Source organism: Quercus lobata, chromosome 11 (genome assembly GCF_001633185.2).
Source record: "Quercus lobata isolate SW786 chromosome 11, ValleyOak3.0 Primary Assembly, whole genome shotgun sequence".
In the NCBI taxonomy this organism is placed as follows: Eukaryota; Viridiplantae; Streptophyta; class Magnoliopsida; order Fagales; family Fagaceae; genus Quercus; species Quercus lobata.
The window spans coordinates 29750247-29817646 of NC_044914.1; the positions used below are offsets into that span (position 1 = coordinate 29750247).

Sequence of the window (67400 nt, forward strand, 5' to 3'; positions counted from 1 at the left end):
GGCTACCGAAGCAGGCCGAGGAACAAGCCAAGCTTCTGCGCGAGGCGAATGCTGAGCTGAAGAAGACTCAGGAGCAAGTTCTTGTTCTTAAGAAGCATCTAGAAGAAACTCAGAGGCTAAGGGAGAAAGCCGAAAAGTTTAAAGAACAAGCCGAGAAAGCAAAAATCGAGTCTGAGCAGGCAATGAATGAAGCCGAGTAGAGGGGCTACGAAATTGGGATAGTTGAAACTGAGAAAGCGTTAAGAGCCGAAGTTCCGGAGGTGTGGCGCATCTTCTGTGCGAGAACCTGGAGCGAGGCTCTTAACCGTGCGGGGGTTGAAGCCTCATTTGAACTATGTAAGCCAGAGAACGTATATTACCCCGAAGCGATACGCTCCTCAGCTCCTCAACCACACCAGGCTGATACTCCAGCCCTAGCTATTAACCCCAGCGAGGAGGTTTTACCTCGCAATTCCCCTCCAGGAGCTTCCCTAAACAAATCCACCACTGCTTTGAAGACAGATACGGTCTTACAGGGTTTTCAACAAGAATTGGATTCCACAGTTCAATCAACTGGGGGCATTATCAATTAAAAGTAAAAAAAGATAGAAACTATTTTGTAATTTAATTTAGACATTTAATAAAGGACTTTCTCGCTTACTTTCTTATCATTCTGATGGTTCTAAGTTATCTTCACACTTACTTACTTTGTCGTCGTAATTTTGGATGGGTTCATTTCAGACGCCTCTTTCATTGTATGCCAATCTTGCATTCGAAACTCTCTCTTTCTGACTCCTTAACGAATGTTCATAGGGCATTACTTTCACTAAGTTTATGATTTAGAAAACTCATCACCACTCTATTTGCCATTTAATAATTCAATACACAACTTAGCAGGTAAGTTTCAACCGAATTAGTGGTCTAAGGATTTGACATAATATAGTTTCTGTTTAACAACTCAGTATGAATGATAGGATGTTAATTTCCACTAAGTTTGCGATCCGAGGACCTGGCATAACTTAGTTTCTGTTTAACAATTCAGTATGATAGGATGTTAATTTCCACTAAGTTTGCGATCCGAGGACCCAGCATAACTCAGTTTCTGTTTAACAATTCAGTATGATAGGATGTTAATTTCCACTAAGTTTGCGATCCGAGGACCCGGCATAACTCAGTTTCTGTTTAACAATTCCCTTATGGGTCACCATGTACCCCAAGAATTTCCCGGAACTTACACCAAAGGAGCACTTCGAAGCATTCAGGCGCAACTTGTGTTCTCTCAGTATCCCGAAGATGCTAGTGAGGTCCTCCACATGTTCAGTCACTACCTTTCTTTTCACTACCATGTCATCAATATAAACTTCAATACTTCTGCCCAGCTGTGGCTCAAACATTTTTGTCATCATGCGTTGGTAGGTAGATCCAGCATTTTTCAAACCGAAAGGCATCACCTTGTAATGGTAGTTCCCAACCGGGGTCACGAAAGCGGTCTTTTCTTGATCATCGACGCTAACGGTATTTGGTGATACCCTTGAAAGGCATCCAAGAAGCTCATCCTAGGGTGGCCCACGGTCGCATCCACTAGCTGGTCAATCTTTGGCATAGGAAATGGGTCCTTGGGACATGCCTTATTAAGATCCGTGAAATCCACGCACACTCGCCACTTTCCCGTCTTCTTCTTCACTACCACCGTATTGGCTAGCCATTGGGGGTAAAAGACTTCTTTGATAGTCCCAGCCTGTTTTAGCTTGGCAACTTCACTTCGGACTGCCTCGACATGCTCTTTCGATGGTCGCCGAGGAATTTGCCTCCCGGGGGGAACGACAGGGTTTACATTGAGTCGGTGACAAATGAAACTTGGGTCTACTCCTGGAGCTTCATACGGGTCCCATGCAAAGACGTCCACATTAGCTCGGAGGAACTCCAGCAAACTCGCTTTCTCTTGCAGAGGCAACTTGGCCCCAACTCGAAAGAATTTCTCTGGATCATCAGCAACAGTCACCTTCTCCAGATCTTCACACTCTACCCCATTGGTTGGTACGTCTAAACCTGATGCTGGGATCTTTAATTGCTATGACTCATTATCGGCTGTAGCCAAGGTTTCTGCCTCAGGTCGATGCCGTATAGCCGCTACTTGGCATTGCCGAGCAGCTGCTTGGTTCCCTACTATCTCCAGCACTTGGTCTCCAGACGGGTACTTCACCTTTTGATGCAGGGTGGATGAAATCGCTTTAAGTGTGTGGAGCCAGGGTCTGCCCAAGATAGCCGTATACGGAGAATAAACATCTACGACAATAAAATCCACCTCCACCACCTCCGTGCCTGACTGCACGGGCAACCTGATTAGCCCCATGGGAATGACTAACCTTCCCTCAAAACTGACCAGAGGGGAATTATAGGTTGTCAAGTCCTGCTGCTTCAAACCTAGCCCCTTGTACAAATCCGGATACATCACATCCGCTGCGCTTCCCTGATCAACCATCACTCTTCGGACATCGTACCCACTAATTCTCAGCGTTACCACCAAGGCATCCTCATGTGGTTGTATGGTTCCCTCCAAATCTTCGTCTGAAAATCCCAAAACCAAGGGGACACGCTTCTTGGCTCTCTTCCATGCTTGAGAATGATCCTCGGCCGGGGATCGGGACACCGACAACACTCTGGTGGGGCAAGATCCAGTCCTCCCCAGGGCCGCAAAGATGACGTTGATTGTACCCCGAGGGAGCCTTGATGAAGCATCCCCACGCACCTCGGAACCTGCTTGGCTCGCCCTTCCACTGGAGTGATGCAAGAGCTGCCTTAATTTTCCTTCCCGGACCAACTGCTCCAAATGGTCCCATAAATTCCTGCAGTTGTCTGTCGTGTGTCCATGGTCCTGATGGTAATGGCAATACAAACTCGGGTTGCATTTTGTAGGCTCTCCTGCCATCCTGTTAGGCCATTTGAAAAATGGCTCGTCCTTTATCTTCTCAAAAACCTGCTGAACAGGCTCCCGAAATACCGCATTAACGACCTGGGAGTCTGCCGAGGCCAACTGGCCAACAAAGTCCCTCCTCGGTCGGTTGTTATTATAACGATCCGACCTGAAATCCCTCCTCTCCTGAGGGATCATCTTGGCCTTTCCTTTCCCCTGAAGTTGATCATCCTCTATCCTTTTGTACTTCTCTATTTTGTCCATCAGTTGGCACACACTGGTAACAGGTTTACCCGTCAAGGATTTCCTCAAGTCGTGATCAACTGGGAGACCGGCTTTGAAAGTGGTTATGGCCACAGCGTCATTCTTCCCTCCTATTTCGTTAAACATCTCCCAATACCTATCCGAATAGCTCTTGAGAGTCTCGCCCTCTCGCATAGACAAGGTCAACAAGGACCCCAGCGGCAAAGGAGTCCTGTTGCATGTAATAAAACAAGCACCAAAAGCCTGGGTCAGTGCTTTGAAAGATCCAACAGAGTTGGCCCTTAAGCCATTGAACCACCTCATCGCCGTTGGATCCAAACTCGACGGAAAAATCTTGCACATCAGGGCATCATCCCTGGAATGAATAGCCATCTTCTGGCTGTAATAGTTTACATGTTCCACCGAATCCGAATGGCCATCATACAGAGAGAACGTAGGTTGATTGAACCGCCGAGGATGGGTAGCATCATCTATGCTTCTTGTAAAGGGTAACCTGGAAATTTGACTCAAGGCTTTGTTCATGGCATCGTTTCCCAAGCCCCTACTAGTTGGACTTTTACGCTTACGCCTATGGCGACGCTCCTCTTCGTAGGAGAAAGTCTCGCTCTGCGGAGTTCTCGACCTCCGCCTGTAGCTAGTTCCATCCGACTCCCCGGATGATAGTTCGGAGCGAGGTGGGGAACGTTCCCGTCGTGCATGGCGCAGCTCTTTCTTCAAGTCCGCAATCTCACGTTGCAGATCCCCACCATGCTTCGCGTGGGAAACGTGACTCTTCCCGCGTGTATGGCTCCTCGTGGTATGAGTGGTATGTATACTTCCCTCCCGGACTAACCTCCGTTCGGGACTCCTTCGAGGACCACCATGCTGAGAGCCCCTTGATTCCGCTTGGTGCAAGTTGACATCATCCTGTTGCAGTCCCGCTGCGGGATGAAGTAGCTCCACTTCTTCCATCGGAAACGTTGTATCAGAGGTTGTACAAGCTAACACAAGCTCTTCCCACAGACGGTGCCAATTGTAAGGACACGATTCGTAACGAACCGTAGCGGTGTGGGGTTCGTACGTAAAAGGCCCAGACAATATGATTTGTAGAGCGTGGGTGTAAAGAACTAGGTTAACTGTGGTATCTACCTCCAAGATTTTCTCTCAAGCCCGTACAAGGTTTTTTTTTCAGTTGGTATAATGAACGTTTTTCTTTAGTCCCTAGTGCAACTCTCTCTCCCTCCTCTTACTTCCTTCTCTCCAGTTTATGTCTGTTCTTTTCTTTCCTTCTTTTTCCGATCCCCTTTTTTATGTTCTTCTTTTAGTTTATATACTCCCCCTTGCGCTCCATCCTCACCGAACACGTGTAGGCTGTGTCCGGGGGATTTCTTTCTGTCCCATCTGGCACCTCCTGGAACTTCCTATGAGCAGCTGTAAGGCTGCTTCCCTACTGTTCAGGTATCACCTCTACATTAATGTGGCCAGAGAGTTAGTTGAGAGGTCATTAATGCGGAGGCAGCTGTAGTTTCAGATATTTGTTTGCCTTATCTCTTTCATCTTTAGTCGGCTACTCTACCCTTTGAGATGACCTAATTCTGAGATCTGATCGCGGCGAGACCACGTCCTGATCGTCCTCGGACGCGTACTGCCGAGGAGCATGATGTCCTCGGACGGGTATACGGCCTCGGATGGGCCACTGGCCCAACAATCCTCAACCAATTCTGAATCCTATGGGCCTATCAATCAAACGATCCTCACAGGTATAATTACATTAAATATAACTTTTTTTTTTTGAGAAAAGTTAAATATAACTTTAAATATCACTTCGTATTTAAATAAATAGCTTTTAATTTTTCAAATTGGTCTCAAATATTATATATTCACATAATATGTGTAAATGCATGTATTATATATAAATTCCCCCCCTCCCCCCCCCCAACTCAAATCCTGGCTCTACCATTGCCCACTAACTAAATAAAAAATGGGAATTAAAATTCACTACCTCTTACTATTATATATTTAAAATAAAATGACATGTTCAATTAAAAATGTAATGGAAGTAAGCCAAACTCTTTATTAACTATGATTTTTGTTATTTTGATAATTACAACCGAGGAGTGGGTATTTGAAACTTTTTTTTTTTTTTTTTTTTGAGAGATTTTCAACCGCTCCTGATGATAGTCTTTTATCATCAGACCAAGACACCAATCAGTTTTTGGTGTAGACGGGGATTGAACTCCAGATCTTTTATACAACCATCAGAGATTTTACCAGTTGAGTTAATTGAAACCCACTCCAAGAAATGCTTGCTGAGTAATAAGACTCTTAGCAACAGAATTAATATATATATATATATATATATATATATATTAATTGTAGGTTTTTCTTTTGTTTAGGTCCATTATCATTTGACTATGAAAGGTCCAAAAGCAACTCACCAAAATTGAAGTTGAACCCATACTCCTGGACAAAGGTACGAAACTTTAGCAGCCTCCAATAATAAGGTTTTCATGAAAATTACGTTGTCAATTTGATGGTTAATTAGGTGTTTATGTAAACCGAAAGAAATGGCCTTCATTTTTTTTCAGGTTGCTAATATAATATTTGTGGATGAACCGGTTGGCACTGGATTCTCTTATGCAAAAAGTTCGGAAGGATACAATATCAGTGATACATTGGCCGCAGCAGAACTCTATGAATTTCTACTGAAGGTGATCAAAAACTATATAATAACATGATTTAATTTAGTACATGGGAATTATAGTGATGATACAAATATATAAGGGTTACAGCCAGAAATTTTTTGCTCAAGTGGCCTATTCATTTTAATTTTTGAGTTGTGATGCAGTGGCTTAAGCTTCACCCCAAGTTCCTCACAAATTCATTGTACATCATGGGAGATTCTTACTCGGGCATAATCATCCCAATCCTTGTTCAAAAAATATCAGATGGTAACTTACATAAATGAAAACCAACTATGTTTTTTTCTTCTTAATTCATACTTAATTTTGCTACAAAACAATACAAAGAACCAAAAAAAAAAAATCATTTTGATCACATGAAAAGATTTTAGGATGGTAATTGGCTATTTCATTTTGTTGCAGGTAATGAAGTTGGCCAGGAGCCGCGAATGAATCTTAAGGTACAAGTTCAAGCACATTAAAATTTGAATAACTTCAATTACTTTAATTTCGCTCTTATTCATCAAGGCCATCTAGTTTTGGAGTTTTTACTTCATATGGAAATCTAATTTCGCTTTAAATTGGGGCCAGGGATATGCGATTGGAAACCCAGTGACAAATACACATGATGACTTGAATGCAAGAATTCCATTTGCTCACCTAAAGACGCTTATATCAGAAGAACTATATGAGGTGATTTTCTGGTTTTTTTTTTTAATTTTAATTTATTTTATTATTTCTGAATCTTTAGAGTCACAGATTGCAATCATAAGATGTCCTTAAAACTCATTCTCAAACGATTGACCCAATTGTGCCCAAATAACCTGCTACATGATTGTCCTTCGAATAGACTTGTAAGCAATTTTGCAGGAAAGACTTTCTTTTGACATTTTTGAACTGGTTTAGACTAGGAAAAGTTGATCATAATTAAAAAAAAAAAAAATGCTCATGTTAATTGCTTTGAGACCCAAGTTAGAGATTTTGGCTTAGATTGCAGGCCATGGGAATTCTTTTGCAGTGTCACTAATGTGGCAAGTGATTTAAATATAGAAATCAGTGTCCACGATTTCCCTATTGAGGATGCTACACCTGCTGGAATATATGTTACTTTCTTATATGTTCAACTCTCTCTTTCAAAAATATCCTACTAAAATTTGTGATACTTTGTTCTTTTCTAGTCAGCTAAAAACAACTGCAAGGGCGAGTATAGGAATGTAGATCCTAGCAATGCAGCATGTGTGGACGATCTTAATATCTTCACTGAGGTGAGTGCAAAAACCAATTGTGGTTCTAATAAGAAATATCATTTTTTTTTTTCTAAATATAATTTTGCTTCAATCTTTACAAGAGGAGAGTATGTGAAGCGCTAAGAAATGTGTATTTGGACTTTCATGTATCATATCGCATGTACATTGATATATCTCTTGCATTTGCAGTGTACTGTGAAAATATATACTGCACAAATATTGGAGCCTGACTGTCAGAAATTATCCCCAAAACCTAGACCAAGTGTGTCAAATTGGGATCCAGATACTCTTATGGAAGATCCTGTAGACCTTCTCCAATCTATTACTCATCTTCCGGAACCAAGAAGATGGTGTCGGGTAAAATTTTTCTCTCTCTTTCACATACAATGTCATGAGTCAAGCTGGTCTTGGGCCTTTCTGCTCATGTAGTTGTTTGACAAGGTTATGCTGCACTCTTTGAAAATATAGCTAACTATATACTAACAAGGTTACTCCTTTTTGTAGAATTATAACTATCTGTACTCCTACATTTGGGCAAATGATAAAATTGTTCAACAGGCTCTTCACATTCGGGAGGTATGTTGATCGATAGAGTGTTAACATTGATATCTCAAATTCAGTAGTTTTTTTAAGTTCTTTCAAATTGACAAGCAGGGAAGCATCAGTGAGTGGGTGAGATGCAATGAGAGCTTAGTATACACATACGACGTCTCAAGTAGCCTAAACTATCACCGGAACCTTATCAAGAAAGGCTACCAGGTCCTCATATACAGGTAATATAACAATTTCTTTTACCATGCTTCAGTCCCTAGAATTAACTATTAGTCACATATCCAATGCAAAGATAGAAAAGTTTAAGTCGCTTTAACCCTCTTTCTAGTGGCTGTTGTCAAAAAACTCACTTAAATCAACTTAAAAAGAGTGAAAAATAGAAGTTCATTTTCTGCAGAAACATGCACACACAGAAGCAAAAAAGAGCAAATGAGAGGAGGAATAGATAATTTTCAGATTCCATTGCTGCTATCCACTTTTTCAGTATTACATCTGCTTTATAGACTTCAATGTACAACCATTTTCAACCTTATAAAGGGCCATAAAATCCAAGATTTACAAGATATTACTCGAATAGAAACTAACTGAACTTTTAGCACTGTAGAACAATAACAGATTGAAGTAGTTATATTTTACAGCAAATTCTTCTTAACATTCTCCCATCTAATATGCTGTCCTAAAACTCCTAAGGCTTTTCAAAGTAGATGAAATTTCTTCCTTGGAAGTGCTTCCGTAATATATTATCCAATTGCTCCTCTTATACAAAACTTCAGCTCAACTTTTGGCCGGCTTCAATTGCATCTCTAATAAAGTGATGCTTGATGCTTAATGTCTTGGATTAACTAAGGCAGATTAGGTTAGCTATTGCTAGTTTATTGTCATAATACATATCACAAGCTGCTTCTTGGCCATACAATTCAATTAACACTAACCAAAGTTTACAAGATATTACTTTAATTAAAAAAACTACCCATAGAAACACAAATCTGTGAACAATAACAAGTTGGTTCAAAATGTTTGCATAGGACATTACTATTAACACCTTCACTAGATTCCATTTTTCATTGCTGGGAATTAAAAATTTGATATAATCAGTTCAAATTTCATCTTATGTTTTATTGAAATTCTTATTGAACAATGGTTTTCTTGTTTTGTTCCAAATAACACAGCGGTGATCATGACATGGTCATTCCATACATAGCTACGCATGCATGGATAGTATCGCTAAACCTTACTATTGCCCATGATTGGAGGCCATGGTTTGTTGATGGGCAAGTCGCAGGGTAAGCTTCTACCTCAACTTTCATCTTTCAGCAACCCTATAGCCTCTTCCACCATCCCCCTAACTTTTTAAATTTTAAATACAAGTTATATTCTAATATAAAGCTTATAATTGTTTTATGGATTATTTTTAATTGTATTGTGCAGATTCACAATGCAGTATACATCTAAAAAGTACTGCTTGACATTTGCAACAGTAAAGGCAAGAATAAGTAACTAGTTAATTGTTCCATATAAAAATATTTTCCAAGTAATAGCCACAAGTTAACTCTAGCATTTGCTTCTTTGTAGGGAGGGGGGCATACAGCTCCAGAGTACAAGCCCAATGAATGTCTTGCCATGATTGATAGGTGGCTATCTTACTATCCCCTCTAGTGAATAGTGGATTTTACCAATCCATTCAATTAAGTAGGCTTGTAGTGCATCTAACATTTCAAGTAATTTTAGTTGTCTACTCAATATAAAATGATAAAAAAACTTCTTCACTTTTTTATTTCCATTCTTTGATTCCCGTTCATGAATAAATTTAAATATAAGTTCCTTCCGTTGAGCCTTTAAATATAATGTATGCAAATCTTCTTGCTATAATATACGTTGTGTTCTTGATAGATTTATCCCCTAAACTCAAACAATATGCATGAGATGAGTATTGGAACCAACAAAGATAGAATGATATGCAAGCCAAGTTCAACATAGCTTGGTTGTTGGGCCTTAATTTTAATTCTAACATCAATCATACATACAACTTTCAATTTCAAGGATGATGTGATTTGACCTAACTTGCTATGCTTTCTCTTATAATATTGTTTTTATTTATTTATTTAGCCCACTATTGGAAATTATAATACATATTTTAAGCGATTGCTTGGAACTTGTAAAATCCATAACTAAATTAGCATTAAAAAAAAAAAAAAAATTCAAAATGGACAAGATTTCTTGTGGATATTCTTCAAATTATTAGATGTCAATTACAACTATTCAACCTCATGAGCACATATATATACACATGATGACTTATATTGTATTTGATTATAAAATGGATTCACGGGTCTTTCCATGTTGGATCCACATGAAGGAATGGGGGTTTGTAATTTAAGATTTCTTGTCATCAATGAGTTCAAAATGTTTAATGCAACTCTCAAGTGGATTTTGGTCGATCTTTAATGAGACAATGTGTGTCGATGGGTTTTTTTATTTTTTTTTATTTTTTTATTTTTTTTATTGAACCAACAGACTATTCATGGTTTGTAATTGTAAAGGATTATTGAATTCAGAATAAACTTGGTTCTTGCATACTTATGGTTGAAATTGGTGTTTATGTTGGATGTGTGATAAGGTTGACATATATAGCACATTTTCCAAATCTATGATAATAAATGATGATGCATAAAATTTTCAGTGAGCTGATCGCCCACACACGTGTCGAATGAGGTACCTGAAGAACAAAGAAGATGAATAACCTATAGAGAGTATCAGTGAGGTGCTGGCCAAAGACCCTCCGAAGGTTAAGTTAGTAATAGAAGAATCTCCAATAACTCAAAAGTGTAAGAGTTAGGAAATTGTACGTACCTTGAGATAGTTAAGGTTTGATGTTTATATAATTGCGGATAGCCAACCAGAATCCCTTGATTTTTGGTGTTGGGGGGGGGGGGGGTGTTGGGGGGGTTCCTTGTAAAGAAGGCATGGAATCATTACTCCAAGATCCTAGGACTTTCCTTCCCATATTAGAGAAGATACGTGTGTGGAGAGGAGTCTTTGAACATGGTGTACAAGCTATTTCCATATGAGGATGTATAAGTAGAGAACACGTAAGTGCCCGTAGGACCCATCATATCCATCTGTTGCCTCGTTCTCTCACCCATCAGTATGCTTTTGATCCGTTAGTCCATCCTTCAACCCATCGGGCTCGGTCATGGACCAGCAGTATTTCGATCTTTGCAAGTTGCCCGACAGGTCCAGATCCGTCGTTGGTCAAGAGGGAAGGGTGGTGACCACAGATGGATTAAAGAGAGCTCATTAATCTTCTCGTCCCCCTCAAGGGGATACTTGATGGATCCAAGAACTTAAATATCAAAAATGCCCTTATCAATAAGATTGGCATAAACTTACGTAGCAACCCAAAAAATAAAAATAAAAGTAAAGAAGGTTGGCATGAGTTTTGTTTTCATAATTAAAAGTTTAAAACCCATTTGACAAATCTGTTGGTTTGTTGCATGTCAAATGGTGGACCCGCCCGACCCAACCTACTCATGGGAAATGGTGACTCGGAGCAGTAGCAAAGCTTGGAGTTAATTACTTAATTGCCCCTCCTAGCCCACAAAATTTTTTGAAGGCCCTTTATGGTGGAATGGTGACACTCTTGTCTTTGCGCATACCTGATTTCTCAGAAGTCAGAAAGGACCACAAAAAGAGCGGGGGTAAGCCCCACAAAAAATTGTCTTTATCGATCAAAATTGTTTTTTTTTTTTTTTTTTTTTTTCATTTAATTTTGTTAAGAATTTTTTTATGAAATTTTTACTTATATAAGTAATAGATTTTTTTATTTTTATTTTATTTTAATGTCAAACATCATTTGAAAAAGGAAATAAAATATTTTCTATTTTATCTTTTTTTATTAGGTTTAAAATCTATAAAATTGTAATTAGAGATTTGAAACAAAAAAGTAAGAGGTTTAATCATTAAAAGGAAAAAAAAAAATTATTAAAGGTGATATAAAATTATCAAAGAACCCAAGTTCTTAACAAAATAATTTATTATATTAAATGTGAGTGTCAAAAATAAAAGATAATTATAATTACATAATAAACTCTAAAGTTCAAGATTACATTTAAGTTAAATTTTGAAGTTTTTAGGTGCATATACGTTTATAGTGAAACTCTTAAAATGTTAAAATTTGGTCATTAAACTAGTATTAACCGAAATATCATATTTCACATGAGTTATACTTTTTCTAGCTACTGAAAATCCTTTCATGCATAAGCTGGAATTTGACTGAAAAAAAAAGAAAAAGAAAAAAAAAAGAAAGGCACAAAATTACTCATTCATGTGTAAGAGAACCCCTTACAAATAAATGCAATATAATGACTTTTTTTGGACCTTCTTAAAGTAAAATTGCTCAATATTCATAATGGTTATTTATTATTAAAATTGGTCTTAGGTACTTGTGTGTGTGTTGCTTATAATTTTTCTCCTAAAATAATCCGATCATGGCTCCACCATTAACTTGGATGGTCTCTATCTCTATTTCTTTTGAGGATTTGGTCCCTTTGTTTGTAAAAGTGTAAACCCTGATTTGCTTCCACCACACGTTAAGTGCGGGTGTGTGTGTGGCGTATAAATTGTATAGAGTCATCACTGATCAATCAAATTTCTTTAGGTGTAATTGGTCACTTAAACTTAAATTGGACTTTCATAAGTCCAGTTGTATTGACTGATTCTATAATAAGTGAAGTTGTAATACTAAATTTGATAAACTAGTTTCTCTACGTTGATATATGAAATTATTAATTAAAATTTAAAAATACCTCACTTTTTTTTTTTTTTTTGAGAAAGTAAAAATACCTCACTTAAGAGTTAAACTTAGCTCTGAACTATATATATCCCGTTCGGACCTAAACGCAATCACAATGGTCTCAAAGAATAGTTTCAAACACGATCGTTGTCATGGAAAGATTAGACCAAACTTTTCGCATCTCAGACCATTCAAATTTTTTAATTTTATTTTTATTTTTTGGGATTTGGGTGTAGCATTAACCTTAACAAACCTTTCAGGTATGATTGTTGGTGGCAAATTGTAATTCCAAGGTCAAACAAACAAATGAATGGTAGCTAGAGAGAGAAGTATTGTTAACCTTTGATCTTTCCTGCTATTACGTCTACTTAACCTATCAAAATAAAACAATAAAAAATGAAAGTTGAAAGGCTGTTATCGGTTTATTACTTTATTTTGTCCCCTTCTCCGTATGATTACAACAAAACAAATTACTACAAGACTGTATTACTAACAATAGCAACAGCAGTCTTTATTCTCAAATTTTGAGGACTTTATCAATTCTCATTCTCAATAAACAAGCAAAATTAATTCATTCATAAAAAAAAAGCACAAAATTTTACGTTAATCGTCGACCTGTTGAAATATTCTCTTCATTTAAATAGCTGTAGGAGTAGGACTAACCATATGCAAACAATATGACACTAATCGCTCACACAAACAAAGTTATACGACTTACTATGCCCTGCCTAAATTAACATTTTAAAACTATATATGTGTTCAAAAAAGAAAAAAAGAAAAAAAGAAAAAAAACCTTTAAAAGAACCACGGACAAAATGGGTTGATAGACCATATCATTTAGTTATGAAAAATTATATATAAATTAGGGTTGAAACTTGAAAGAACATGCAGCATCGGTTAACCGTTCTTTTTTTTTCTTGGCTAAACAAGGCATTAGCTTTGTTATCTCCCTAACAAAGCAAACTAGTAGCTGGGGATGTTTACTAGACAAATCATGTACTATAGATTAATCTATCCAAACCCATTTACCTACTTAAATTGACTAACTAAAAATCTAAAATAAAACCAAAACCCACCCAATTATTAATTGGATCAAATAAATATTGACCAAATTAAACCCAATTAATATAAGTATTAATTGGGTTTGAATTAGATACCCAATTAAATCCAAGTATCGTTTATACAAAATACCTTTGGAATTCTCTCAAAAAAAAAAAAAAAAAAACCTTTGGAACATTTACCTCTTTTTTTTTTTTTTTTTTTTTTTTTTTTTTTTTGTCATTTGTCTAGTTAATTATTATGGATTTTGGATCCCGAATCGAATACCTTTGGAACATTTACTTTTTTTTTTTTGTCATTTGTCTAGTTAATTATTATGGATTTTGGATCCCGAATCCTCATTCTTTTTACGCTTTTGTTATAATCAGCAAAATAAGATACAAAAGGAAGGCAATGGCTACAAAAATAAATACAAACTTAATAATTGTCGAAAATCTGTTTCCCAAGACTTTATTAGGGATGGCAATTTTGCTCCGTCCCGCCTTGCTTGACCCACCCCTCCCTACTTCACTCCACGCAAGCTTTCCCGGCCTCGAAAAGGTAGTGGGGTAGGGATGAGGTGAGATTTTAGCTCTGCACCACGGGGTGGGGCAAGATTTTAGCCCTGCACCACGGGGTGGGACGGGAATGGGTTTAGATTTTTTAGAACCAACCTGTCCCACCCCGCCCCATTCCCGCCTTATCCTGCATTGATAAGGGTTAAATTGTAAATTTTTCATATCTTAAAATTCTAATATTTAAACAAATATATCATTAGCTTATTTTATTCTACCAAACAAGGATTTCTACCTCTTTTTTTTTTTTTTTTTTTTTTCTCTCTCTCTCTCTCTCTCTCTAGCAAGGTTGGAAATAAGGTACCAATTTATATATATATTGCCTTTATTATAAAGAAATTTATATACTATTGAATCATTGATTTTGTATTATGAGATTTTTGTTTTTGTTGTGATATTATCTTATTAAACACTTTAATAATATTACGGAAATTCTATCATACCCCCCTCCCTTTTAGGGGGGTATGATACCCACTAGTAGGCAACTTGCTATATTAGGTTACCATTTTCTCACATTTGATAGTACTATCCTCATATTGTGTAGTACTAATATCACATGTGACTGTACTTTTGTCACATTTTGTAGTTCCCTTATTTTTTCTCATATTTGATTGTACCATCCTTACATTGTGCGGTATCAACATCACATGTGACTGTACTTTTGTCACATTTAATGGTTTCCTTATTTTTTTTTCTCACATTTGATTGTACCATTCTCACATTGTGCAGTACCAACTTCACTTGTGACTGTACTTTTTTTCACATTTGATGGTACCATTCTCACATTTTGCAGTACTAACATCATATGTGACTGAACTTTTATCATATTTGGTGGTTCAATTATTGTTTTCTCACATTTGATGATTTCATCCTCACATTGTGCAGTACCAATATCACATGTGACTGAACTTTTGTCACATTCAGTGGTTCCCTTTTTTTTTTTTCTCACATTTAATGGTACCATTCTCACATTGTGCAATACCAACATCACATGTGACTGAACTTTTATCACATTTGATGGTTTCCTTATTTTTCTGACTGTACTTTTGTCACATTCAACAAATTTTTTTCCCGACATTTGATTGTACCATCCTTACATTGTGCAGTACCAACATCACATGTGACTATACTTTTGTCACATTCAATGGTTCCCTTATTTTTTTTTCTCACATTTATTTGTACAATTCTCACATTGTGCAATACCAACATCACATGTGACTGTACTTTTGCCACATTCGGTGGTTCCCTTATTTTTTTTTCTTACATTTGATTGTACCATCTTCACATTGTGCAGTACCAACATTACATGTGATTGTGCTTTTGTCATATTCGGTGGTTCCTTTTTTTTTTTCTCACATTTGATTGTACCATCTTCACATTGTGCAGTACCAAAATCACATGTGATTGTACTTTTGTTACATTCGGTGGTCTAGTACCACGGGTTTTTTTTTTTTTTTTGGTTGGGTTGTTAAAGTCTTAATTTCCTTTTCTGTTAGTGACCCTGGAGTCAGGCTAAGGCAGAAAATTCAACTTAAGACCTATTGGAGGCAAAGATAGTGTCTAGTACCATAGGGTTTGTTTTTCCGTACCATGATCCTAATGCCTTGGCTTGGGCCTCTTCGATATCCTTCGTTACTCTCTAGATTTAATAGTAGTAAACATGGATAATGTACAGACTTCTATATATACCAATTAAAAGTAATACTTTTTTAAGTTAGACACATTCCATGGCCTAGCTATTGGTCTTTCATCTAGGTCCTCCAACTAATATGCCCCTGTCCTCGCAATAGATGTGACTCAATATGGCCTTTACCAATTAGGTCCTAGATTTTTCATTGTAGGATCTCTAGTGTTCTCCCAGACTTTCCTCAACACTAAATCTCTTGGTATAAACTCCATGCACTTAATGCTCTTGTGGTATCTGTGTCTAATCTTTTGTTGATAATTAGCCAATTTTGCTGAGGCCATTTCACAATTTTCTTCCATGAGGTCCAACTGCTTGCTAAGTAGTTGATTTTTGCATTCCTCAGTGAATCCGTCAGTTCGAGAAGTGGGTAATCTCGTCTCCACGGGGATTATTGCTTCAACACCATCAGTCATTGAGAATGGAGTTTTCCTAGTTGACCTCTTAAGAGTGGTTTGGTATGCCCACAGCATGCTAGGTAGCTCCTCAACTCATGTTCCTTTAGAATTATCCAATATTTTCTTTTAACCATTCATGATAGACTTATTTGTTACCTTAGCTTGACCATTACCTTGGGGGTAAGATGGAGTGGAATACTTGTTCGTGATGCCCAACTCCGAGTAGTATCATCAGAATGCTTTACTATTGAACTGTAGCTCGTTGTCTGATATCAAAATCTTTGGTATGCCGAATCGAGTCACTAGGTTCCTCCACACAAACCTTTTGACCTCGGTGTCCCATATGTTAGCTAGGGGCTTGGCTTTGACCCACTTGCTGAAGTAGTCCGCTCCAACTAAGATCCACCTTCTATTGCCAGTCACCTTAGGGAAAGGACCCACTATATCTAGTCCCCATTGGGCAAATGGCCAAGAACTAGATATTGGATTAAGAACTCCTCCGGGCTAATGGATGCTTAAAGCAAATCTTTGGTATTAGTCACACTTCTTAGGAAACTCTTGCACTTGCTTTTGCATGCTCGGCCACCAGTATCCTTGGGTCAGGGCTCTACGTGCAAGAGACCTCCCTCCTGTGTGACTCCCACATATCCCCTTGTGTAACTCCCCCAGGATTATATAGACCGCCTTAGGATGGACGTATAGCAAGTAAAGTCCTGAGTATGACCTTTTGTGCAGCTTTCCTTCTTCGGATACCCAATATCTAGGTGACTTTCATTTGATTTTCTCGGCCTCATGTCTATCGTCGGGAAGATTTCCTTCCTAAAGGTATACCATAAGGGGGTACATCCAGCTGGGAGATGGACGTATACTTAAAATCATGGCCTCTTTAGGGGGTAAAGTGCTGGGAAAGGGAAAGAACTCTACTGATACAATCTCGAGAGTGGATTTACCACTGACGAAGCCAAAGTAGCCAAAGAATCAGTGTGACTGTTACTTCCCTTGGAGATTTGCAAAATACCCACTTTTTCAAATTGACCCCTTAAGATCCTGACTTCTTTCAAGTAGCTCACCATTCTTTAATCTTTAGCCTCAAATTCTCCATTAACCTAGCTAACAATAAGCCGAGAGTCACAATGAAATTGCATTTTAACTGCTCCTACTTGCTTAGACATCCGAAGGAGAGCTTCATATTCTGTTTCATTGGTTGATGCTTGAAAACCCAACCTAAACGACTTTTCTAACCTGACATCCTTTAGGGAGATTGGAACTGTGCCAACTCCTACTCCTCGACAGTTTGAGGCTCTGTCCACATATACTTGCCATGTCGCATCCCATTTTGGATTTTCTTGCTTACTTCCTCCGACCCATAACACTTTGGGGTGCCTTGGGGTGAATTCCACGATGAAATCTGCCAAGGCCTATCCTTTAATAGAGGTTCTAGGTTCGTACTGAATGTCAAAGGCCCCTAAAAATGCCCCCCACTTTGCTATTCTATTCGAGAATTTTACTATCCTAAGCAAGGCCTGCAAAGGGTGCTCGGTTAAGACTATCACCGTATGAGCTTAGAAAAATGGGGCAATTTCTGAGTAGCATGGATTAGTGCTAAAGTAGCCTTCTTGAGGGGGAGATAGCGCATTTCCACTTCCATGAGAGTTTTACTCACATAGAAGATTGGCTTTTGAATATCTTGATCTAATTGGATTAGTACGACACTTAACGCGTGGTCCATCACAAGTAAGTACATGTAAAACATTTCTCCTACTACCGGTCAGGACAAGATTAGAGCTGGAGATAAATACAGCTTCAATTCGTCGAATGCCACTTGACACTCGTCTGTCCACCAGAAGTCCTTCCACTTCTTCAACAACTGAAAGAAAAGTTTGCACTTGTTCATGGATCTAAAGATTAATCGATTTAGAGTTGTAGTCATACCTATCAAGCATTAGACCTCCTTTGGGTTCCTCGGGGGTTTTAGGTTTTGCAATGTTATAATCTGATTAGGATTCACTTCAATACCCCTATTCGTTACTAGATATCCGAGGAACTTCCTCGAGCTTACTCCGAACGCATATTTGGAGGTGTTTAGCTTTAAACAGTGTTTATGAAGAGTCTCAAATGTTTCCACAAGATTAGAGAGATGTTCTCCCTCGGCTTTACTCTTCACCACCATGTCATCTATATAAGCTTCCATATTTCTCCCTAATTGTTTCTTGAACATTTTAGTAACCATCCTCTGATATGTCGATCCCACGTTCTTTAACTTGAATGGCATAACTTTATAATGGTAGTTGCTTGTGGAAGTGATAAATGAGGTTTTTTCTTGGTCTTCAGGAGCTAGGACTATTTGATGGTAACCCTGAAAGGCATCAAGGAAACTCATTCTCGGATGTTCGAAGGTGGCATCCACAAGTTGGTCAATTTTCAACACCGGGAAGAGATCTTTTGGACAAGCTTTGTTTAGATCCATGAAGTCCACACACATATGCCATTTTCCAATTTTCTTTTTCACTACCACCATATTGGCTAACCATTTGGGGTAGAAAATTTCCTTGATAGCCCCAACCTCTTTAAGCTTGTCCACTTCTTCTTTTATTGCTTCGGCATGGATAGTCAAGGATCGGTGCAGCTTTTGTTTCTTTAGTAGGTGATTGGAATTTACATTAAGCCAATGACATATAAACTCTGGGTCTATCCCTGGGACTTTATACGGGCTCCAAGCAAACACGTCCACATTGTTTATCAAGAAAAGTATAAGTTCCACTTTCTCCACAATCGGGAGGCTTTTTCCCACTTGAAAATATCTATCTCTGAGATCTATGGACACCTTCTCTAACTGCTCTCACAAATCTTTTGAGGGAGACTGTAGATGCTATAATGACTTGGCCAGTTTGACCTCTTTCACTTGTTTACACCCAATGGTAGCTATTTGGCATTGTTGAGTAACATTTTGATCTCCTCAAAGTTGAAAGATCCCCTGATTAGTTGGAAATTTCACCTTCTGATGTAGGGAGGAAGGCATAGCACCCACTGAATGAATCCACAGGCGACCAAGAATGGCAGTGTAAGGGGAGTAATAATGAACAACTATAAAGTCCACTAACTCCTTTCTTCCTCCTACCTCTACGGCTATCCTTATTTGTTTAGTTGATGTGACTATGGTGTCATCAAAGGCTACTAGGGGAATGTCATATTGAGTTAGGTCTTCATGAGTCGGGCCCAATCCTTTATACAAATATGGATACACCACTTTAGCCTCATTTCCTTGTTCTATCATTACCCTCCTTATGTCGGAACTTGTGATCTGTAACGTTACTACTAGTGCATCATCGTAGGGTTGAATAATGCCTTGTCCTTTCCTATAAACCCTAAACATTCCTCCTCCCATTGCCACTTTTTAGGAGGGGATGCTTCCAACTCTAGGTCCAAAATTGGGGCCATAGTTAAGACCCGAGAAGCGGTTTGCCCTAGTTTGGCTAAGTGCTTAACAACATAAATCACCTCTATGAGCCCCTGAGAGGGAGCCAAGGTTCGTGAGGTGCTTGCCTCCTTGGTGTCTTGTATAGTACACCAACCAAGGCATGGGAGAATGTTGACATGAATGGATCTAGACCCTACACATGGAATGGTTATGACAAGGAAAATGAACGTTGGCTGGGATAAGGGATCTTTGGTCCATGCCAACGGTGTGATCATCTTTTAGAAAGTGAGATTTGCACCTGACATGGACACCCAACATTCACAAAAGAGGATAGTGACTCTCTTTGGTCAGAGGTTGTGAAATCCTTCCCTCCCATTAGCTATGCTTGTGCTGGACCACTATTGGGGACACATGCATTGCTCCCAAGATCTCTAATGTCCTTTTCCTTGTCTAAGGATTGCTCCCCAAGTAGTGGCAGGATTACTTTTCATGCTGCTATATTGACCTCGGCATGCTCTTTCTCTCTCCTCCAGCCACTACATAGTACAGCAGTTGTATTAGGGTTCAAATAGGGGAATCATAATGTGACATTTGTCTTGTACCTAGCAACATTCCTCGAACTATAAGAGGAACATGTTACTAGACTATTAGGGTAAGAACCAGGATAGTATAATAGAAAAAAGGGTAGAGAGTTTGTAAGGAGGTGAGGTAGAGAAAAGGTCCCTCCTTTAGTGAGAATATCACCACTGTACAAGGGAAACCTCCATTTTTATGTAATACAAAGCTTGATAGATCAAGGGATATTCATCCTTGGGCACCCATGGTTTTTCCACATTTCAAAGGGTTTTTCACATACATCCTATTGTCATCTTTACTTTCCTTGCATTACTTTCTTTTTCTCTCGACATTATGGTTTTAAAGCTTCCATTTTTATTGTTTTAAGCCTTTTCATCAAAATGTACTGTTAGATATCTCACATGCTTTCCACACAAGTCTTACAAATCTAACTTGTACGTACATTTTTGGTGACTCCACTAGGGATAATCTCTAGTTATCCTTCCTTTTTGTTGTATTCCATCTGTTCTCCTACATTCTTGTTTTCAGTCATCTTCTCTCTGAGCTATCTGATGCCTCCTACACACCTCTCCTTTTCCCCAAGTATGATGGTGTGGTGGGGAATGCCAAAGAGCATATTAGGAGGCACGTGGATGCCTTGACAGCTCATTCCCATAATCATGAGCTAAGGCTCAAGGAGTTTTCTAAATCTCTAAAAGGTCGTGCTTTCACTCGGTACACTAACCTTTCACCAAGGTCAGTTATGAGTTGGAATGACATGACCACCCAGTTCATGAAGAAGTTCTTCACCTTAGATGAGAAGCTTATCTTATCAGATCTATAGTAGGAAAGGCAAAGGATATCTGAAGGGCTGCTAGACTATATCTGTAGGTTCAAAGACCTCTCCTTGATGTGCTATGATCTTATGGAGGAAGAAATATTGGTGGACATTTGCATTGCTGGTATGTTGTATGAATATCGTTCCTACTTGGAGAACCTACATATCACAAGCTTTATGAGGCTGGTAGAGGCATCCAGGAGAACTAGCATTTCAGTTAAGAAACCATCCAAAGGCTCGACTTCACAAACCACAAGTGTACTTAGACAACCTTGGAAGTGGGAGAGAAAAAATGTCGAGGTAGCTATGATGGATGAGCCAAAAAAGCCCACTAAAGGTAGAAAGAAAGAGAGAGAAATGGTATTCCTCCTCCCTTTTCTGTCTTAGCAAAGGAGTTATACAGTATCCTTGAAGCCTGGGTAAAGGATGGCATGATGGTCCTGCTTGAGTGAAAGCGTGAACCAATAGAAGAGGAAAAGGGAGGAGCACTTTACTGTCGGTATCACAAGAGTGACCACCACACCATAGACTATTATGCTTTGAGAAACATATTCCATGAGAATATGGCCAAGGGTGACTTGGTTATCAAGAATGGAAAGTGCATAGATCAAAGAATGCGTAGGCTGAAGTGGCAATGACTTTCTTCATAGGATGTGATGATCCCTTGGAGGAAGAAGCTGAGAATATGGCTAGTAGTAGTGTTGCACCTACGCCATTGTAGGATGAAGAAATGACATTGCGAATTCAAAAGGATGAAAAAGTGTATGCCTTCTTAAAGGGATGGGTCTTAGGCCATTAGTCAAAAGAGAGGCAACTTAGGCCCTGACTTGAGTAATGGAGAAGAGCCAAGGAATAGTTGCCTCCTAAGGAAGTGAGTTGTAGGTGGCATACCAAGAAACCAGAAACTCAATGACCTTCTCTCCCAAAGATTTAGCCAACGGGGTCGTGGATGGCAAAAGGCCCTTCTATGTTACTACTTTCTTGGGAGCTTCTCGGATTAAGAGGGTCTTAGTAGACACTGGTGCTTCCAACAACATTCTGCCCCTCCCAACATTGGATGCATTAGGTATTCCATGAGAAAGGATTATTTGAGAGCCACTCCAGGTAACATACCTTGGGACATGTGTCTTTGGACTTGAGGGTAGGACTTATTAGCGCTTGCACTCTTATGCATGTGATGGATGGTGATACCTCATATCATGTTATTTTGGGTCACCCTTGGCTCAATGCACATAAAGCAGTAGCTTTCATGTATCACCAATGCGTAAAGGCCCTTTGGAGAGGAAGGCCAGTGACTATCGAAGCCACTAGAATGCCTTTTGATAGGGAAGAGCTCTACTATGTTGAGACAACCTTGTATTAGGAATTTGAACCTGAAGGAGAAAACAAGGTTTTTCCTTTCAATGCTATTGTTTTGGAGTAGAAGGAAGACAGCACTGGAGAAGTCACAGAATCTGAGAGACCCCCTAAGATTAAGAGGATCACTAAGCCTGATGGCAAGGTGATCTATGAATTCTGTGGGTTAAAGGAAGGGGGTTGGGAGAATGGCAGGCCTAACGCCTTTTGCCTTGCTCAACAGCTAGCAAGGAAGTGCATGGTTGAAGAACCTATCAAGGAAGCCCCTGACTTTATGAATGATGTCGTAAAGAATGTTCAGGAGGAACTCGTTGAAGTCAATCTCAATAAGGGAGGAAAGGAGAGGATGGTCAAGATAAGCAAAGGTTTACCAGAAAAGGAGAAGAGAAGATTGATAACTTTGTTGAAAGAGTACAAAGATGTTTTTGCTTGGGACTATGAAGAAATGCCTGGATTGGATCCAAAGGTGGTTACACATAAGCTGAATGTTAACGCCAAGGCTAGGCCTATAAAGCAACCACCAAGAAAGTATCATTTAGATGTTGTAGAGAAGATCAAAGATGAAGTGAACAAGCTTTTGAAAGCAAGGTTCATAGAAGAGATCAAATGCCCAGAATGGCTGGCTAACATAGTTCCTGTGAAGAAGAAAGGTGGGCAGATAAGGATTTGCGTGGATTTTAGGGATCTCAATAAGGCACACCCTAAAGATGAATCCCCACTGCCCAATGTTAATATCCTAGTAGATGAAGCTGCTAGACACAAGTGTTTTTCTTTTCTGGATGGCTACAGTGGTTATAACCAGATTTTCATGGTGCCATAAGATACTTATAAAATTTGCTTTTAGAACACTTTTTAGGAATTTCTACTATAAGATGATGCCTTTTGAATTGAAGAATGCCAGTGCAACATATCAGAGGACCATGACTTTGACCTTTGGTGACATGTTGCACAAGTAAGTGAAGGATTATGTCGATGATTTGGTGGTAAGGCAAAGAGCCTAGTTGAGCATCTATTACACCTAAGGCAGGTTTTTGAAAGGTGTAGAGAGTACAATTTAAGAATGAATCCTTCCTAGTGTGCCTTTGGGGTATCCTCAAGGAAGTTCCTAGGATTCCTTGTCCATCAAATGGGGGGATTGATTTTGTAAGGGACATATTTTTATGTAATTGGCATATCCTTTGACAAAACGTACTTTACTTGTATTTGGGTAAATCTAAGTAGGTTCAAGATGATCATTATAAGTGGTTACATTGAAGACATGAAGATTACTCAAGAACTGCTCAAGAAAAGTGCAATCTGCAGGTCTCAATACCTTCTCGACAGAAGCTCAATCTGCCGAGATTCATTAAAGCTCGACACATGTCTTGATCTATCGAGCTTACAAGATTCAGACTATAGCCAGCATCGTGTTTATTCTAAAAGGCTATTTGTTTATAGCTTTGTATAATCCTTATTGGACAAAGAAAGCCTAAAGTTTGTGTATACCTATTTGGAATAAGAGAGCCTATTGAGCTCTATTGAGGTCTAAAAAGGATCATAGTGAAGGAGGCCCAAAGGAATGAGTCAGGCCCAAAAGGAAAAGATCAAGCTAAGTCCAAAGTAGCAGATGCAGGGGAACCACGAAGGAATAAAAAAGGCCCAAGAGACTTGAAGCCCAGACGAAGAAGCATCCAGAAGAAAAAAAGAAAACCACGGCAGGGGATAAGAAGTTAGGATCCTCAGCAACCATCAAGAGGTGCGGATCCTTTCAGGCACAAAGTCAAAGGAAGACTAGGACAGCTCGAAAGAAAAAGATAGAAGAAGAAAATAAGAAACAAAGCAAAAGAACACAAGCGCCAGTAAAACCCAGCGACCTCTCATGGCACAGACAGAAAAAAAAAAAAAATCACGGGGAACCAGAATAGAGAAACACAAAAAAAAGAATGATAACAAGCGGCTTTCAAGTTGGCAGAACAGGATTCTGCCCAGATGGGAAAGAAAAGGGAAAAGTGGAACTGCCAAAACGGTGATGCCAAGAAGGGCATACCTCAGCGCGTCCCAAAGAAGGTGGCCAACCAGGGACTTTCAAAAGAATCAGAGCTGAAAGAAGGAAAGAATGAGAAAAACGGGAAATGGGACTTACTGAGTGATAGGCACGGAACAGGCTCTATTCACAAGAAGGCAAAACAGGGGAACCAACGGTTCCCCGGGAAGACCAGAACTCCTGGTTCCCCGGGAAGACCAGAACTCCATTATAAAAGGAAGGGATGGGTTGCGAAGAAAAGGGTAGCAAAAAAGAGAGAAAAAGAAGAGATTTTCTAGAGAAAAACTATCAGTAAATCTGTGGTGAAGAGAAAGAAAACACTAAGGGAAAAATGAATATTGCTTCCCGGTATCCTGTAAAAACCACTATTGCACATACTCAGATTCAAAGAGAATCAAACTTTGCAAGTATTGAAGGTTGAAATAGCCACTCAAGACTGTAATTTTTGAGCTTGATTGAACCTTGTATCACGTCCTAGTGAGCTTTCTGTAACTTAACAAAGAACGTATTAATGAAATATGTCTCATTAATCCCAGGATCCCTTTAACGTTAACTTTTGCACCACTTTGCTAATCCTGCTTCTTTCCTTTTGAATTTATCTTGTTGTTTTGGCATTTTTTCAATACGAATATCCTTGCTTGTCATTTTTCTTGTATTTTCAGGAGCATCCCCTATATATTACTTGACTCTTAAGCAGCCTTTTAGCTGCGGTGAGTCAAGGCCTAGTTCACCAAACCTCTTATTTAGGCCCGGGATCCTTGGGCCTGAGTGTCACAGAAAAAGGCACTCTCACAAGCTCTTATTTAAACAAGGAGGTGGAAAAAGAAAAACCTAACCCTAGAGAGCTTCATAAGGTTTTCTTTTTGAAACCCTAGCCACCTCCTACATAAGAAAGAGTTCTTGCTGCGTTTCTTGTACACCTTTAGGCTCTGTAACCAAGCAAAGTCTCTCACATAATCATTGAAGATCTTATTGGTGTTTTTATGTGAAGCTGTTTCAAATCAACTACATCAATCAAAGGGTTGTTGTGGAGTTAGTCACATACTGGGATTCGTGTAAAGGAGTTAGTCACGTACTAAGATCCGTGCATCATTTGGTGATTTGTTTGTGCTGCCACGCTATTGCATGAAATTTGATCTAATTAATTAACTTACGTAATTAATTAATTAATTGCAAGGGGTCAATTCATTTTTGCCCTATCAGATTTGGATCCCACAAAAGCTAAGGCAATAGCTACTCTTACTTTACTAGCAATTTGAAAGAGTTGAGAAGCATTGTGAGAAATTTATATATTTGAGAAGATTTATCCTCGACTTAGCTGAGATCTTGAAGCCTTTGGTTGAACAAACCAAAAAGGGAGTGGCCTTTGTGTGGTGTGACCAATGTGAGAGGCATTTAAGAAAATACAAGCAATTTTGGCAAATCCTCATACCATGGTGGCTTCATTGCCTGGGAAGCCTCTTTTATTGTTTATAGCAAACATAGAGCAATTAGTGGGAGCTCTATTGGCTCAGGATTAAGAAGGCATGGAAAAGCCAGTATACTACATTAGCAGGCTCATGAAGGGGCCAGAGCTAAGGTATTCCATAGTTGAAAAGGTATACCTTTCCTTAGCTTTTGTTGTTTCAAAGTTTAATCACTACTTTCTGGGGCATTGTGTACAGTTCGTAATCAAGAGCAATCCTGTGAAGTATCTCTTGAACCACCCTTAGTTATTTAGGAGAATGTCTTAGTTGGCCATCCTGACAATGTGCCATGATATCAAATGCATAAGGCCATCCACCATTAAGGGGCAAGCAGTTGTTGACTTGTTAGCCAACTTCCCAAGGACTAGTGATTTCTCAGTTCCCCAACAGGAAGTTTTGGTAGCAGAGGAAAAAGAATGGTCTATGCACTTCGATGGCTCATCTACATCTCAGGGAGGTGGGATAGGAGTAGTGTTGTAGTCACTATGGGAGGAACACACGTTTGCCTACAAAATAAGTTTCCCCTATTCAAAAAATGAAGCAGAATATGAAGCCCGAGTGGTGGGATTAAAGGCTGCTAAGAGACTTGGCATCAAATGATTAAAGGTATTTGGGGATTTTGAGTTAGTCATTAAGTAGGTAGAGGGAACCTATGGAGTGAAGAGTCCTACCTTGGTTGCTTACTGGGCCATAGTTCAGGATCTTATGAAGTACTTCACATCCATAAAATGCAAGCTAATTAACTAGAATGAAAACAACTTGGTAGATTCACTAGCCATCCTAGCCACCAAGTTTGTGTTAAAGAAAGAGAAAATGACCCTCAAGGTGGAGAAATAACTTGGCCTGATTATAGGCAGATTGTGTCCTCTAGAAGATTGGCGCGAACCCTTGTTGAAAGTAATCGTCCGAGGAAGTGATATTGGATCAAATCTACCATCAAACATGAAGGACTTCCTCAAGATTAACGGGAGTTTATTTTTCAGAGGAGGAAAAGGGTTGCTAATGAGGTGTGTCTCAAGGCAGTAAGGTTGACACGATTGCACAGGTTACACCATGAGATGTGTGGAGTAATCCTTGATGTCGGCTTATATAGAAGATTGCAAAGGCTAGGGGTCTTTTAGGTAGAAATGGCCAGTAATGCAAAGGAAGAGCAAAAAGATTGCAAGACTTGTTCCATCGTTCCTGTTCCTCCAAACCAGACAGAAGTACTGAACATTAAGGTACAAGAAGAAGATTGGCAGGATCCGTACATAAAATACATGTCACAAGGTGTACAACCTGCTGATCGTTTGAAAAGAGAAAAGTTGACGAGATATGCAATAGGGTTCAAGATGGTGGATGGGAAGCTATTAAAAAAAAAGTTTCCAAGGGAAGTGGTTAATGTGTATTCCTAGCAAAGAAGTGAAGGGTATTCTATCTAATTTGCACGAGGGAGAGCCAATAGGACACCCTGGTGGCAGAAAGCTATGTCAAATGTCTTTGGACTAGGGATACTACTGGCCCACCATGCAAAGAGATGCCCAAGATTTCACCAAGAAGTGCCAGGAACGTCAAAGGCAAGGGGATGAAATACACACCAACCATTAAAACTTACACCTAACTATGGCACCATATCCATTCCACAGTTAGGGGCTGGACTTCATAGGTCCTATAAATCTCCCTTTCGAAGGATGTGAATGGATACTGGTAGCCACTGAGCTATTTACAAAACGGATAGAAATTGTGGTCATGAAGAAAGCAACAGGCAGCGCAGTGGCTAATTTGTTAAGAGAAAATATAATATGTCATTCTGGGTACCAAGTAGATTCATTTCTGATAATGGCACACCATTCTAGAATAAGGATGTGCACTGTTTAACAGAATGGTACTCCATAACTCCCACGACATCAACACCTTATTATCCCAAAGGAAATGGTTAAGCTGAGGCTTCCAACAAGAGATTGCTGAAGATATTGGGAAAAATGAACAAGGAGAATGAAAAAGGATGAAGAAAGGAACTTCCTACAGCTCACTGGGCTCATAAAACAACCAAATCACAAGCTATAGGAGCCTCACCATTTCCCTAGTCTGTGACATAGAGACCATTATCCCAAAAGATTTAGTGAGGCCAACGGTGAAGCTATTGAAAATAGCAGGGATACCCAAGGAAGACATCTTAGAGATCATTGAAGAAAAACAAGACAATGCTACCTCTCACAACCACCTTTACCAGGCTAGTATCAAGGCAAGGCATGGAGGTCAAGTCAAAGAAAGGAAGTTTTAAGTGGGAGAACTTGTTTGGAAGACAGCCCCTCATGTACGAGGTGTGGCCGGAGCAGTCAAACACAAATTTGCACCAAAATGGGAAGGACCTTATATTGTGGAAGAAGCACACTAGACAGGACATTATTGGCTGAAAGATCAGAAAGGTACAAAGGCATATAGCCCTATTAGTGGAGCTCATCTTAAGAAGTATTATGCTTAGCTTTGTAATCTGATACTTGCCATTCCACAATTTTAACTCTATTAAATAAAACCCTTTCCATTCAATTATATATTACATTTTACTATTCATGAGATGCATGCAAAGTTCAATATCCTAATTTAATAGTAAACATAACAGAGTTTACAAATAAACAGGTCTCCCATGACCATAAAATATTACAAATTGAAAACTAAATAATGTTTGTTAGAGAATTAATTTTTTCAAAAGAGAATTCTAGATGGCTCAGAGTTCCTAATTTACTTTCCAACTTTTCAATTTCTTTATCAAAAGAACCTTGTTCTGCTTTGACACCTTCTGTGTGAGTCAGAAGGGCAAAATAATCTTCTTGTGCGGATGACAAATGCCCCTGAAATTTGGTTATGGACTCCTAGAGCTTAGCAATCGAAGTAATGCGTGCCTCCATGGCCGACTTTGTCTCATCTGCTTTGTTGATTGAAGAGTCTCTTTTAGCTCTCAACTGTTAAAGCGAGGACAGAGAAGCATGAATAGTAGGCCCTACCTTCTGAAGGTTTCTCAATGTCGTGACACGGCTCACCAGCCACCCGACATGGAAACCCATGCCATTAGCTTCAGCCAATGCAGAAAGCATGTCCTTAAAGGGAAGAGTGTGATGGTCTTCTTTACCTTTAGACTGCAATTGAGACACAACAAGCCCAATGCGTTCTAACATGAAATCTAAGTCTTTTATGAACCTCCTATAAATTCCAGCATGTCGTACAAATGATCTCACCTCTTTTACAGTCTTAGGTTTAGACAAATTAGCAATTAGCTCAATTTTTGCTTTATCCACCTCTATGCCTTTTGAAGAAACAATGTGGCCTAATACAATCCTTTTTGTAACCATGAAATGACACTTCTCCCAATTTAATAGTAAATTCTTTTCTTCACACCTAATTAAGACTTTTTACAAATTAGAAAGGCATTCATGAAAAGAGTTACCAAACACAGAAAAATCATCCATTAAAACCTCTAAATAATGCACTGCCATGTCACTAAAAATACTTAGCATGCATCTTTGAAAAGTGGCAAGTAACCAAATGGCATCCTCCTAAATGCAAAAGTACCAAAAGGTCAAGTAAATGTGGTTTTCTCTTGATCTTCAAGTGCAATTTCAATTTGATAGTATCCAGAATACCCATCTAAAAAGCAATAATACTTATGACCCGCTACTCTCTTTAAAACTTGATCCAAGAAAGGTAAAGGGAAGTGATCTTTCCTAGTGATGGCATTCAATTTTTTATAATCAATACACATGCGCCAACTTGTGGTGACATGAGTTGGAATTAACTCATTATTCTCATTTTTTACCACAGCTATTCCAGATTTCTTAGGCACCACTTGAGTAGGACTTACCCAGTTACTATCTACGATGGGGTATATGATACCCACATCTAACAATTTAAGAACTTCAATCCTAACTACCTCTTTCATTGTAGGGTTCAACCTACGTGGCATCTCCCTAGATGGTTTAGCATTGTCCTCTAAATATATCCTATGAGTACAAATCAATGGGTTAATTCCTTTAATGTTGGCTATGTTCCTCCTATGGCACCCTTATGTTTTCTCAAAACATTTAATAACTTAAAATCTTGCAAAGAGTCAAGTTTAGAAGATATTACCACAGGAAAAGTCTCATCGGTTCCTAGAAAAGCATACTTGAGCTCAACGTGCAAGGGTTTCAACTTCAATTTTTGGTACTTGCTCACTAGATGGCAACAACTTTATCTTACGAGGTGGCAACTCCCCATATTTCACTTTCCAATTGCTCGCTTCCAATTCTTGTGCAGATTCCAAAAGACTGTGAATGTATGCAATTTTGAAATTCTCATCAAAATTAAAATCGCATGAGTTGACTAGTCAAGCTTCTAATGGATTTGAAAAACATATTTTGTTGAATTTTTCTTGAACAAGTGTTTCAATTAAGTTAACTTCATGCACGTCCTCTTCATCCCTAGGTTGCTTACAAGTATTAAAAATATTAAGCCACATTCCCAAAAGATAATTTTAAGACTTCACTTCTACAATTTAGCAATGCATTAAAAGTTGCAAGAAATGGGTGTCCTAAAATCACAGATATTAGAGAATTAGCATTAGAAACAGGATGCATGTCCAAAATAATAAAGCCAACAGGAAAATAAAATTTGTCCACTTGAACCGAAATATCCTCAACAACACCCTTAGGAACAATCACAGATTGATCGGCAAGTTGTAAAATTATGGAAGTGGGTTTTAACTCACCTAAACCTAATTGCTCATACAATGAATATGGAAAAAGATTCACACTTGCCTCAAGATCAAGCAAAGCTTTCTCTATTTTTGAATTACCAATCACACATGAAATAATGGGACAACCTGGATCTTTGAACTTAGGAGGTCTATTGTTTTGAATGATTGCACTAACTTGTTCAGTAAAAAATGCCTTCTTATGTACATTAAGCTTATGCTTAACAGTACACAAATCTTTCAAAATTTAGCATATGATGGAATTTGCTGTATGGCATCCAAAAGAGGAATGTTCACTTTAACTTATCTAAGCACTTCAAGGATTTCAAAATTTTGATTCACTTTTTGAGGGGAAATCAACCTTTGGGGAAAAGGAGCAGGTATAGGACACCTTTCAATTTCATTAGATTTAGGCTCAAGGACTTCATCACTACTCTTTATTTTGGAAGATTCATCATGTGTATTGATTTTAGGATATCTTTTTCAATGATTTTTCCACTACGAAGAGTAGTTACAGATTTAACTTGACTCATTTTATTTTTAGAGGAACTACAATCATCAACACAAAATTGACCTTGAGGGTTTGGCTGTGGTTGAGATGGAAACTTACCCTTTTCTATTGTGCTTATGGAAGTGATTAATTTAGTGAGAGTGCTCCTAATGTCATTTATGGCTTTTGAGTTCTGATTATTAATGGTGGATTGAGTTTTCATGAATGGCAAAGTGTCCTTAAGACTCTTCTTTGGAGGGGGATTGTAAGGAACAAAATTTAAAGAACCATGTGTAGGAGGTGCAACCATATTATCATTCCTCCAACTAAAATTTGGGTGATTCCTCCACCCTAAATTGTATGTCTTTGAATAGGTGGAAGGGTATGATTTTTTCACCATGTTCATAGCATTTGCTTGATCATGCAACACCTCTTTAAATGCTGGATTTGTAGGAAATTCATTGGTAGGGTGTTCCTTGGTCTCACAAATTCTACAAACCTCATCAATTTTGACTTTCCTTAATTCCATGGCTTCAAGCTTCCTAGTTAGACTAGCCACCCTAGCACTAAGGTCATCATCTTCCCTAAGTTGGTACTTACCACCCTTAGTGGGGTTGGTGGATGCTCTAGACCTATCTGAGGTATTAGTGGTATCCTAAGATTGGGCATTCTCAGCTAAGAGATCAAAATAATCAAAATCCTCATTAGGATTTTTATTCAAAAACTCTCTATTGCACATCATCTCTACAAATTAGCACATCTTTGGAGTTAAACTTTCATAGAAAAAACTAATTATAGTCCAAGTTTCATAGCGATGATGTGGACAAGCATCAAGCAAATCTTTAAATCTTCCCCAACATTCATAAAATGTCTCATTATCTATTTGTGAAAAATTCATTATTTGTCTTTTAAGTGCACTAGTCTCATGAATTAGAAAAAAATTCCTTAAAAACTCAATTTGCGTCTCTTGCCAAGTACCAATTGACCTAGGTCTCAAAGAATTAAGCCAAGTTTTTGCCTTGTCTTTAAGAGAAAAAGGAAACAACTTCAACCTAATGGTCTCTTCATTACATGATTGGTCATGGAAGGTAGCACATACCTCAAGTTCCTTAAAGGGTAGGTAAGGATTTTCAGAATCAAAGCCATGAAATTTAGGAAGTAATGAAATCATACCGGGCTTAAAATTAAAATTATCTGCATTAGTTGGAAAAATGATGCATGATGGTGCACTACTCCTAGCAAGTTGCAAATAATCCCTGAGAATTCTAATGGGTTGGTGATTACGAAAGTCTTCATTATTTTGATTATTCTTATTACCATGATTACTCTCTAAGTCCACCATGATATCAAGTGTGTGAAAGAATCAGATAAATTGCCAAACAAATTATTAGACTCAATTCAAACTAAGCAATTATCACCATCATGACACCAAACACACATGCAATAGTACAACAAGAAAGAAAGAAAGAAAAATAAAATAAAACAAATACCTTTAACAATAAAAAGAAGTAAAAAAGAAAAAGAAAAGAAAAACTCTAAAAGAAAACTAAACTACTTAAAAAGAAAAGAGTTGGACAGATATTACCAAATATGTGAAGATATTTAATGCCAAAAACCTCTTCAAACAAAGTGGAACGCTTCTTTAATCGCCTGATCCCTAGCAACGGTGCCAAAAACTTACTGCGACTTAAATAATACTCCAAAGTGTAGGATTATCGCGAAGTAATAACACGGTAAGTCCGAGGTCGAATCCACAAGGAAAAGGGAATTGATTAGCAAACCACAAGAGAATAAAACTAATATAATAAATTTTAATTGAAGAGATTTTGATGGTTTAGTAAAGGTAATTTTGAATGAGAATAAATAACAATATATTAATGCGCTAAGGTTTAGGGATCCACACACAACACATCTATTGGTAATCTTATCAATATTTATTTTATAATTCAACTAAAATTCATATGAATGATGATCTTAGTCAAATGATTTAACAATAAAAACTCAAGAATTAATTGTCTAAGGTAGTTTCATGAAATTGATTGATTTTAGGCAAAACAAAACTAGTGAATTTAATGTGCCTGAAGTCTACAATAAATCAAAGAATTATACACAACTAAACACTTTTCTAGATGAGTAAATCAATCAAAAACATAAAAACATAAGCATTAAAACCAATAAATAATTGTTAAGAACATACCAATAAATTGTTGGGACGTTTCACCCCTTGCCTTAGCAAGGCTTCTAGCAAGCCATAATACAAATAAAACTCAAAAAATTGTAAATAAAAAAAAATAACAGAAAAAAAAAAACCTAAATTATGTTCCAAAGCAGCTCTCCTCTGAATTTTATCCTAAAGAGTCTTTAAATAGATCAAGGAATCCTATTACAAGTTGAATTCCCATTTGGAGAAAATTCTAGGTTTTTAGGCTTCCATTAACCGACATTTTCAGCCCATCTAACTTTAGAATTGGGACTTTTGGTAAATTACAAAGTTGTAGCCCTTTAAGTTAAATTGTTTATCTACTCGCATTTACTCTATTCCGCACTTAGTTTAAGTTAGAGTAAAATTAACCGAGCCATAATTTTAATTTGGGGGTCTAAACAGCTCTTGTGTTTTCACACATTTTTGAGCTTTTAATTTTATTAATTCATTATAGGTTTTTTTTAAAAAACTTAGAAAAGAGATTTAAATCAAGCAATGAAGAATTGCTATTTCTTTTAGAGATCTATTAACTAATATTTGATAAATATCCAAATTTAAAACATTGAGTCCTTATAATTTTTCAAAGATTCTCATCATAATATTTTATAAATGAATTGTCCGTTTTTGTTCTTCTATTACTGTGGAGATCAACATTGACTTGCTTACTAAATCTTCAGGGAATCAAAGGGATATAGCAATGTAGGATGAATCTTAGCATTGGTGTTGCTTAGTTCAATTTGAAAGCAAATCAACTTTGTTCGTACCTCTGCAAATGGCCACCGATTTTTTAGTTCTGAAACCTAAAAAACCCATAATTTACAAAACTTGACTGTCTTCTCCTCTGTTCTCATTGCCATGACATCACCAACCAACCTCTGCATATGTTTACACATCAACCCTTGCTCTCCTCCTTTGTTCTCACTGCTGGCGAAAATCTCTAGAAACCTTCTCATAGAAAGTGGAACTCCACATTTAGCAATTTTTTTTTTTCCCAATGACAGTTTTTGTTTTAATATATACTTCTTATGTGAAACAATGAGTAAATATTGAAGCTTAACGGGAAAAAATGAAAAGACACAATTATTTGGTGTTTTTAAATGTATATGTGGCATAAATTTATGTAACCATATGGCGTAAGAAGGAGCGATTAACAAAAAGTCAAAAAAAGGTACCTATTGACCGAAAATGTGCCTATTGACAGAAAATGTGTCCATTGGATGAAAATGTGCGTATTAACTGAAAAGGTGCTTATTGAAAAATGAAAGTCACAACGGTTTGTGTTTTTAAATGTATACTTGGCATTAATTTATGTAGCCATGTGGTGCAATGAGAAGTGGTCAATAAAAAGTCAAACATTTCGGCTATTAGTTATTACTAGTCGTAGACCCACGCGATGCATGGAAATATATGATTAATTTTAATATAATATAATCCATAATTTATTCTCTCTAAAATATATTGAAGATAATTTGTTCTCCTAAAAAATTGAACTATTTTTAAAAGTTTTTTTTTTTCTACAAATATATCATTTTATTATTTTGTTTTTTGTTTTTTTTTTTTTTAGATTCGATATTTATAACCCAATAATAATGGAGGGACATGCCAATACAATGTTAGATTTCCGCTTTTTCTTCATGTGATGAGATTGTATCATATTTTAATTCTTTTTGAATTTTTAGGTGCACCCTTTGTACCAGCTACATGCATCCTTAATTCCTAAAAGTGATGTCTAGTTAGTTGCCAACAGAAAAGGATAAAACCAAAAAATAAAAATAAAAATAAAGTAACATTTAATAGGTTAGTGATAGGCCAAGAATGTATTGGCCCCTTTGTGATGGATTAACCAATTAATTATCAAAGTTAATTAATTAATTCAATTAGCATGCAATACGCGTGGTAGCACAAACAAATCACCAACTAAGTTAATATGCAGCAGAAAATAAAGTTGACACGGTGATTTGTTTACGAATGGGGAAAACCTCTAAGGCAAAAACTCCACCGGGTGATTTTAAAGTTAGCACTCCCGAGAATCTACTATTATCACAACAAGCGGTTATAGGTAAAAGAATCCCAGTACCTTATACCAACCTACAGTTGAACCTGTACCCAAATACCCAATTGGACTTGTTCTGTAGTGACAATCTCTCATTTTAATGCACGGCTCCCAGTACGTGACTAACTAATTAATGCATGAATCCGAGTATGTGACTAACCACTAACTTGAGAAGGATTTTGGCTGCAAAGTTCTTTAGTTCATCAACACGATGAAGATCACGAAACTCCTTGGTTACAAAACCCTACGACATACAAACACAGTAGCTTCTTGAAGAGAAAGATGAACTAAAGCAAATTGTCTCCGGTCACAATATGCCTTTGAAAAACCTTTGCATCAAATTGCACTCACTTGCATTAGCCGTGACGGCTCTTAAAATAATCCTTATATATGTGTTAGGGTTGTGAGAAAAGAAAGTCTAAACATGTATACATAGATTGGAGTGAAATCAAAACTGAAAATATGATTTTCTTAAATCTTGATAGATAGGGTATCTATCGAGCAGCTGTCAAGTATCGGGTAAAAGCTGCCTTTTAAACCTCGACAGATGTTATCTGTCGAGCTAGTTGTCAAGCTTTAAAATCCAGCACTTCTTCACTTAATTCTTGGACAGATTTGCATGGCTTTAACACTTGGACTTGAACTCTTGTTCCTTGAAGTATTAAACACATCCTAGATCTACCAAATTACAAGTAAAGTGCATTTTGTCAAAGGATTAGCCAATTCTACATTGACTTATGTTCCTAACATGATTCACATATGTCCTAACAGTTAGAATCATTATTTAGAAAATAAATATAATATGTTTTAAACAAACCTTACTTCAGCAAAATGATCAAATCTAGTATACCCTCACTTAAACCAAATTTTCAAACAGTAATGTGCCATTAATTCCACCCATGTCCACGACACAAATTCATCAATGTGTCCATATAGAAATCACCCACTTGTCATTACATTCATTTAATCAATGTTCTGAATTTCCATAGAAAATCAACATAGTGAGTATACAAATTATAACTAAGTGAGTCACTTGTATTGCCATGACATTGTGGTCAAAGTTGGTGGCAAACTTGTTGAACTCAACCAATTGTTTTTGCCTTGAAGAAGATGGCTATTAGCATTCTGGGTCATGAACTTTAAAGGGCTATGGGAAATTATCAGATTGTATTAGCTGCTATGCCCTATCAACACTTAGATTGTAGAAAATGCCACATCAGCTTTTAAAAATATTTTTTTTATGTACCAATTTTTTTTCCTTTCTATTTTCTTACATTTTCTTTAATCAAACATAATTTCATTTTTCTTTCTCCCAGTGTTCTTCCCAAACCTAGAATATGTAGTTACTTGAGGAGCTTTAGGAAGATACATATAAACTTAACAATTAAGACATGTAGAATGAGATCACCAACACTCATTATTTTATCTCTAAAAGCATCCTTCAGCTCATTAGCAAGTAAATATCTAAGTACAAGCACTATATGTGCACAAAATTGAATCATTTGAGAATCTCCATGAGGCCTTGACAGAAACCACAATACCAATCGAACAACTAAATTGTTCTAAACAGGCAAATTGCTCTACTAATATTTCCAAGCACAATACCCATAACAAAATAGGACCCATATTCAAACACCAAAATCACTACACCTACAAAGAAATATACAACAAGAGAACCCCAAAAATTGAAACCCATTTCTAGTCCATGTACCCATTTTGCAAATATTGGCCCAAAACAAAACCCATTTCGCAAATTGGTGGAGGTAGTAGATAGTCATTTATTTACCATAGACCCAACAAAGTTCATTCGAATCAAAGTTGAGATCCTCGAATCATTGATAAAAAGATTTTTTTTTTACTTGTTTCTCTAACTCAATTCTTAGAGAAAAACATAAACCGAAATGAAAACATCACATTGAAGTTAATTATCAATTAGAAAAACATAATAGCAAACATATTGAGAGTAACATTCCTGCAGTCTTGAGAAGGGAAACTACAAAGCAAATTATAACAAACATGATCAAATACCCAATTGAAATCAATTTTGAAAAAGCTAAAAATAAATTTGAATATTTTTGAGACCATGAAAACTCAAACTCGTTCATCATAAAATCCCAAAACTGAATTACATTTTTTTTTTTTCTAGTTATGAGATGGAAATAAAAAAATAAAAAAAGAATAATAAAAATAACAAAACTTAGTTTGAGTTCATACCCTTTGGACATGAGCTACTAATGTTCGCCTCTCATGTGCTTCAGTTTTGTTCACAAGCTCTAGAGTCACTCTCTTCTCTTGCACTCGTTTGATTGGGTTTTGGCAATGGACTTGGGCCATAACCAAAAGAACGGGAAAAACAATCAAGAAACTATCCCATTGTAGGCCATACCGATCAATTTTTGGAGAGAAAACAATTGAAAATTTATAAAGAAAAAAAAAGAGGTAAGGAGTTGAGGAGGATGTAATCTACCAATGACTATCAGAATTTCACATAATAATAGAAAACAATTGAAAATTTATAAAGAAAAAGAAAAAAAAAAAAGAAAAAAGAAAAAGTGAGGAGGTGAGAAGGTTGCAATCTACTAGTGACTATTAGAATTCCATATAATAACGGCATTTGAAGAATCTGTGCTAATGGAGAGACAAATAGTAAAGTTGGAAATAAAGTGACACCTAAATTTAAAGAGATGCTCAATAAATGTCAATTGGTAAATTAAAAAAAGAAAATAAATGATGATGTAGCGCTGATGTGGCTTAACTGGAGCGTAGCAACAATAAATGCTACGCTTTAGTTTTTAGATATATATAGATATAGATATAGACTACTTGCAGCTGCATAGTGTAGGGAATTTCACCGAAATTCCCAACCTATGAGAATCAAAAAAAAAAAAAAAAAAAAAAAAAAAAAAGAGAAAACACACGCAAAAAAAAAACAATCACATGCACAAGACAGTATTTACGTGATTCGGCAATTTGCCTACGTCCACGGAGTTGCAGGGATATCACTATTATCAGAAAATTTCTAGACTAAGCCTCAGAAAATCTTCCATTAAAAACCACGCAACATTATTCGAGTCGGGTCAAGTCGTCAAACCAGATCTATCAAAACTAGACTCCACAAATCCCAACACTAGCATATCTACTCAAGACTCATCTACTCAGTTACAAGATCAGCAACCACAATCGTCATCTTGATTTGCAATGGCAAACCAGCACAGCAATGTAGACAGTCAACAATAGCATGATGGTAGCACTTTAGTAGGATTTCAGCCCAACTGCGGACGTCAAAGTCAAGACTCCAGAATGCAGATAAAACCGGACCCAGATCATAGCCTTTTCGATGTGGAATTTGGAATGTTCAGTTTTCGCTTTAATCTTTGTTCTGGACTCTGTTATTTTATTTCTGGCACTCTTCACACTTACAAATCTCTCACACCTGCCACCAAGTTCAATCAACAAAAGAAATTAAAGAATGGATTGTTAGGTAGAGAAAGTATCGTTAATATTTGATCTTTTCTATCACTTTTCAAGGTCCACTTAAACGTTGATACCTACCAAACTAAAATAATTAGAAATGAGAGTTGAAAGACTGTTGTTCTACTAACGATAACAGCAAAGTATGAATCCTCAATTTTTAGGATTTTATGAAATATCAATAAACTAATAGAGGGTATTCATATGTGATCCATTTATAAAAAAATATTAAATTTTAAGCAGAAGTTGAGGCCTTGAGAGTCTGTGTGTGTATGTTTCTCAAATAAATTAATTAATTAATTAGGCACAATTGAATAGAGGCTGCAGGACCTTTGACCCATTGGTAACTTCTGCTATGTTATCATAAAACACCGCTAATCACAAACGATTGAGAAATCCAACCATTCCAGTAGCAGCATGAGCCCAATGTGGTTGTACATAGTTTCTTTCTTGGCTGTTGCCAACTTGGTTGCATCACAATCGATCATCAAAAACCTCCCGGGCTTTTCAGGAGATCTTCCTTTCAAACTTGAAACTGGGTGAGCATATTCTTGGTTCTGTGATCATATATAGTTTTATTTAATCGATCTTATTATTATGAAATACGGCATTTAGTTTTTTTTTTTTTTTTTTTGGTTTAAGGTATGTGGGTGTAGGTGACTTGGATGAGGTGCAGCTATTCTACTACTTCATTGAGTCTGAAAGGAGCCCAGAAGACGACCCTCTTGTGCTTTGGCTCAATGGTGGCCCTGGTTGTTCTGCTTTGTCTGGCCTCATGTATGAAATAGGTACGTAACGCTGACCATTATTATGCAGAAGAAATCATTACCTATGATACCATACTGTATTGATAAAAAATGAGAAAAACATACATTTTAGAATTTCCTTTGCGTTAGAAATTGGACTTGAAAAAGTAGTCTTTGAAGGGGACTCAGAAACAATTACAATAGCCATCAATGTGGACTCACACGGCCTAGCATCGTTTGGCCATGTTGTTTGTTGATGTAAAAGATCTTGCAATGAATCTTGTAGCATCATCTTTCTCCCATGTAAAACGAAAAGGGAATGCAGTAGCTGATAGATTGGCTAAGCTTGCAAGGCATTTCCTGAGCTCACATTTTTGCCAGGTGACATCCCTAGTGATGTTCTTCATCTCGTAATCGCTGACAGACTTTCTGTTATTTAATAATACTCATTGTCTGGATTCTCAAAAAATAAAAAATAAATAAAATGTTCTTATACACACTCTCATATACACTCAAAACCTACAAAAATCGTGACTTGATTTTCGGTTGAGGGATTATTTTTGTGCATTTTGAGAGTAAGTGTGAGGGGTTATTATTTGGTACTTTGAGAGTATACTTTCCCTCTCTTACATAGGAGTGGATCCCACCCATCATAAGACCCACCCTCATGTGAGAGAAATAAAGTATACTCTTGGACTACCCAATAAATTTTAGTGTGTGAGAGTGTATATAAAAGGATATGCATAATAAATACCTCCATTTTTAAAACAAATAAAATAATAAAGAAAGCATTCAAAAATAAAAGTTTAATAATACTTAATTAAATCTTAAATTTATAGTCCAATAATAAATTATAATAATATGCTAGTCCAGTAATTTTATAAAATAAAATGCATACACCTATTATAGGCGAAACATAAAATAGAGTCGTATCACTTGTAAAAGTAATTAAATATGTATGTGGAGTTTTAAGAATAAAATATAAAGTGTTAGCTAAAAAATTACAAATAAAATCTGTAATGAACTTTATAAGTAGATCAAACATTAAAAAATGTTAATATATGAGAATTGAACGTTAAGTTGATGAAAATACTAAATTATCTATAGAACTTTAGCATATAAAATATATTGAAAATGGGGCAATATGAAATAAAATTTCAATTTTTATAGTAGAGATTTAGCAAACAAGTTCAGGGCGGGTGTTGGGTCTAGGTTTGTTTTCATTAGGTCAGATCATATCATGCAGGCAAAAACCGATTTAAATTAAAATAAATCTCTAATACTAAGCAAATTTATTATTTTAAAGGACAGACACTAGTCTAATTTTTCCAAATCTAACAAGCCACCAAAGAAACTTGCAAGAAAGAAAAATAAATAAATGGAGAAGCTTCAGAAATTTTTTATTTTTATTTTTTGATATAAGATAGAAATTATACTCTAGCCTAATTTAAGTGTATATGTGTGTGAAATCCCCTCCTAGAGACTTGAACTCCGGCCCTTCCCCCCCCCCCCCCCGCACACACACTCCACAAGTACTTATACTTGTGGAGTGACCATCGTGCTAAGGTTGCGCGGTGGTAAACTTCAGAAAGTTAATCGTTCGTTGATAATCCATTAAATTATCTATGCAAGTCATATGAAGAGATTAAAAGTATCAATAAGTTTTAAAACATAACTTCCTTCAAAACTTTATTGACAAGATTTGTTGTAATTGATGCATGGTAAAAGGGGCATCATTGATAGACCAGATCATTTAGTTGTGAAAAATTTAGGGAAACAATATTACTCAAAAATTATATATAAGGACAAAGTTTAGCTTAAAAATTGGTTATAGCTTTAGGCTACAATTTTACTCAATATCTTTTTATTGAAAGTGAATTTTCACAAATCCACCATTGGATTACATCTTCTTTTGATTTCCTCCAAGCTTGCAAAATTTCTAGAAAATCAAAAATTAATAGTTATATCGTCAATAAATGGTTTAAATTGTAATTTTTTACAGTTTAAAATTATGCATAAAATATAAGCTTATAGATTATATAATAAATAATATCTTATTTACACAAAATTTGATATATGTATTAAGAGCGTAAAGAATATGCAATTTGATAGAATCCCAAATTCTTATAGGTAAAAAGTAGTTCTTTCGAGGGAACTAGGCCTCCTTAGAGAAAGAAAGAGAGAAAGAGAGAGATAGACTGAGTTAAGAGATAGAGAAGAAGAACATATTTGCATTCACCATTTTTCATGTCCTTTTACAATTGAGTAATGCCCTCTTATAGGAAGTAATGTACAAATTTTGTTACAAGTAACTAACTAACTACCTTCTCATCCTCAAGTACCTAATTAGCAACTAAACTAACTACCACAGCTATACATTTACACAATTGTTGTACTTATTAGTCACAACTCCTATCAATTCCTTCCCTCTTTTTTTAAAAAAAAAAAAAAAAAAACCCTTGTCCTCAAGTTTACTATACCCCACCCCCACCCCACCCCCCTCTTTCAAAGCACCTTGCCTACAATGTGAGGAAATTGATGTTGCAACTTGTAAAGGGACTCCCAAGTGGCATTTTCCACAGATTAGCCTTGTCGTTGCACCAGTACCTTAGTAATGCACCTCTTTAGAAGTTGCTTGGATCTATGCTGCAGAATTGTAATTGGTTTTGGATGAAGGAGACCAGTAAAATCAATAGGGGGAAGTGTAGGTAAAGGCACAACATTATCGCCTAGCTTCTACCTCAAGGAATAAATATGAAACATAGGGTGGAGAGAGCTTAGTAAAGCCTTTGACTCGTAAAGAACACTGCCTGTAAGGTTGGAGTTTGAGGTAAGCCCAATCACCAACTGCAAAAGATTTATCAGATCTGTGTTGATCAGCTTGCACTTTCATTTTGGCCTGAGCTAAGACCAAATTCTGCTACAACAATGCAATGAGATCCTATCTAGCATGCAATAATTGGTCCATTGCAGCTACCTAAGTTGTCCTTGGAATGTAGTCCAAAAGTTTGGGAGGGTGATATCCATACAAAGCTACAAAAGAAGTCATCTTAGTTGAGGTGTGGTAATTAGTGTTAAACCAAAACTCAGATAAATGTAGCCAAGCAGCATAGGTATGGGGTCTATCATGAACAAAAGCTCATAAATAATGCTCCAAACTTTGGTTGACCACCTCAGTATGCCCATCAGTTTAAGGATGATAGGCTAAGGACATGGCCAGGTTAGTACCTTGAAGTTTAAACAACTCCTGCCAAAAATTAGCAGTGAATACAACACCCTAGTCACTTACAATGGATTTAGGCATTCCATGTAGTTTAAATACACCCTACATAAAGGCAACAATTACTTTAGCAACAGTGAAAGGATGAGATAAAGGCAGGAAATGAACATATTTAGTAAGCCTATAACAACCACAAAATGACCTCAAACCCTTGAAACTTAGGCAAACCCTCTATAAAATCCATAATAACGTCTAGCCAAGGCTTCTAAGGAATAGGCAAAGGCTGCAACAATCCAGCAAGCCTGCTTGTATCGACCTTAATCCTCTGGCAAACTTCACAGCACTTGATATGATTCTTAACATCAGTCTTCATACCTTTCCAAAAGAAATCCTGTTTAGCTCGATGGAGAGTTTTCAAATACCCAAAATGACCTCCAATGGGCCTATCATGAACATGTTGTAGGACTAATGGCTTCAAAGAAGAAGAAGCACTGAGGCAAAATCTTGTCCTTATACAAAAGAAGCCCATTTTGTAAGGAAAATCCAATAGGAGATGTACGGGAATCTTCCAGTCTAGACAAAAGGGTTTGATACTCACTCCCAACCTCCTTATAACTATCCTTAAGAATATCTAACCATGAAGGATAGGGAAAAGAGATAAGGAAAAGGGAAGCACCTTGATTAACGCTATCTAAACCATAGTCCCTTTAAGAAAGGGCATCAGTAGCTTTATTCTCATTCCCTTTATTATACTCCACAACAAAGACATATCACAACAATTTGGTGACCCATTTCTACTGAGCAGGAGTACCCATTCTTTGCTCAAGAAGAAACTTGAGACTCTGCTGATCTGCTCGAATCAGGAAAAGCCTCCCAACCAAATATGGCCTCTAGTTTTTTACTGGTTCCTTCTCATAAGTAGACAAGTGTAAACTCCTTCCATTAAGAGCTTCATTATGAAAAGCTAGTGACTTATTCTCTTGCATTAGAACAGCACCTAAGCCAAACCCAAAGGCATCACATTCCACCACAAATGGTTTGGAAAAATCAGGCAAAGCAAGGACTAAAGGACTAGAGATAGCTTGTTTAAGAGCATCAAAAGCCTCCTTAGCTCAATGAGACCAATGGAAGGAATCCTTCTTGAGAAAGGCAGTCAATGGGGCTGCAATCAAACCATAATCCTTAATGAAGTTTATATAATAGCCATTTAACCCCAAGAAGCCCCTCAAAGCCTTGATTGAAGTAGGAATAGGTCATTGTTGCATTGCTTCAATTTTTTTAGGATCTGTCCTAACACCATGGCCAAAAATCAAATGGCCCAAATACTCCACCTCTTGACACCCAAAAACACACTTGCTTTGATTAGGAAACAACTTGTTCTCAAGAAACACAGTCAATACAGTTATTAGATGAGAAACATGAGCATCAAAAGTATGACTAAACACCGAAATATCATCAAAGAATACCAAGATAAACTTTCTTAGAAAGGGCTTAAAAATATGGTTCATCAATGATTGAAAAGTGGAAGGTGCATTAGTCAAACCAAAGGGCATAACGAGAAACTCATAATGCCCTTCATGAGTCCTAAATGCAATCTATGGAATATCAAAATCTTTCATTCCGATCTTATGATACCCTGATCTAAGATCCAACTTAAGAAAAATAGTGGCACCAGACAACTCATCCAAAAGCTCATCCACAACTGGAATGGGGTATTTGTCTTTAGCTGTAGCCTTATTTAAAGACCTATAGTCAATACACATCCTCCGGCTACCATTTGCCTTCCTAACCAATAACACAGGTGATGAGAAAGGACTTTGACTAGGTCTAATAGATCCAGCTTTTAATAATTCATAACTATCTTTTCTATTTCAGATTTTTGGTAGTAAGGATACTTGTATGACCTTTTGCTGATTGGAAGAGCACCCTCCTTCAAAAAAATTTGGTGTTCATGATTTTTGAGAGGAGGTAAGCCAATGGGAACTTCAAGAGTAGTTGATCCAAAACAGAATGCTGTTGCACTAGTTGCTTGATAGAGCTGCGACAAGTAATTTGTAATAGCAAGCCTTTATTCACAGTAGGCTTAAAGAACTCTGAAGCTTCTTGAAAAACAGGTTGGAAGGTTGAAGACCTCTTAACAATATAGCTTGTCCTTCAAACGAGAATTGCATAGTAAGTAACTTGAAATCCCATTGGATTAGCCCCAAACAGTATAACAATCACCAAGAGGTAATACATTCAAGTCCACCCTGAGTCTTAATGGAAACTCCATAACTAACACCTCTAGTCTTGAGCACTGCTCCCATTAGCAACCATAACAAAGGTATCCTCTGTAGATAAGGGAAGAGCCAAAGCTGACCAAGTAGACACATCCAGAAAATTATGTGTACTACCACTATCAATCAAGATAACCACATCTTTATGTTTAATACGACCCAATGCTCTCATAGTACCAAGGGAGGGACTACCTAATAAGGCATAAAATGTGATTTTAGCAAAATTGTTCTTTACAATTGTTGTACCTTCCACAGTGTCTGCATGCACCTCCAACTAATCGTCACCCTTTATTGACATATCAGTCACCTGAAACTTTGAATCAAACCCAACTAATCCTTCCATAAGAAAGATCATAGGGTCTTGCATTGATGCCCAGCATGATACTTTTCTTCACAATGGAAGCAAAGGCCTTTCTTCCTTCTTTCCTCAATTTGAGAAGCAGGAAGCTTTTGGATTGGAAACTTAGCAATCTTTGGATCAATCTTGTCATTCTTGAATGCAGGTGGGGGGGCATTCTTGGAAGCTGTGGATTAAGTACTCTAACAGGTATGCAAATTTCATCCTTCAACCCACTCAAAAAACAACTAAGTTTATGCCTTTCAGATAACTCCTTAATCCTATTTGATAGAGCTTCAAATTGAGTTTTATAAATGGATACATAACCAACTTGCCTTAGTTTTGTCAAAGTCTCCATGGGATCATCATATGTTGAAGCTCCAAACTTGATATGCAAAGCTCATACAAAAGCGTCCTAGCTTGTAAATTGACCTGCTTCCTCAGCATCTTGAAACCAAAACAGGGCTTCATCCTCCATGTGATATGAAGCCAAACAAATTTTTTGATTTGTGGGGGTATTGTACAAATGAAAAAATTGAATGGCTTTATAGACCCACCTTGAGGGATTGTCACCTCCAAACCTTGGAAATTCTAGCTTAACAGTTTTTGGGATGGCTAACATTGAATTTGATTGAACTCCTCCAATAGGGGACAAAGGTCTTGTTGTTTAAAAATTTATCTGTTGCCATTGATTCGCAACATCCGTCAAACTTTGCACAGTCTCTGTTAATATTTGTAGCACTGAAGTCATAGCATCTAGCTTTTGATGGATTTCTCATATTTTCTATTTGTGTTGATCTATTGTTGAAGAAAGAATGTTTATCTTGTCATTGAGAGAGGAAAAGGATCGAGTTTCTATCATGGTGACAAAATTTAGCTCTAATACCAATTTGATAGAATCCCAAATTCTTATAGGTAAACGTAGTTCTTCCGAGGGAACTAAACTTCCTTAGAGAAAGAGGGAGAGAGAAAGAGAGAGAGAGAAAGAGAGAGATAGACTAAGTTAAGAGATAGAGAAGAAGAGTATATTTGCATTCACCATTTTTCATGTCCTATCACAATTGAGTGCTGCCTTCTTATAGGAAGTACTATACAAATTTTGTTACAAGTAACTAACTAACTACCTTCTCATCCCCAAGTACCCAATCAGCAACTGAACTAACTACTAAAGTAACTGCCATAGCTATACATTTACACAATTGTTGTACTTATCAACCACAACTCCTATCACAATTCAATGGTTAGATTTTCAAAATATGTAGTAATGTTTATTTTATTAAGTAAGGTTGAAGCCTTAAATTACAACTAATTTTGTAGCTAAACTTTATCCTATATATAAATTAGAGTCAAATGGACATGAAGCATCCATTAAACCTTTTTTTTTGGGTTGCTAAACAAGGCATTAGCTTTGTTATCTCCCTTATAGAGCAGACTAGTAGGTGGGGATGTTGTTTACTAAACTCTAGACAAATCATTTACTATGGATAAATCTACCTAAACCCACTTACCCACTCAAATAGGTATTGACCCAATTAAACCCAATTAACATCAATATTAATTGGGTTTGAACTAGTTACCCAATTAGACCAAGTATCATTTATTTTATCCAAATCACCCAACTCTAAAATTCTTGTATGAACCTCAAATATGGTTAGAAGACATCCACTATGATGTAACCAATTTTGTATTACTTGACAGAAGTTTAATGTCCACGTGATAAAAATGCCGTACTGGTTTCTCAAAAAAAAAAAAAAAAAAACTCTAAAATTCCCAAAACCACTAAAAAGACCAAAATTCCTTTAGAACAATTTTTTTTTTTTTTTTTTTTGTCATTTGTTTAGTTAATTATTATGGAATTTGGATCCAAATCCTCATTCTTTTTACACTCTTAATATAATCAGCAAAACAAGATACAAAAGGAAGGTAACGGCTACAAAAATAAATACAGACTGAATAATTGTCGAAAATCTGTTCCCCAAGACTGTTTATATATACAGACCTCCATGAAAGAGAACTGTACTGAAAAATTAGAGAATTACAGAACTAGTGGACATAGGTTTTCATGGCTGAACCACTTTAAATTTGTTGTGTTGGTCTCTCTTTTTCCTTCTTGTTTTTATTTATTTATTTTGTTTTTATGAGTAAATGCCTTAACTTATTTGATACTGTCTTTTAGGTCCATTTACGTTTGACTATGCAAATTCCAAAACTTACTCACCCAAATTGAAGTTGAACCCATACTCATTTACAAAGGTACAAAACTTAAGCCGCCCCCATTATTTGGTTTCCATGAAAACTACGTGGTCAATTTGATGGTTGGTTAGGTGGTTATGTACACTAAAAGAAGTGGCCTTCATTTTTATCAGGTTGCTAATATAATATTTGTGGATACACCGGTTGGCTCTGGATTCTCTTATGCAAAAACTTCGGAAGGGTACTATATTAGTGATACATTGGCCGCAGCAGAACTCTATGAATTTCTAAGGAAGGTAATACATGACATAATTTGGGATTTGGGATATATATATAAGGTAATACAAATATAAAAAGCCTAATCCCCATTCAATCGGGACAAAGGGTGATTGAGTAACTAGGAATTGTTACAGCCAGAAATTTTTTGCTAAAGTGCCCTGTGCAGGCTAAATGGCAATTCATTTTAATTTTTGAGTTGTGATGCAGTGGCTTAAGGTTCACCCCAAGTTCCTCACAAATACATTGTACGTCATGGGAGATTCTTACTCAGGCATAATCATCCCTATCCTTGTTCAAGAAATATCTGATGGTAACTTCTACATAAATAAAACCTTATTTCTTAATTCATACTAATGGTCCATTCTGGGACACAAGTAATTTTTAAGTATTCCCAGAGCACGGAGGGGTCCATTCATTAATTCATGGTAGGGTTCACCATAAATATGAGAGGAGAGAGTATCATTTCTCCGTACTCTGAGAGTACCTATGAATTTTCCCTGGGACACTTGGGCAGGTAAGGCTGAAAAAGAACAGCAAAAAGGTCTCCGAAATAGATTCCAACATTCCTCTTGCTCAGTTGTTTGAAACTGAATCTCGGCGAACGTGAGCAAGGGTGAGGTTGGAAAAACAAAGCCAAGGATTTTATGTGTCATGAGCAAACTTGAAAGACATCCTGTAAATCAAGAGGTCCCAAGTTCCATCCACTACACTATGGCTTCATGAGTTTTTCAAGATCTCTCATGAACAGGAAGTGGAGTAGATTAACCAAAAATTGGGACACCATTTCTTTGCCAAAAAAAAAAAAAAAATTCTTCATTTTTGTACAAAACATGACAAAGAAAAAGAGAGAAAAATCATATAATGACGGGTTAATTTCAGTCAACCTGATAATCTCAAGTTTCATTTTATTGCAGGTAATGAAGCTGGTAGGGAGCCGCAAATGAATCTCAAGGTATATGTTCAAGCATTAAAATTTGAATAGATTAGTTGGCTCTTGCTCATCAACGCCATTTAGTTTTGGACTTTTTAGCTCGTATAGAAATCAATTTGATTTGCTTTAAATTGGGTTCAGGGATATGTGATCGGAAACCCAGTGACAAATACGCATGTTGATTTGAATGAAAGAATTCCATTTGCTCACCTAAAGGCGCTTATATCAGATGAACTATATGAGGTGAAGCTCCCTTTGGTAATATTCAGTAGCTAGAGGTTAAGGCTTTTAATTAGAGTCTACTGGCAGTTTTGTTTTTGTTTTTGTTCGATAAGAAGTTAATCACAACAAAAATAGAAAGATCTAACAATTATATCTTCAAGGATTACATTCATAAGATGTCTTGAAAACTCATATACAAATTATCTAACCTTCAGTATTTTTACCCAAATGTGCCCAAATAATGTGATTCATGAATGTCCTCTAACATTTCAATTTTTCTTTTAACTGGCTTCAACAATTGATCTATTATAATTTAAAAAATTTATCATCTTAATTACTTTGAGACACAGGTTAGAGATTTTGGCTTGGATTGCAGGCCATGGATATTCTTTTGCAGTTTACAATAATGTGGCAAACGATTTAATTCTAGTTATCAGGGTCCATGATTCCCTTGTTGAGGATAATTTTTCGGTTTTTCCTTACATGTTCAATCATCTCTTCCAAAAATATCTAACGTAATAAATGTGATGCTTTATTTTTCAGTCAACTAAAAAGGATTGCAAGGGCGAGTATATGATTGTAGACCCAAGCAATGCAGCATGTGTGGATGATCTTAAAGTCTACACTGAGGTGAGTGAAAAAACCACTTTAGGTTCTTATTAGACTTGTCATTTTCTTTCTAAAGCTGATTTTGTTTCCTTCCCAACATAGAGGAGAGTATTCAAAGCAGTAAAACAATTTATATTTGAACTTTTATGTATCACAGCACATGTACATTGATTTAACTCTTGGATTTCCAGTGTATTGAGAAAATCGTTACTCAACATATATTGGAGCCTACATGTCAACTTTTATACCCAAAACCTAGGCCTAGGGTATCAAAGTGGGATCCAGATACTCCTATTGAAGATTCCGCATACCTCCTGCAATCGATTACTCATCTTCCTGAACCTAGAAGATGGTGCCGGGTAAAAAATGTCCCTCTCTCTTTCACACACAATGTCATTAGCCAAGCTGGTCCAAGCCCTTTTGCTCATATAATTGTTTGACTAGGTTATGCTGCAGTCTATTAAAGTTTAACTAACTAGATACTAACAAGGTTACTCCTTTTGTAGGAATATAATTATCTGTACTCGTACATTTGGGCAAATGATAAAACGGTTCAAAAAGCTCTTCACGTTCGGGAGGTATGTTGATCCTTAGAATTTTAACATTGATATGTCGAATTTATAAGTAGTTTTATTAATTGATTTCAAAATGGCAATCAGGGAAGCATCAACGAGTGGGTGAGATGCAATGAGAGTTTAGTCTACACATATGACGTCACAAGTAGTCTGAATTATCACCGAAACCTTATCAAGAAAGGCTATGAGGTTCTCATTTACAGGTAATATAACAAACTTGTTACGGTGCTGCAGTCCCTAGACTTAGCCTTTAGTCACATATCAAAGCAATGGTCGCATTCTCTTTCATTTTCATATTTTCTAAACTCTTCTAAGATTCTGAACTTTAACAGCCTCTACCTTTAGGTTGCCTTGATTCTAGTAGGAGAATGTCTTATGCTCACTTGCTTATGTCGTTCCCATGATTCTTAAGAAAATAGCGTTTGAAACTCCTCGATGGAATTTTCAAGGAGTTAGCTCTACCATGCTTTTCCCTTTTTTCCTTCAATTTCTTTTGTTGAGCTTCAATCAAGTTTGCATATGTTTATAGTTCGGTGTAGCCATTTCATTAACTCCCACAAATCAAAAGATATGGTCTTCAAGTTTACATACCAAAATTATAATTCTCCACCAAAATTGAGAGCATAGAATTGTTAGATACCAATGCTTGAGCTTCTTGTGCCGAGGAAAGGATTTTCGCCCTCAAATTCCTTTTCTTCAACATTTCATCCTAAACACTTCTCTGGATTTGGCTCAAATATTATGATAGTTGGCTGTTATTTCAGCCTTATGACTAGTAAAATAACCCCAATCAACTTGAAGAGTAAAAAACATAAGTTTACTTTCTGAAGAAAAGACAAGTGAAAAAGAGCAGGGAAGAGAAGAAAAATAAAATTTTCTTATATAATTTTTCTAGCTATAGTTCCAATATTACATCAACTTTATATACTTTAAAAATTTACAACCATTTTAGGCCATACAGATAGATATGTTCTTCAACATACAATTCACTTAATCTAACTAAGGTACTGGATATTACAACCAAATTTTGACATACAATTTTGTGAACAATAACAAGTTACTTCAATTTGTTTTATAGCACGTTACTTTTAACACCTTCACTAGATTCCATTCTCAGCTTTAGGAATTAAAATTTTGATATAATCTATTCAGTTTATTATCTCATGTTTTATCAAACTTCTTTTTGAAGAAATGCTTTCTTATCTTGTTTCGAATAACACAGTGGAGATCATGACATGGTTATTCCATACATATCAACGCATGCATGGATTGAATCGCTAAACCTTACTATTGCCCATGATTGGAGGCCGTGGTTTGTAGATGGTCAAGTTGCAGGGTAATTTTCCACCACTACTTTCATATTTCAGCAACCCTCTTGCCGCCTCCACCTTTTAAAGCTTAAATACAAGTTATATTCAATTCAAAAGCTTATAATTGTCTCACGGGTCACTTTTAATTGTACTGTGCAGATTCACAATGCAGTATACATTTAAAAAGTACTGCTTGACATTTGCAACAGTTAAGGCAAGTATAAGTAACTAGTTATTTGTTCTAAAAATTATATTTTCCAAGTAGTAGCCACAAGCTAACTCTAGGATTTGCTTCTTTGTAGGGAGGTGGGCACACAGCTCCAGAGTACAAGCCCAATGAATGTCTTGCCATGGTTGATAGGTGGTTATCTTACTATCCCCTTTAGAGGATTTATCAATTCATTCAATTGAGTAGGCTTGTTGTACATTAAACATTTCTGAGTAATTTTTGTTGTGTATTCAATTTCTAATAATAAAATTCAACAAAATCAACTTCTCCACCTATTTCTTTCCATTCTTTGATTCTTGTTCATGAATAATTTAAAATGAGTTCCTAAAAAGTTGTTGCAATATTTTTTTACTAATCTATATAATATCTAGAAATTGATGTGTAACGTTTATTGTTATTACACTCTTGTTGAGTCACATTAACACAACATTTCAGTCCATTTAGATTCACTTTCGTACATTTTGAGGCAACCATCTTCTAGATTGAATTCCACGTAATATAATTGATATAAAATAAAATAAAAACGATAAGAACCAATGAATCTAATTAAAATCAACAAGGTTACAAGATGAGCTTAACAAAAACACCATTCAATCATATAGAAATGCACCCACTAATCCCATATTCTAGCACTCAGCATTGAAACCCAAACCAAAGGTTAGCTAAGTGATTAGTTTGCACAAAACCCAAGCCCCTGAATTCTCACTTAAATACTCTTGAATCATAGACAAAATATCATTTTGGTCGTTGGAATCAAAGAAGATGGGATAAAACAATTGAAGTATGGAATAAAGGGTAAAGTGTTCCACAAATATGTTGGAGAAAAAAAGCTTAAGAGTGTTTGATTTGATTGATGTCATAGTCAAGGACTAACCGCATTATCACCTAGACAACTCTAAAGTGCATAGGATTTGCTTTTATCCCTTCATCTAACTTCTGCAATAATCTGGTAGTGTGTTTGGAAAAGGATAACAGATGGCATGGTCGGAAATTCGAACCCAACTCCGGCTAACTCATTCTTCCTATGTATTCCAACAAGTAATTTGCCCATGTAATATAGTTCTTCCCACAAAGCTGAAGTTAACTATTTTTTGTTTTACAATTTCTTTCAAATAGTCCAAGGCCAGACACTCAATATAAGAAATGCTCAAGCATCTCTACAAATATCATTAAAAAATAAAATCTGTTAGAACATATGTCAATGTAGAATTGGTTAATCCTTTGACAAAACGCATTTTACATGTAATTGGATATGAAAGTTCAAATAGTGTAAAAACACCCTTGAACGTTTAGACTCCCAATTTACAAATTACCAATTCAAGCTTTATATCAAACAATTAATGTGCGGAACATGAACAAAAGCTTAATACAGAATTGGTAAACAATCTAAGCCAATTAAAATCACATCCACAGCAGAAAATAAACGGCAAAGATAAAGGGAATGAAGATGCAAACACAAGGACAACATACGATGTGTTATTGAAGAGGAAACCGAAGCCCTCGACGTAAAACATCTCCGCCGCCCTCCAAGCGGTAAACAATCCACTAGAAAATGTAGTTGGGATACATGAACAGCAATAGACCCTCAAAGCCTAATCTACCCAGTGTACCTAAGCCCTCCAAGCTTCTTACTCCAACGAGGTTGCGCCGAACCTATTTCTTTTCTAACTTCCCGGATTCCGCTACTTGACCATTGCATCAACCAATGTAAATTGGTTCCTTCCTAATTACTTCCCAGAACACCAAACAACCCTCTCACAGTAATGGATATGGTGAGAAAATGTTTTGATAAAATGCCTCTCAAGGATTTAACAATGGAGAGGAAAAGAGTTGAGGAATTTAAAGAGTCTCTTATGTAAAGATTATGGATGAATCAATCTTGTTTTACTCTAGGGTTTCTCTCTCAAAATTTTCTCTAGAAACACTCTTTCTTTCGTGGGTATAAGGGGTATTTATACTAGGGTGAGAATGGAATGTGAAACGTCAGGTTTTTCAAAACAGGGTTGGCTCGCGGCTTGGCCTCGCGACTTGACTGAGTCGCGAGATCCAGCCGCGAGATAACAGAACGGCCAGTTGTCCTATTTTGTCCTGTAGTGCTCCAGCTAACATGACGCTTCAACTTCTGGCATGTTTGGCACGTGTGCTACTTCTGGCGACTTGCAGCCGCGAGTCACCCGCGAGATCCAACCGCGAGATTCTGTTTTCTTGCACACTCTTGAGCATTCAACACTCTATCTCACTCACTACCCTTACAACAAACCCACCTAAATACAGGGTTACTAATTGCTGAAATAAAAGCAAATTTGGCACGGAATAAAGCCAACAAGATGTGTTTAATACTAGGATGTGTTTAATACTTCAAAGAACAAGAGTTCAAGTCCAAGTGTTAAAACCACACAAATCTGTCCAAAAATCAAGTAAAGAAGTGTTGGATTTTAAAACTCGACAGCTAGCTCGACAAATAGAATCTATTGAGATTTAAAAGGTTGTGTAAGCCCAATGCTCGACAGCTGCTCGATAGATAAGCTATCTATTGAAATTTACGACAATCAAATTTTCAGTTCTGATTTCACTCCAATCAGTGTATATTTGTTTAGGCTTTCTTTTCTTACAACCCTAAACATATATGAGGATTATTTTAGGGGCCATCACAACTGATGCAACTCAATGCAAAAGTTTTTCACAAACATATTGTAATCGGAAACATATGTCCTAGTTCATCTTTCTCTTCAAGAAGTTGCTGCGTTTGTACGCCGTAGGGTTTTGTAACCAAGGAGTTTCGTGATCTTCATCATGTTGATGAACTGAAGAACTTTGCAACCAACATCCTTCTCAAGTTAGTAGTTAGTCACGTATTTGGATCTGTGCATCGATTGGTTAGTCACGTACTAGGAGCCGTGCATTGAAAATAAGAGATTATCACTACAGAACAAGTCCAATTGGGTATTGGGGTAAGGGTTCAACTGTAAGTTGGTATAAGGTACTGGGATTCCTTTACTTGTATCCGCTTGTTGTGATAATAATGGATTCTCGGGAGTGGTGACCTTAAAATCACTCAGTAGGGTTTTTGCCTTGGAAGTTTTCCTCATTCGTAAATAAATCACCGTGTCAACTTTATTTTCTACTGCATATTAATTTAGTTGGTGATTTGTTTGTGCTACCACGCGTATTGCTTGTTAATTAGATTGATTAATTAACTTGGCTAATTAATTGGTTAATTCATCATAAGGGGTCAATACATTCTTGGCCTATCAAGTGGTATCAGAGCAGGCACACTCTGATTAGGGTTAATATTTGCTGTGTGATCCATTGACTCCTGTTGTCATGGCTACAAGCAGCATGAAAAGATCTTTATTTTCAAATACATCTTGTTTTTCTAATCTCTACTTGTTTGCGTGTATTAGAAAATGCAAGTCTAAAAGTTATTTGAATTCTATCATGATGATTATTGGAAAAGATCTTAGCTGGACAAAGAAAAAACTAGATTGTCTTAGAATGAAATTGTGCAAAGGAGTTCGTCTGAGAAGAGTGAAAGTTAAAAACTTTGTTCATCAATGGTAGATGAGAGAAAATACCATTCCTACTAATATGTCATCTAAGCACAAGGTGTGCTTCTTGATGAAGTCCACATTTAAGGTTATGGACACATGTTTGTGGTACCTTGATAGCGGCTGCTCAAGACACATGACTGGAGACCGATCTTTCTATAAGGTTTTCGAGTCTAAGAAAGGTGGTAATGTCATTTTTGGTGATGGAAGCAAATCAGAAATTAAAGGAAAGGGAATCATCTCTCTACCTGGATTGCCAAACATTGCAAATGTGCTATATGTAGAAGGTCTAAGAGTGAACCTGTTGAGCATAAGTCAAATATGTGATCAAGACTTTATGGTGTTGTTCTTAAAAAGGGAAATGCCTTATGTTGAATGAGTTTGGAAAGAAACTCATAAGTGGTATTCGCACTCTAGACAATTCTTATGGTTTGGTTCCTGGTGCTGATATTGTGTGCAATAGCATTCATTTACCAAATGAAGATCTATGGCACCAAAAAAATAGGACATGCTAGTTACAAACATCTTTCAATTGTATCTAAGCATGAATCAGTTTTGGAGATACCAAAGCTCAATAAAGCAAACAATGTGTGTGTGGACCATGTCAGCTTGGGAAATAGACGAAAGCCAAACATCTGGGCACTCAAACATCCGCTACATCTAGTCCATTGGAGCTACTACATCTAGATCTCATGGGTCCAACTAGAATCAAGTCTCTTGGTGGGAAGAGATATATCATGGTTGTGGTAGATGACTTCACTAGGTACACTTGGGTCATTCTCCTAAGATCCAAGTCAGATGCTCCTGAGCATATTGAAGCCTTGTCCACAAGATTGCAAAATGAGAAGAACCTAAAGATTGATCGAATTGGAAGTGACCACGGTAAAGAATTCGAGAACTCTTACATGGAGTCCTTTTGCACTAGATCAAGTATATCTCAAGAATTCTTTGCTCTTATTACTCCTTAGCAAAATGGTGTATTAGAAAGAAAGAACAGGGTTATTCAGGAGATGGCTAGAGCCATGTTGCACAACAAGGATGTGACTAGAAATTTGTGGGGAGAAGCCGTTAACACTACGTGTCATACGGTTAACAAGGTGTATTTCAGACCCGGTACCAAGAAGACTCCCTATGAGTTAAGGAAGGGAAGGAAGCCAAATGTTAAGTATTTTAGAATCTTTGGTAGTACTTGTTTCATTCTCAAGGATAGAGAGAATATGGGAAAATTTTACTCCCGAAGTGATGAAGGAATATTTCTGGGATACTCCTCTACAAGCAAGGCTTATCGAGTTTACAATAAGAGAACCAAGAAGGTGATGGAAACTGTGAATGTTATGATTGATGAAGCCTCAAAGTCCGGTTTTGAGAAAATTAGTAAGGAAATTCCCAAAGAAATTCTTCCTCCTGAGCCCAAGGATGTTCAAGAACTTATTGATCAAGAGCCCGCATCTCCAAGTACTACCACCACACCAATTGTTGTAGAAGGTTTAGCAGACATGCCTACCTCACCTGATTCTGAATCCCACGAAGAGAAATGACCTTCCTCTAAGATTAAGTTGAATCATCCTCTTGAAGTCATTGTGGGAAACATGAATGAACTTACACTAAGGAAGCGTACAGTTGATCAATGTGTTGCTAACTTTGTGTCTTATTCTTGTTATTTGTCATAGGTTGAACCCGTCAAGGTTAAGGAAGCTCTTCAGGATGAAAGCTGGGTTGAATCTATGCATGATGAACTGCTTCAATTTCAAAGGAATGATGTCTGGACTCTAGTACCTAGACCAGAAGGTGAGCACATCATTGGCACAAAGTGGATATTCTGCAATAAGACTGATGGGGAGGGTAATGTGGTTTGCAACAAGGCTCGTCTTGTGGCTCAAGGATACTCTCAAATGGAAGGAGTGGATTATGATGAGACATTTGCTCCAGTAGCTCGTATAGAGTCCATCAGGATTCTACTAGCCTTGGCATGTCACTTGAAGTTTAAGTTTTACCAAATGAATGTAAAGACTACTTTCTTGAATGGGTTCCTTAAAGAAGATGTCTATGTGACTCAACCAAAAGGTTTCATTAATCCACACTTTTTGGATTATGTGTTGTACCTCAAGAAGGCACTCTATGGTTTAAAGTAAGCCCCTATAGCTTAGTATGATCGACTCACACAATACTTGGTGTCACATGGATTCACAAGAGGAAAAGCTGACCAAACTCTTTTCATCAAAAGGAAAGACGACGAGTTGATAGTTGCTTAAGTCTATGTTGATGATATCATCTTCGGGTCGACTAAGGATGAACTTGCACATAGTTTCTCCAAGCTTATGCAAGCCAAGTTCGAGACGAGCATGATTAGAGAGTTGAATCACTTCCTTGGGTTGCAGATCCGCCAGTAAGAGTCAGGTATATTCCTATCTCAATCTAAATATGCTAGAAATCTTGTGAAAAAGTTTGGTTTGGAATTTGCTAGTTCTGTTAGAACCCTTATGAGCCTAAATGTTAAACTCACTGTTGATTTGTTAGGTAAAAGTGTTGATCATCTCTATATAGAAGCATGATAGGTAGTCTTTTTTACCTTACTGCTAGTAGACCTGACATTAGTTACAATGTGGGAGTGTGTGCTAGATATTAGGCTAATCCCAAAGGGTCTCATGTGATTAATTTGAAAAGAATCATAAAATATGTCAACCATTACCAACTTTGGTGTGTGGTATAGCAATGACACAAATGATGTCTTAGCTGGGTATTCTGACGCAGATTGGGCTGGGAATACTGATGATAGAAAGAGTACATCAGAAGGTTGTTTTTATGTGGGTAATAATATTATCTCCTAGATGAGCAAAAAGCAAAATTCCATCTCATTATCCACTATAGAGGCTGAATACATTGCTATCAGCAGCTATTTCACCTAACTTCTATGGATGCAAAAACTCCTCCTTGATTATGGTATTCGTCAAGAGCACATTACCATCTACTGTGACAATACTAGTGCCATCAACATCTCTAAGAATCTGGTTCAACATTCTAGAACTAAACACATAAAGATTCAACATCACTTCATTCGGGAGCTTGTCGAAGATGGTACTCTCACTCTTGAGTTTATTCACATTGATGATCAGAAGGTTGATTTGTTTACCAAGCCTCTTGATAGTAGACGGTTTAAATTCCTTTGCCAGAACATTGGTGTCATCTCCATGGATTGATCTCTTCTTCTCCTCTTCCATCCTCATGCATTTGCATCTAGTTTTATGCTTTGCTTTGTTTAATATGTTTTTGTTTATTTATTTTCAGTTTTGCTTTATTTTGTTTTTCATTAATTTTTTTTTTTTTTGAAAATCAGAAAAAATACAAAAACAGTGTGTGTTTTGTGTACATTGGTATTGAAACAAAGTTTTATAAATTTTGTATCTTTTGTAGCTTAAATGAGCATCTCCATGCACAACTAAGCAAGTGAGCTTTGTGACTCATGTTTGTGATGAGAAAGATTAAGTAATCTCTTGTATTTAACACTTGTATCGCTCTTTTTGACGGAAAGGACTAGAAAATCCTAAGAGAAAGGCATAAATAACTATCTCACCACTATTGCCTGCCAATTATGAAATGACATATGTATGCTTCATCATAGAAAAAGTGCAATGTCAAAAGCTTAACATCATTGGGTATTTCTTTTCTCTCTTCTATATGCCCATGCATGGTTTCCTTAAAAGAAAAATATATAAAGAACAATAAAAGCAAAAAGAATCAAAATGCTTTATATATGATTGCAAACGTGTCTTCTAGGAGATGTGGGAGTTATAAGATGTACCTCAAAAGTGATAGTCCCCATCAAACAGTTATGATTGTGTGTGAGTTAAAGTGATTTTCTCATATCTCAAATCGTCATAATATGTAGACACTTATGCAATCTTGCGATGTTATTCACACACAACACGTAATATTCTTTGCTATTCTTGATACATGTGCAAGTACAATGTGATTTGGCCATCACAAGGAATAGAGGTGTTAATATATGCTCACTAAACTATCTTGACTTTTTTGAAATATAAAATTTGTTAGACTTGTTTAGTGTCTGTGTGTTTTGGATCTGTATGCCTGACATTTTTCTTGTTAAGAGATGATTTTGAGAGTTTAAAATGTTGTTTGGATCTTTGGTTAAGTAGCATGCTTGATTGCATTCATATTTGTGGTTTTCGCTTCTCTAAAAACTATTTTTGAGCAATCTCGACAGCTGCTGGACACCTCTTGACAGCTAGGCTATCTATCGAGCCTATTGAGCTTCCTTTCTCGATAGCTGTTATCGCAATTTCGATCCATCAAGGAAGTTTCTATATGCTCGATAGATTCTTGATAGCTTCTCGATCCATCGAGGTCACTTTGCTGTGGACACCTCTCAATAGCTCCTTGATAGCTCTATTTGTCGAAATTTAAATCTCGACACCTTTTGATACCTCTTGATCCATCGAGAATCATGGATTTCTATATAAAGCTTCAATGCAATTTCTCACTAATTTTTCTCGATCTCTCTCGACTCTTTTTGACTCCCCACCTTCCCAAACACCCTTCTCTCACTCTAAACCTCTTCCCCACTCAATCTTCGGCCTTAAGATCTTTTTCTTCCTCTGGTATGATTCTATTTCTCTCATTTAATCATGCATTTCATCTTTTTTGACCTAACTTTTGGGGTTTTTGAAAGATTTTGGGATTTTTCAAAATTAATGAGGTTTTTGCAAAACTTTTGGTGTGGGTTTTTTTTAAATGATCTTAAAAAATTCATTCATTGCATCACATTTGCATTTTAACAATGTTTCATACATTATAGACATGTGTTTATTATGTTGAAAGCATGTGTGTTGGTAGGATTGGATTGGGCTAAGCCCATGATGTTTTTCCTTTTTCTTGATATTAATTGTGTTTGGTACTTTTCTGTGTGTTTCTCTCTCTCTCTTCCTTTCAGTTAGTTGCTCTATGGCACTTAAACATAAGTACACTCCGTCCCAAAACCCTCTTCGTTCTGGGGTATCTTCTTCTTTTCCCTCTACTAATTCTACACCCTCTCACGTTCAATTCCATGATGAGAATGCCCATACGAACTTCTTGGAGAACTTTACGCGGCATTCATTCGGAACACCAAGTCGTCCTATCAGACTTTTCTAATACTGACCTTCCTATTGTCATCTACAGTAAGGGTTGGGGTCCACTATGTGGCATCCCAGTCAATTCTGTACAAATTTGATTCTTCTATACCTCACTTCATCACTCGTGTTCGAGGTACGCGCATTGTAGTCACTCTGGATCTTATATTCGAGGTGCTACACATACCGAGGGTAGCACATCCTGCCTACCCCGGCTATGATCGTTTTAGGACTATGTCCAAAGATGAACTCTCATCTCTCTTCTGTGAGACACCTTCATCTTGGGTGACTGCCAATATACCCCTTGCTTAGGCTTTACAAAAGATCCGAGGTTCCTTAACTTGGTGATGACATTTGTTCTTCATCCCTTGTATCACTATAACTCCATTACTGAGCCTCATGCTTGATTTTTGTTATCCTTACTTGAGGGACTTACTATTGACTTTCCCTCTCACTTCATACTCTCCCATATAGATGTCTATAAAGATTCAGTGACCCATGATAAGCTTATTTTCCCTTCAGCTAGCACACGGATTCTCCACCATGCATCTGTCTCCTATCCCGAGTCTCCTCACTTTTCAGTGATGTATGTCATGGACGCTACTACCGTTAGATGAAGTGCGGCCCATTTTTTACCAAAGTGGCCACAAACCGAAACGGCGACTCCTCCAGCATCTTCTACACCATCCACATCCGCTCTTTCCTCTTCTACAGGTGGTGTGACCCTCGAGGCTGTTATGGCACAGCTTCAGTGCATGGATGCTCGCCTTGACACACCCAGTGATGAGTTGTGTCAAGTGAACACCCGTGTTGGTCGTATTGCACGACAACACACTAGCCTTGGTGGCTTCATAGAGTTTCCCTCTCCTTCTCCAGAGGCATCTGAGGACGAGGACGATGATGGTGACTCCAACGATGATGATGATGATGATGATGATGAGGAGGAGGAGGATGCTAGCTCTTCCGGTAACGACAAAATGACTACTTGAGTTACTTGCCCTTTGTCATTTGTGACAAAAATGGGGAGTAGTTTTGGATATGAGAGTAGTCATGTTCTTAGGGGGAGAGTTAGTATAGGAGATAGATATTTTTGTTAGGGGAGAGTTTTTTTATGAAGGATGTAGTGGGGACTTATTGTATCTTTTCTTTTCTTTACTTTTTAGATACATTGTTTTTACTTTGTGATTGCAAACCTTGTATTAATTTTGTTATATATATTGAGGTTTGTTATTACATTCTTTCACCTATCACTTCATGTGTTGTTTCTTTTCTCTTTTTATGCACATGCTTCTTATTAATTGTATGCAATCTTTTATATTTCTGTTTCACACTAAAATGCCGTGATGAGTTTTGTTTAAAGTGTTTCAAAAATACAGGTTGTCAAAGTCTTTCTTGCCATGAATTCTCTTCTTGCAAAGTTTTTCAAGAGTTTGTGTTAGGATAGATTATATTGTATTCAACAAGTGAGTATAAGTTGAGTGATTTATGTCCTCTCTCATATGTTCATTTGTTTGTTATGGTTTTGTCATGGATTACCAAAGGGAGAGATTGTTAGGACATATGTGAATAATATTAGGAACATATGTAAATGTAGAATTGGCTAATCCTTTGATAAAATGCACTTTACTTGTAATTGGATAGATCTAGGATGTGTTTAATACTTCAAGGAACAAGAGTTCAAATCCAAGTGCTAAAGCCATGCAAATCTTTCTAAGAATTAGGAGAAGAAGTGCTGGATTTTAAAGCTCAACAACTGGAATGTATCGAGGTTTAAAAGGCTGTGTAAGCCTGATGCTCACAGCTGCTTGATAGATAAGCTATCTATCGGGATTTATGAAAATCAGATTTTCAGTTCTGATTTTACTCCAATCCATGTATATTTGTTTAAGCTTTCTTTTCTCACAACCCTAAACATATATAATGATTATTTTAAGAGCCGTCACAGCTAATGCAACTTAATGCAAAAGTTTTTCACAAGCATACAGTGACCTAAGACATATGCCCTAGTTCATCTTTCTCTTCAAGAAGCTGTTGTGTTTGATGCCGTAGGGTTTTGTAACCAAGGAGTTTCATGATCTTCATTGTGTTGATGAATTAAAAACTTTGCAGCCAACATCCTTCTCAAGTTGGTGGTTAGTCACGTACTTAGATTCGTGCATTGATTGGCTAGTCACGTACTAGGAGCCGTGCATTGAAAAGGAGATATTGTCACTACAGAACAAGTCCAATTGGGTATTTGGGTAAGGGTTCAATTATAGGTTGGTATAAGGTACTGGAATTCTTTTACTTGTAACCACTTGTTGTGATCATAGGGGATTCTCAGGAGTGGTGACCTTAAAATCACCTGGTGGGGTTCTTGCCTTAGAGGTTTTCCCCATTCATAAACAAATCACCGTGTCAACTTTATTTTTCGTTGCATATTAACTTAGCTAGTGATTTGTTTGTGTTACCATGCGTATTGCTTGTTAATCGGATTAATTAATTAACTTGGCTAATTAATTGGTTAATTCATCACAAGGACATTCTTGGCCTATCAAGACAATAAGCTTTAAATATATGTTGGGTTAAGATAGCTTGACCCCGATTAATTAATTCAATTACCCAAGTTGATTAATTTAGTCAAATGACATGCAAATTATGAAGGCACCAACAAATCACCAAATAAACTAAGTGTAGTAGAAATTAAATTGACATGGTGATTTGTTTGCGAATAGAAAAAACCTTTCGCAAGGCAAAAACCCTACCGGGTGAATTTAAGGTCACCACTCCTAAGAATCCACTAATCAATAATCAAGCGGTTATAAATATGAGAAATCTTACCACTACCATGGCCTATCTCAAAATACCAACCTACAATTGAATCTTTGCTTTAATACCCAATTGGACTTGATATTGTAATAGCCTTCTTTCCTTTGTTGTACAAATCTCCAATCTGTGACAAACTCCTTTACACGAATCCCAGTACATGACTAACTCCAGCAACTTGAACGATTGTTGTTGACTACAAAGTTCTTCACTTCATCAACAATGAAGATCAGGAAGCACTTGGTTATAAAACCCTAAGACGTACAAACGCAGTGGTTTCACACAGAGTATATAAGTTATAGGTCTCTGGTTCTATACTTGATGACTGTTAAAATAAGCCTTATATATGACTAGGGTTGTGAGAAATTAAACCCTAATCATCCAAGTCATCATAGGCCGAATTTCAGATTTGGAAATTCTGAAATCGTAGATCTCGATAGATCGAGCTTATGTCGAGCTTGTCCATTAAACTTCGATAGCAACATTTATCGAGCTTCTGTCGAGACTTAATGAAATAGCTTTTCTTCACTTGTTTCTTGGATTAACATTCATGTCTTTAATGATACCACTTGATATGTTTGAACAACGTACTTCGTGATATATTAAACCCAATTTAGATCTACCCAAATATAAGTAAAGTGCGTTTTGTCAAAGAATTAGCCAATTACATAAAATATATGACCCTAACAATATTTATAATATTTTAAAAAAAAACTGAATAGAATCATAAAACTTACAAATTTGTCAATAATTAGATTGTATTTATTAAGCCAGTTTTTTAAATTTTCAAATACAGCTAGTTTGCGACTAAAATCAACCAAGTTAAGTAGGTTTGGGATACATGGAATGTGCTTCCATAAGATAAAAGTTGTAGAAATACAACAATAAAAAAAGTTGACTCAGAAAAATTATATTTTAAAAATTATAACTATTACCAAGGACATACTAAACCCCAAAATTAAAATGACTCATATGTAAACCCTAGAACCTAAAAACTATGGAGTTTCCCATGCTCTTCCCAAAATATAATAATAGTAAATAATGGTGAAAATAAGAAGATATTACCATTTTATTTTCGTCATTATTATTACTTGTCTCAACCCCTCGCGATGTACGGGAATATCTGATTATTTTATAAAGAAATATAATCTATAATTTATTGTCTAAAATATTCATAAGATCATATATTATTACTAGTAATCTATAATAAAGCATTTTTCTCATAAGAGAATTTAATTTTATATTTATTAAACTATTAATTAAGAAGTGGGGTTTTATATATATATATATATATATATATATAACCCTTTACCAAACCAACAAAGGGCTTCTTTTTTTTTTTTTTTCTTTTTTTTAACATAAACAATGTCATATTGCTTTCTTTTTTAAAATAATGAATTTTGTGTCTCTATAAATAAAAAATGATATATATATATATATATATTTACTTTCTTTTTATATTAAAATTTTCATCTACTCATTTTAAGAGCTAAGCTAAAGAGAATATAGGGGGTTTAAGTTTTTCCAATTATGAGAGTTACTATTCTCCTTACTTGATCAAGGTATCTCTTCATCCTTTCACCCTTGCACTCATAGTCTCCATTCACTTGGCTAGCAACGACCTGAGAGTCGCAGTAAATGACCACGCTCGTGGCTCCTGCTGCTTTGGAGAGGTCAAGGCCTGCAACTAATGCTTCGTATTTCGCTTCGCTGTTGGTGGTGGGGAAGTCGAGACAGACCATACATTCAACCGTGTCTCCTTCGGGTGACAGTAGTACTATGCCAGCCCCCCCCCCCCCAGCTTGTCTGTTGGATGATCCATCCATATGTATGCTCCACTAAGGGGACTCCTTTGCCCCCTTGTCTTCATCGTGGGTGAATTCTGCTATGAAGTCCGCGACGATCTGTCCTTTGATGGCGGTTCGCGAGCGGTACTGGATGTCAAACTCGCTCAATTCTATGGCCCATAACGGCAATCGACTTGCAGCTTCAGGGTTGCTCATCGCCCGTCGTAGGGGCTTGTCGGTTAGGACGTTCACCGTATGGGCTTGAAAGTATGGCTTGAGCTTGCGAGTTGCCGTAACTAATGCAAAGGCAAGTTTCTCCATAGGTGGGTATCTTTCTTCGGCACTGCGAAGCGCCCGGCTCGTGTAATACATGGGCTTCTATACTTTTCCTTCTTCTCTGACCAAGGCAGTGCTGACGGCTGCAGGGGAGACAGCTAGATAAAGGAAAAACTCTTCTCCTAGCTGCGATGGACTTAGCAGCGGCGGGGAAGAGATAAGCTTTTAACTCCTTGAATGCCTGTTGACACTCGGCAGTCCACTTGAATGATCTCTTCAGTGTGCAGAAGAAGGGCAAACACTTGTCCGTTGCCCTTGACACGAACCTATTTTATGCTGCTATTTTTCCGTTGAGGCTTTGTACTTCCTTCACATTTCTTGGGGGTGCCATCTCCATTATGGCCCAAATCTTGTTTGGGTTGGCCTCGATGCCCCTTTGAGACACCATGAATCCTAGAAATTTTCCTGCCATCACTCCGAAAACGCACTTTCTTGGATTGAGCTTCATGTTGTAAGAATGAAGGGTGTCGAATGTTTCCCTGAGGTCCTCCAAGTGATCTTCCTCCCTTCAGATTTTTACCAGCATGTCGTCAACGTAGACTTGGACAGTCCTCCAAATTTGTTGTGCAAACATTTTGTTCATAAGCCTCTGGTACATCGCGCCCGCAATTTTTAAGTCGAATGACATCACTTTATAACAGAAGAGGACTTGCCTGGTCACAAACGAAGTTTTCTCCTGATCAGTTTCGTGCATTCAGATCTGGTTGTAACCCGAGAAAGCGTCCATAAAGCTTAACAGCTGATGTCGATCCGTAGAGTCTACTAGAACGTCGACCCGCGGGAGGGGATAGCTGTCTTTGGGGCATGCTTTGTTAAGGTCAGTGAATTCCACGCACATCCGCCACTTCCTGCTAGCTTTCTTAACCATCACTACATTTGTTAACCAATCGGGGTAATAAACCCCCCTAATGAAACTTGCCTCCTGTAGTTTGCGGACCTCTTCCACTATGGCCTGATCTTGTTGCGAGGCGAATACCCTCTTCTTCTGTCGAATGGGTGGGAAGAAGGGCGACACATTTAGCCTATGTACCATGACTGAAAGGTCTATCCCTGGCATGTCTCCGTGGCTTCAGGCAGATACATCCCGATTACTTCTGAGAAAGGTCGTGAGTGATTGACGGAGCACGGGATTAGCAAGGGTTCCAATTTTGGTTGTTCGATCGAGCTTGGAGTTGTCAAGAAGTATTTCTTCAAGCTTTTCTACGGGCTTCGTCGCCATGCAGTGTTCTTCTATGTTCATAGCTTGGAGGTGGTCATCCATCTCCATTATGGCTACGTAGTATTCGCGTACAGCCACCTGATTTCCACGTAGTTCTCCCACTCCATACTCGGTAGGAAACTTAATCATTAGGTGGTGTTGAGGTTACAGCCTTCCATGAGTTGAGGGTGGGTCATCCAATGATAGCATTGTAGGTGGACGAGCAATCAACCACTAGGAATGTTACGTCCTTGGTGATCTGCTGAGGGTAGTCACCTATCGTGACAGATATCTTGACTGCACCCAAGGGGAACACCCTTGTTCCACCAAAGCCGACGAGCGGGGCGTTTGTCGGAATCAATCGTTCTCTATCAATCCACATTTGTTGGAACGCTAGGTAGTATAGGATATCCGCTGAGTTGCCATTGTTGACCAGCACCCGGTGCATGTTGCAGTCCCTTACTCGAATGCTGACAACAAGTGCGTCGTCATGTGGGTGGTGAAGCCGTTGCACATCTTTTTCCAAGAATCCAATGACGGGGCCTTCTGTTCGCGTTATCTTTGGCACGGAGCTCGTCAGCTAGACGCTCTAGACCATCCTGAGGTAAGTCTAACAGGCCTTCTTTGATGACCTAGTAATTGCTGTTCCCCTTATGATCATCCTAATGTCTCCTATGGGGGGATCTAGGGAGCTCATTATCCCGTTGGCGGGGCTACTCTTGAGGAGGTGGATCCGCTTTCTCATTTCTGACGAACTTCTGCAATTTCCCTTGCTTGATAAGGGCCTCGATCTGCTGCTTTAAGTTGTAACAATCAGCTGTGTCATGACCGTGGTCACGGTGGAAGCGGCAATATTTGTCCCTCGATCGCTTGTTAAGATCTCCCTTCAGCGTTCAGGGGTAAGTCAAGGCCTCCTCATCCTTGATTTGCATTAGGACTTGGTCTATTGGGGCAGTTAACGGGGTGAAGGTTGTGAACCTTCCTCTCAG

The 67400-nt window shown here is 37.3% G+C and overlaps 2 protein-coding genes and 1 non-coding gene across 5 annotated transcripts in view; all 3 read left to right on the forward strand.

The window, feature by feature from the left end:
• Nucleotides 1-10090, forward strand: part of LOC115968101 (serine carboxypeptidase-like 7) — a 15066-nt gene extending 4976 nt beyond the window's left edge. The window contains exons 3-14 of one of the 2 annotated variants that reach the window (XM_031087334.1): nucleotides 5533-5609; nucleotides 5725-5847; nucleotides 5985-6087; nucleotides 6241-6278; nucleotides 6409-6510; nucleotides 6996-7082; nucleotides 7254-7421; nucleotides 7569-7640; nucleotides 7719-7837; nucleotides 8786-8899; nucleotides 9045-9099; nucleotides 9189-10090. In XM_031087334.1, the coding sequence (XP_030943194.1) occupies nucleotides 5533-5609; nucleotides 5725-5847; nucleotides 5985-6087; nucleotides 6241-6278; nucleotides 6409-6510; nucleotides 6996-7082; nucleotides 7254-7421; nucleotides 7569-7640; nucleotides 7719-7837; nucleotides 8786-8899; nucleotides 9045-9099; nucleotides 9189-9272 (1142 nt within the window). In that variant the 3' untranslated portion in view covers nucleotides 9273-10090. The remainder of the gene's footprint in view (nucleotides 1-5532; nucleotides 5610-5724; nucleotides 5848-5984; nucleotides 6088-6240; nucleotides 6279-6408; nucleotides 6511-6995; nucleotides 7083-7253; nucleotides 7422-7568; nucleotides 7641-7718; nucleotides 7838-8785; nucleotides 8900-9044; nucleotides 9100-9188) is intronic. The other variant, XM_031087335.1, reaches the window with a different exon arrangement.
• Nucleotides 10091-31766: 21676 nt separating this feature from the next.
• Nucleotides 31767-31873, forward strand: LOC115969714. The gene has a single exon (XR_004087063.1). It is a non-coding gene; the product is annotated as a small nucleolar RNA R71 (small nucleolar RNA).
• Nucleotides 31874-38892: 7019 nt separating this feature from the next.
• On the forward strand, nucleotides 38893-51896 carry LOC115967598 (serine carboxypeptidase-like 17). 2 transcript variants are annotated; one of them, XM_031086728.1, is made up of 14 exons: nucleotides 38893-39223; nucleotides 39327-39472; nucleotides 47440-47516; nucleotides 47630-47752; nucleotides 47943-48045; nucleotides 48650-48687; nucleotides 48808-48924; nucleotides 49432-49518; nucleotides 49689-49856; nucleotides 50004-50075; nucleotides 50157-50275; nucleotides 51295-51408; nucleotides 51542-51596; nucleotides 51685-51896. In XM_031086728.1, the coding sequence occupies exons 1-14, from the start codon at nucleotides 39102-39104 to the stop codon at nucleotides 51766-51768; spliced, it is 1425 nt and encodes a 474-aa protein (XP_030942588.1). In that variant the 5' UTR covers nucleotides 38893-39101; the 3' UTR covers nucleotides 51769-51896. The 2 variants fall into 2 exon arrangements, with proteins under 2 accessions (XP_030942588.1, XP_030942589.1); XM_031086729.1 differs by having other exon boundaries at nucleotides 38895-39223; nucleotides 48808-48909.
• The last annotated feature ends 15504 nt before the right edge of the window (nucleotides 51897-67400 follow it).

What these genes read in the sequence shown, in the direction of transcription:
- LOC115967598 (XM_031086728.1), top strand. Translation starts at nt 39,102, where the DNA reads ATGAGCCCAATGTGGTTGTACATAGTTTCTTTCTTGGCTGTTGCCAAC. An exon ending in ATGAGGTGAAGCTCCCTTTG is followed by an intron (nt 48,925 to 49,431) that starts GTAATATTCAGT and finishes TTTATTTTTCAG; the next exon opens with TCAACTAAAAAGGATTGCAA. An exon ending in GTAGATGGTCAAGTTGCAGG is followed by an intron (nt 51,409 to 51,541) that starts GTAATTTTCCAC and finishes TGTACTGTGCAG; the next exon opens with ATTCACAATGCAGTATACAT.